The 52,531-nt window shown below is 42.3% G+C and overlaps 1 protein-coding gene across 4 annotated transcripts; it reads left to right on the forward strand.

Moving 5' to 3' along the window:
- The first annotated feature begins 1,619 nt into the window (after window positions 1-1,619).
- ANKRD33B (ankyrin repeat domain 33B) lies at window positions 1,620-49,877 on the forward strand. 4 transcript variants are annotated; one of them, XM_081206445.1, is made up of 4 exons: window positions 1,620-2,472; window positions 34,016-34,145; window positions 41,597-41,737; window positions 46,953-49,877. In XM_081206445.1, the coding sequence occupies exons 1-4, from the start codon at window positions 1,975-1,977 to the stop codon at window positions 47,804-47,806; spliced, it is 1,623 nt and encodes a 540-aa protein (XP_081062571.1). In that variant the 5' UTR covers window positions 1,620-1,974; the 3' UTR covers window positions 47,807-49,877. The 4 variants fall into 4 exon arrangements, with proteins under 4 accessions (XP_081062571.1, XP_081062572.1, XP_081062573.1 ...); XM_081206446.1 differs by having other exon boundaries at window positions 46,974-49,877; XM_081206447.1 differs by lacking the exon at window positions 41,597-41,737.
- The last annotated feature ends 2,654 nt before the right edge of the window (window positions 49,878-52,531 follow it).

Consider the following 52,531-nt stretch of genomic DNA (forward strand, 5'->3'; position numbering starts at 1 on the left):
CGATGTTAACTCCCGCAAAAGTTACGGGTTCCCGAATAGTTGTATTCAGCAACTGTAACAACTCCATTTATGTTTTAATTTACTATTCCCTACCCCGATTTTTCACAACCGCCGCCCAGAAAGTAAGGGGACATCTGACGACGAGCCTGAGGAAACTCGGAGGTGGGGTCGTGTAAAACATTAGCGAAGCCATACATGTCTGCAAAACTACTGAACTAAGAAAAGGAGAAGAAGCCCGGCAGGAGATAAAGTTGAAGGTGCTCAGGGAATTCAAATTACTCACCTGTCAATAGCAATTTTCTTCGCTGGTGCATAAAACCCCAACATGGACAGCTGCATGTAAATCGCTTTGCAAATGTGTCCCTGATGTCAACATGCTAAGCTGGAGCCTCAATCTTCTGGTGATCGGATTAAGAGTCACTGCCAGGAGTTTTCTAAACGTGTCGGTCGCTCTGTCTCTTCCCGCAGTCTTCCCCGGACCATATTTGGAACAAGATCTATCGCCGGAAATATTGCTTATTGTTGTGGTTTTTCTCCAGCACCGCCCCCCTCCCTCGTTTTCGCGACAAGGGCTTACGAAAGAGTGGCTGGCCTTCTGAAAAGCAGCCGGCGGCGCGGAGAAATTTTGCTTTAGCTCATCCGACCGTTACAATAAAATTTCAGGAAATCGGATGGTCCCCGAGGGAAGGCTCTCAGTTCAGCTGCTCCCAGTTTTGCCGCGTGTGCGAACAAACTTCGGTTTCGCTTTCTGGCGGGGAAAAAGCACCCTCCTGGTTGCAAAAGTCACCCTTTTGGTAAAAGCGAGGAGCTTTGGAAACCTTTTCGGAGTATTGTGCTCGCTTGAAACAGGATAGCGTGAGAAGTGCTGCTTTTGGTTTCTTGCTGGAGATCAGCGAGCGCCTTGCCCAGAAAAGCAAGAGGAAAAGAAAGTTTGTTGCACTCTTGTTTGCCTCGGCGTTTTGCAGCCCCTCTTGGAAAGGAACGAGCCTGGGTTTTCCCGCTTTGCAACAGCGTCAGGAGCGACCGCTCGTGTTTCCCCAAAACTTTCCACCGCCGTGTCACCCACGCGCATCAGGAAGCTGCGGCGGGAAAGGAGGTGGGGTGAGACGCTGCTCAGTCCCCCTTGGCAAGAAATGCCCTGTCATCCCAACGGCTAGGATAGCCTGGAGTCGCCAATGCCTGGTTTTTCTTTTTAACCTGACAAAAATGCGGGAAGAAACCCCCAGCTCTTTGCGCTTGGCTCAGTAGAAGTCGAGGTAGGGCAAAAGGATGAGTGCAGTAGTATTTTTGCATCTGAAGTCCGAGCAGGGTCTTTTGAGATAACGGCATAGATTATGGGGCGGGGGAGCGTGATCCTCAGTGGATCCCTTCTTGATCTTGTCGCTCTGGTGCGAGTTAAGTAGATTTGGGACCAAGAGACCTACTTTCTTGTGTGCATCTGAAGAGGGGCTGTGTTGCATGTCAGGGCACTGCAGGCCCCTTTCTTTCCCGAAAATACTTGCACTGGGTTTTGTGTTTTAGTAAAAAAAGAAGTGGCGTCCCTGTACAGAGGGAGCTCCACTGAGTGTGAGGATGTTGTCCTTGGGGCCAAGGTTTGTTCTCTAGAGAGCTCAGCTCTTGCTCTCACTGTGAAAAGATATCTATCCATATTCTGCAAAGAATCATAAAAAGATTTGGATGCTAGAGAGCTCAACTTTGCTCCACGCTGCGCACACACGGCATCCCCCTTATTTTGGAAAAGGGAGGTGGCATTTCCCTCTCAAGACTGGGGTGCCTGTTGCAGCTCTTTATGTCGCAGGCCCCCGGCCCCTCTTCTTCCCTCCCTGGTCATCCCGCCGGGCCTTGCACGTCTGAACACGGATGCATGCGTGCAGGAGACCTGGCGGCGCCTCAGGGGCGACCTTTTGCTCCCGAAGGTAAAAGCTCCCGAGAGAAATAAAGTCCAAACACCTCCCTCCGTGAAGGGAGGCGACGATGGTGCTCCTATCTGGAGACGGCAAAGCAGCCGGGGAGGGCCGGAGTCCCGCCGCGGCAAAGCACCTGCCCGTGCCGCCCTCGGAGCCTGCCGGGCCGGGAGCCGCGGCGCCTGAGGGGAGCGTCGCCGTCGGCTCCAGCCCAGCTGCCGGGGCGGAGAGGTCGCGAAGGGGCAGCGAAGGCGATGGCGGCGGCGGCGCTGAGGGAGGAAGCGACGAGGACGACGCTGGCGGCGACTACGAGGAGTACGAGGACTTCTCGGACCTCCCGGACACGCGCAGCATCGCTTCCGACGACTCCTTCTACCCGCCGCGGGCGGACGGCGACAGCGACGACGGCGACGACTGGTCTCTGGGAGAGTCGGACTCGTCGACGGGAAGCCCCGAGGCGCTCAGCCTCTTCCGAGCTTGCTGCACCAACAACGCCGTGGCCTTGAGAGCGATCATCCGGCAGGGGCCCGAGGAGAAGGAGGCCAAGGAGACCGACCGCAACAAGAGGGTGAGCACCGGGGTGCAGGGGTTGGGGGAAGCGCCTCACGCGACGCGCGCCCGGAGCGCGAGGAAAAAAGGCGGGAAAGTAGGCCTTAAAGCGCTCCCTCAGCTCTCGCGTCAAACGCCTCAGTTCGCCTCAGGCAGCCCACTTGTCCCTGTGTCCTCTTCTTCTATTATTATTAATTATTATTATTATTACTATTATTATTATTATTATTATTATTATTATTATTATTATTATTAGCCTGCTGCCCTTGCTCGCATTCACTCCGGTGCAAATCAAGCTCTGCTTGGTCCGGGCCTCTGATTCCAAAAGGGGCCTCCGTCAGCATATTCACAATTATTTATATACAGTGGTACCTCAGGTTACATACGCTTCAGGTTACAGACTCCGCTAACCCAGAAATAGTGCTTCAGGTTAAGAACTTTGCTTCAGGATGAGAACAGAAATCGTGCGGCGGCAGCGGGAGGCCCCATTAGCTAAAGTGGTGCTTCAGGTTAAGAACAGTTTCAGGTTAAGAACGGACATCCGGAACGATTTAAGTACTTAACCCGAGGTACCACTGTACTTATTTATAAGACTTCAGTTATCCCCACGGTAAAAAAAAAGGGGGGCGCCACATTATCTACCTGGCCCGGGCCTCTGCCTGGCTCTGCAAGGCCCTGCTTCTGGGCCCCTATCTTATAGCCAACCCATGGTTCAAAATCAAACTGTAGTTTAGGCAGGCCTGCCTTTGGCCTTTTATAATGTGCCCCAGTCACAGAGGTGCAGATCACAAGTAAAAGCCGCAACTGGCAAGGCCTAGCCTTCCTTTGTCCTCTTAGCTGCCTGAGTCCCAAGTCCCAAGGCTCTCTCCCAAGGACAGCCCATTTCTTTCCTGTCCGTAGTGTCCAGTCCCAGAATCTCCTTCTGGCCTCTGTTTCCACCCATCAGTCCGCTTCTCATGTTCCCTCACACACATTTCGCTAATGCAGAACAGAGTTGTGGGGTTGTGACCATCCCCACGTTGCTGCACTGGACAGACTGTAAGAAATGCCTCTTCAAATGCATAGCCTTTTCTTGCTTTAAATGCATGGAGAGTTTTCTGTTTTGCATTTCTTTTAGCTGCCTCGTCTCCTTGGTGACTATTTCCTCTCCCTCCCTCAACATAGCTTAACTCAAGTGTGAGCAAGGTCAAGATTTTGTTGTAAACCACTCTGAGGTCCCCCCCCCCCTTAAAAAATACAAAGCAGTATAGAAAGGAAGTGAAGAATAACAATTTTTAAAACCATCCTGTTTCTCTTTTCTCCCAGTTTACTCGTTCTCTGCACCCGTTTTTCAACCTTTAGTCTCTCTGTCCCTTATATTCTCTGAACACTAGGACCTCTTCCCAATCCTTAGCTCCTCTATGAGGCTGTAATCCCAGACAAATGGACAGCTTTCCCTTACTTGCAAAGCTACTGTAGACTATTTCCCTGAGCAAGTTCTGTCTATGCCATTCCACCAGCTCAGCCAGTCCCTTTCAGAAGTTTTACCACCACACGGGCAATACAGTGTAGATGGGGTAGGTAGAAAACACCACAAGGTAATCTTTTTTAAAATCTTAAACAGTTTCACGGATTCAGCATACATTGCTTTACTTTTTAGATGTTATGATTATCATGAAAAGGCTTTTGCGGACAGCTTCCACTGAGGCTGTAATAATGTCTAGTATCAGTCCCTGATTTGTACATCCTGAGCCCAAAGGCCATCAATAAAGGGTGTTACACCTACATCATATTTTGTCAAATACCTTGCACTTTTTTCTTGTAACTTTATTTACCCACTTCCCTCATGGAACTTTGAAGTGTCAGGCATAGCCCTATTGGCTTTAGCCCAAACGTAGCAGAGTTTTCCTGCACAGCGAAGAAGCTAGTTGCGGCAGTAATGACTAGTCAGCTAGACTCAGAAGAACTATTTACAGGATTTATTAAAAGGAAAAATAAAACCAGCAGAGTTTCTGCATACAAATAAAAGCAAAATAAACCCTCTCTTTCTCTCTCATAACCATACACAGCACTTCTAACTCCTAACACACCTCACATCAAACTGTGCTAGCAATCCCTAGATAACAGAGTTGAGTGCTGCTCGTTAACCAATCAGAGTGAGTGGTTTCTAGGTCAAGCAGACCTGGGCTTTCTGCCAAGAGTAAATTGACTCCAGCTTGAGTTAATTGGAGAAGCTAGAATCTGCAAGTTTCCCACGAGAACCAATTAATAGAAACTGAAACCGAAACTGAACACCCCCTCACAGATTCTGCTGAACAATTAACACCAAGTACACCTATGTAGGAGATTATTTTTCCAGCAAACCTAAACCCTTGCACATTCGCTTGTTCTTTATCTTTGCCAATGGTTTAGTTAACACATCTGCTACATTTTCTTCACTTGACACATAAGTACAGGTGATTACATTGTCTTGTACACAGCAACGTACATTTTGGTATTTTACAGAGATATGTTTTGAACGCGATTTGAAACCCTCTGTTTTACTTAATGTTATACAAGCTTGATTATCAATGTAAACTTGTACTGGTTCTCCACAATTTACATTTAAATCTGCCATCAAATGCTTGAAATAAATCACCTCGTTGCACAATTCACTCAATGCGGCGTACTCTGATTCCGTTGATGACACACTTACAACGTCTTGCTTGCGTGACCGCCAGCTGATTAAAGCTCCACCGACCATTATAACTAGTCCTGTGACAGATTTTCTATCTGGCAAATTTCCCCAGTCACTATCGCAGTAGCAACTCAACATTTCATCCTCTGAAGAATTTAATTGTAACATATAGCCAATTGTCTGCTTGAGATACCTCAGAACTTGTTTTACCCCTTTCCAGGCATTTAGTGTGGGTTTTGAGACCAATCTACTTAATATGCCTACTGCATAGCTAATATCAGGTCTGGACCACTGTGCTATATACAATAAACTTCCAATTACAGAGTGATATACATCAGGGTGTTCAAATTCAGGACTCTCATCTATATGAAGTGTTTTTATGAAACCTGGATCCATAGGCACCGCTGCCCCTTTGCAATCCTGCATCCTGTATGTAGTCAGTAGTTGTTTAACTTTGTTCTGCTGACTAATTAGGCAGCTGCCATCTTGGGCCCAGCACACTTCCAACCCTAGATATGTCCTAACCGGGCCTAAGTCTTTTGTACACCCACCTGCAGCCTACAATCTTTGCCCCCTCAGGCGCTGCTACTGGTGTAAAAACCTTGTGCTCATTCAGAGAGGACATCTCTTCCTCCATTGCCTGTTTCCAGCGCTCTGCCTCCTCTTTTGGTAACTTTAACACCTCCTGAAAACTCTTGGGCTCTGCAATTACACTAAACACATTTGCAGTATCAGGAGAAAAACGCACTGGAGGCACTCCTTTGTTTTGTCTTTTAGATCTTCTGGGAGAAAATTTTTCTTCTGACCCACTTTCCTCCTCAGAACTACGACCTCTCTTTTGTTGCTTAGCAACTGGGCTCTGGCTAATTTCACTTTCTTGAGAGCTCTTGTCTGAACTTTCCTCCCCCTCAGACTCTGATTCTCTGTGTCTACTTTCAGAGTCATGAAGCTCCTGGGAAGGTTCAAACCAAACCTCAGTATTGGCATGTAGTCTCTCCCAGCCACTATGTTCACAAAAACTGGCATTCCTGGAGATCACAATGCCATTTGTCCCTTCAGCAAAGCGGAAACCTTTTCCCAGCTCCTGGTAACCCACAAACACTAACTGTTTGGTCTTAGGATCTCCCTTCTTTCTCATTTGTTTCGGAATTAATACCCAGGCTTTTGATCCAAACACATGCAAATGGTCAATTTTAGGTTTTTTCTGAAACAATTTAAAGTACGGGGTTGTACCTATTGTTTGATGAAAGATCCTATTTTGGAGATAACACGCGGTGAGCATGCTCTCCCCCCAATAAGACATGGGCAAATCAGCATCATCAAGCATGGCAAACATCATATCTTGTAAAGATCTGTTTTTTCGCTCTGCAACGCCATTCTCCTCTGGGGAAAAAACGTTCGTTTTTCTATGCCCAATGCCACGCTTTTGTAACCAATCTTTAAAGGCATTTGACATAAATTCGCCACCTCTGTCCGTCTGAATCCTTTTGAGTTTAACAGACAGAAATCTTTCCACAGATGCCACCCAGCCTTTAAACTTAGTGAACACGTCACCCTTATTCTTCATGGGAAAAACCCAGGAATAACGCGTGGCGTCATCCACAATTGTTAGTGAAAAACGCGATCCACCCCTGCTTACAGCAAATGGACCAATTACGTCCATGTGAACCAGCTGTAGCGGTGACTCACTAACTCTGTCACTTCTGGGGTAAGAGACTCTGTGGGTTTTAACCTTTTTACAGACATTACAATCAAGGTACTTGTTACAACTCTTTAAATTACCCTCATCAGCCAATTCAGACATTTTTAGTACACTTTTCCAGCAAGCATGCCCCATTTTCCTATGCAATAAGTGCACACAGTTGTCATGTATAGCTTTGTTATTCACTGCAGGCTGAGATTTACTGACTACTGCTGCAACTTGAGATCCTGCTTTAAGCCAAAACAAGCCTCCCTCTGACTTAGCAGTGCCTAAAATCTCACCAGCCTTTTTAATAATGCAACTGTCTCCTTCAAAATACACTTTAAACCCAGCTTTTAGCAAACAATCTACAGACATCAGATTGCTCCTTAATGAAGGCACACAAAGTACATTTTGCAGGCATTCACGAAGACAAGGAACAAAAACTGCACCCCCCGAAATCACTTCGGAAGTACTTCCATCTGCTAGAGCCACCTGGCTGCGCTGTGCTGAGTTCTTGGAAACAAACAATTCATCTGAATTCACGATGTGGCGAGATGCTCCCGAATCGACCACCCAGACCGCTTGTTTCTCATCAGCAATCTTGACCTCGCCGGTCACCAGCTGAGCCGACTGTTTTCGTTTGAAGAATTTCTTTTTACGCTGCTGCTGCTGCTGCTGATCTCGTCTCTGCTCCTGCACCGGCAACTGAGACTTGACCAACTCCGGACATTGTCGTTTTAGATGCGCCGAAGACCCACATCGGAAACAACGCCTAACAGCAAACGCTGACTCCTCACCAGTACGCTGCTTTTGCTTCACCTCTGGCACGGCATGAGAACTCCTTCCAAACCGCCCACCTGTAGAAGCCTCTGCAGCCAACAACCTTTCTTGCCTCTTCTGCCATTCTTCAATCAAACGCCCAGTAACGTAACTGACTGATAAATCATGCTCCTGCATGCCTTCTAGAGACAAAACTAAATTATCCCAGCTTTCCGGGAGAGAACTCAAAATAATAGCCACCTTCTCCTGCTGGTCTAACGCACAGTCTCTTTCCTGTAGCGCAGTAAACTTTAACTGTAAACTGTGTAGGTGTTCTTGCATTGTAACCCCAGGCTGTAACATTGCCTTGTACAATGCCTTGCGAATGAACAGCTTGGAAACCGCTGTCTCACGCACATGGAGTTCTTTAAGTGCTTGCCACACACCTCTAGCTGTCTTGATTCCCCTCACATACGGCAACTGGGAATCTTCCAGCCCCAAGACAATTGTGGCCCTTGCTCTTTGGTCTTTATCGAGGTCTTCATCATCAGGCTTCGCAGGAAACTTACTCACCACTTGCCAGAGACGATCCCTCTGCAGCACTGCCTGCATGCGTTCCGACCACAGCAAGTAATTGGAGTCATTCAGACGCTCAAAAGCCATCTGAACTGGTTGTGAGGCCATCTTGAGAGCGATGTCCCTGGAACCCGGAACCAGCTACTCACGACCACCGAGAGAGAAAACAGGAACCACAGCACCCAGCACTCACACGCTGCAGCTGTTGTCCTTGTGTCCGCTGCGTCACCAGCTCACCACGGTCAGGAACCAGCCAGGAACAACAACTTCTGGAACTACTGGAACCAACGCCGTTGATGCTGACACCACCGCAACTCAGGCTGGCAGCACAATGCCCATAACCTCATGGAACTTTGGAGTGTCAGGCATAGCCCTATTGGCTTTAGCCCAAACGTAGCAGAGTTTTCCTGCACAGCGAAGAAGCTAGTTGCGGCAGTAATGACTAGTCAGCTAGACTCAGAAGAACTATTTACAGGATTTATTAAAAGGAAAAATAAAACCAGCAGAGTTTCTGCATACAAATAAAAGCAAAATAAACCCTCTCTTTCTCTCTCATAACCATACACAGCACTTCTAACTCCTAACACACCTCACATCAAACTGTGCTAGCAATCCCTAGATAACAGAGTTGAGTGCTGCTCGTTAACCAATCAGAGTGAGTGGTTTCTAGGTCAAGCAGACCTGGGCTTTCTGCCAAGAGTAAATTGACTCCAGCTTGAGTTAATTGGAGAAGCTAGAATCTGCAAGTTTCCCACGAGAACCAATTAATAGAAACTGAAACCGAAACTGAACATTCCCTGCCTTTGATGTTTGACATTCTGTATGGACAGCTCCTGGTGCTGGGGCTTGAAATGCAGTGGGATACCAGGATCTGCAGGATCTGATTTCTTTCCGCAGGGCCTGTAAGACAGAGTTGTTCCGCCTGGCCTGTGGCTTGGAATCAACTTGATCCCCTCCCCCCCTTTCCTTTTTCCTTTCTCTTTTCTCTTTCTGTGATGGAACTCCTATTTGGGGACTTCCCTGGCTTTTTTCTGGCCCATGCAAGACCAGTCTGGATAGTTGGCCTTGGTGAAGACTTGACATTTTCATCCCCCAAAAAGTTTTTGATTAGAGTTCCTACTGAAATTAGGCTGCATTTTTAATGTTTTAATGTCGTATTTTAATCTTGTTTTTAAGTTGTATTTCAATCAATTATTTTTATACCTGGTGTCAGCCGCCCTGAGCCCGGTCTTGGCTGGGGAGCCACTTTTAGACAGACGTATCATCATCTCAGTTCTTTTCAGGTGGAAAATAGTTGGGCCTAATCTCCCACTTCCTTTTTACCCTACTATGACACATCCCACTTCCTTAAGAACTGTCTCACTTTTTTCTCCAGCTTTGAAACAACTTTCAAAAACATCCCATATCCTATTTTGTTTTGCTTTGAAAATATCCCTCTTTCTTCAGAAACGTTGTTCTTCTCTTTCTTTTTCCCACTTTGGGCACTGCATGTGTTTCTATGCAGATACTATTTTCCATTGCTGGTGATGCTGTTCGGATGATGAAGTAGCAAGTAAACAGAAGTAAAAGGGATAATTTCCAGTAATCTCCACGTGTTAAACATAAGATGTAGATTGGCCCTTACAATCTAGGAGATGCTTTAATAATTGAAACAACTGATATTTATCACATAAATGGATTCCCTGATTTGATAAAGTTTGGCCTGAATACACCTGCTGTTTTACACTAACAGCTAGCTAAGAAGTGCAGTTTATCTTATGTGCCATCAGTAATGAAATGTTTCTCAAATATTTCCCACATAAAATTGATAAGGTACCTTTATCCTCTAATCTGTAGTGGCTTTAGTACACAAAAAAAATTAATAGGCAAACTGGGCCACAGTAGATTAAGATACCATGCTTCACACCTAGTTGAACAGGTAAAGGTGTATGTATGTGTGCATGTGCAACAGAGATTTCACACCTTTTAGACTAGTCTTTAATCCTCCACTCCGGATGATGAGTATGCTATAGAGGGATGTGTTCATGGGTATATAATACATGTTATAGTATCCCTGTCTATTCTTTTCCTATACACTCATCAAGGATTATGTTGACAAAGGGAGGGAATGCAACTACAAAAGTCCCCAGCCACCACCAGTCCTTACAATCATTTATTAAAAGACTTTCCACACCACCATTACTGCCAAGGAAATTTTTGTTCTACTGTATTGGTATCTGTACATGTCCTCAGATACTCACTCCATCTCCACCTGCAGCCTATGCTTTAAATAACTTCGGGTGTTGTGCTCTATTCATGCAGAAGTCCTATCAGAGACTCCTGACAGCACTTTCTAAGTGTTCCTATAATATGTATTCTTGTAGTAGAAGCCAGTGGAGCTGCACTGCTCTCCCACCTTCCCAATCCCACATATCTATGCCTCATATCAAGAGGGGGAGAGGCAAGGCAGTGGTTTGATGGGGTCCGGGGCCAGGGGCAGATCTAATCCAATATTCCTGTGCTGCACTCGCACCAAGCTCCTGCTACCTTGCTCCTCTCTCTCTTGGTAAGTGATAGGAACACACATCATTGGAAAGATAGGACTGCAGGCTTTGTTACAGGTATGAGTACAAATTTTAATATATGAACTATTGCAGGACTTCTCAAACTTTTTGTCCCCAGAGCCCAGCTGAGACAGCTAAAAATTACTGAGGCCCACCAGTCACAAAAGGATGATGCAGGGACAGTCAGTCCCAAGATGAGGCAGAGTTTGACATACTCAGCTTGCATTTAAGGACATAATTTTCTACTGATATCTAATTCGTCTTTAGAAATTGCTAAATTCTTTGCTACAGCATTTTCCTAGTGGCAAGGAGTACCATAGCTCAGACTTCCCCAACTTAAATGCAGACATTTGCTGTGGAGGTATTGTGACTCAGCCTTCCCATTCCTGGCAGAATTTACTAGAAGCTCTAAGGAGAAAATATTTTCTTTTATATTTTTCCCTTCCTGCACTGATATGTCCCTCAACCATTTTTACCCATCTCCTATAATATATTCTCCCATTCTCCTTTCACACTCAGGTTGTACTCTATTCCATTCTCCCCACAACCAGCCAGTTTCTTTCAGCCTTCCTCCCTGGTACTTTAAATTCACATCTTCCTTCTATAAGAGTTTTCCTTTCTTATCCTCCTTTTCCATTCTCTGTTTAATAAAGATGATTATATTAACCCTTTATCTCATTTTTTTCACCTCCTCTGGCCCTTTCCTCTCAGAAGAAGGAGACCTTCTTTTCCCCTAAACAAATCTGTTTCTTGGTCACCTTTACTCTGGTCAAGGAGTCATTAGTGCCGGTACTGGTCCAGCCAAAAGACTGGCAAGACTAGGGAGCAGGGAAGGCAGGCAAGGAGGCCATGAGCAGGCTGTGATAAAGAGGCCCACCTCAAAGTCACCCAAGGCCCTTTTGAGAGACACAGAACTATGACATATGTATATCATGAACATGGACGTTTTATTGTTTTGTTTCAAATGCTGTAAACTACCTGTTTTGGAAAAGGCAGTATAAAAATCTTGAAAATATACAAGTCCCTAAATATTATGGGTACAGTCCAGCCAGAGATTTCTGTGCCATTGATTTCATTGTGAGAATCAACTGTGTGCTTAACTGTCTTATCATTGAAATTAGTTGCACCCAAAATTGCTTACACTAGAATGGGATGTGTCCTATATGTGCATTCATGCATTTTGTGGGTACAGATGCAAGTTCATGCATTGAGGTAAGCATATACTTACGTGTATATTCTATTACTAATCTAAAATAACAATGTCAGAAGGCTATTAAGATGACTGGGTAAATTTAATAATTCATAAATAATTTAAATTTAAAAACTCTAATATTGCATCAACATTTTTAATACAAGAGAAAATTAGTGCTGAAATATAGTTTTGCTTTTATACTCAGTACTTGTTTATAGTTTTTCCCTGATACTGGGGTCATTCATTTGAGCCTTTAATTTTTCCCATAGTAAATGGGAATAATTCACTTTTTGAAGGGTGATGGTGTATGTTCTGTATTAAAACACACAGAGTTGTTGCTAGGCTTCTTCTTTTTTAACATGAATGCTGAATTGTGAAGTTGCTTCAGCAGCCAGGTGCTAAACATAAGCCTATGAAGCAATACACCAGAGAGGAGCACAGAAATATCAGAATCTCATAGGTATACATTATTTTGCTCACTAACCAAGCAAACATGAACCTATTGCAACCCATTGTAAGCACACATCAAACAACAAACTTGTCATAGAAATGAGAGTTCATTCCAGCTATTGAACAAAACTATTGATGAAACAGGGTAGGATTTTCAAAAGGAATTAAATCTTTTGGAGAGCTTCAAAAATAAAGACCCTGGAATAAGCAGAGAAAAGCTCTGTTGCATGCAACAGTGATCTCTTTTTTTTGTATGTTCCATCTGTACTGTTTAAGGTACTCAACATTGAATTATATAATCAAGACTATGTCTCATCTGCAATTCTATACTTGGGGAAATTGTCCTCGGCTACTAAAACATGATCTAAAATAAGTAGGATTTAAAGGTAAAGGTACCCCTGCCCGTGCGGGCCAGTCGTGTCCGACTCTAGGGTTGTGCGCCCATCTCACTTAAGAGGCCGAGGGCCAGCGCTGTCCGGAGACACTTCTGGGTCACGTGGCCAGCGTGACGAAGCTGCTCTGGCGAACCAGCACCAGCGCAGCACACGGAAACGCCGTTTACCTTCCCGCTATAAAGCAGTACCTATTTATCTACTTGCACTTAAGAGTGCTTTTGAATTGCTAGCTGGGCAGGAGCTGGGACCGAAAGACGGGAGCTCACCGCGCCGCGGGGATTCAAACCGCCGACCATGCGATCGGCAAGCCCTAGGCGCTGAGGTTTTACCCACAGCGCCACCCACATCCCTTTAATTGCTGGTAAATTGGTAAATTGATTATAGCACTCATACTAAAACAAACCCCACACATTCTGAATAGAGTGTAAATAGAGACTGTTTTCTTAAGGATTTAGTTAAATTAACTAACATGCCCCTTTTGGGATTTATTTGTTTTTTAATTCATGTGAGCAAAGTCCAATAATATTGAAGAAGTGTTCAGTATCACAGTAGACCAAGGATTGAAGTGCCTTGTAAAAATACACCCTAGAGGGCTAATTCACACAGTGATGTACATTACATAGCCTAGTGTTATACTTACCCTACTTCTCTGAGCAGTGAGAGAGGTTTCTTGGGTGTGGCAGTTACCTAGGCTTGGTTTCCTTTGTATAGTAGTCATTTGAGTCTTTTGGCCTTTAATGATATTTGAATTTATTTGCAAAAATATAAGTTTAACACAGCTGGAGACAAATAGCTGAAACATTACAGCACCAAAATCTGTTGCCCTATATCAGATCTCCAGAGAGTCAGCCGATACCCCAAAATGTTTATGTAGCTGACAGAAACCCAAGGCAGCACTCCCTCCCTTTCTCTGTCACTCTACAATTCAAAAATAGCAAATTAAGTAAGTAGGGAAAATATGCCTTTCCAGGGACGCGGACTTATAAAAAATATTGGGGGGCCCCGGGAAAGCTCATGAATAATAAATAAGCTCATGAATATGCAAATAAAGTGGCGCCGCCTCCTCGTGAGCGAATAGGGGAGAGCGTGCTGCGCCTATTAATCAGCTCTGGAGCGGAAATTGGGTGGAGCTTTTGCTCGGGAGGGAGGGCAGGAGGCATGCAGCCCGACCCTGTGCATTTTGGGCTGGGGGAGGGGCGGCGATGGCGCTCTGCTGGAGGGGCGCCGGAGATTATTGGGGGGGCGGAGCCCCCCCAAACAATTTTTTGAGGGGGCTCAGGCCCCCTCAAGCCCCATGGAGTCGGCGCCTATGTGCCTTTCTATCCCAGTTAGAAATTTTTGGGAAGCAACCAGCTAGCAATCTCCCTAGCAAAATATGTACCTGAAAACCTGTCACCAAATACTGGGAATTTTCAGCATCTTCAAAGCCTTCTCTTATCTAGACCTCAGATTTTACAACCCCATCATCTAGTATGCCCAATACTAGTGGTGATTAAACTCCCCTTGGCTTGATTTCTCTCATTGGGTTCAGCAAAGCAAACTATTACTCCCAAAATGGAAATTAGCTTGTTCTTCCCTGAGCCCAATTCTGAAATTCAGATCCCATCATGTTTCTGTGATGCAATCAGTGAGAGCCTCACTTTATCCTGAGAGATCCTGCCCTGCCACACCTTAACTTCCCACTAGCCCCATTATGGTGAAGAAGCCATTCTGTGGAGCCTCCCTCCTTTCTTTGGACCTTGAACTCTGCAGAAAGAGTGTATCAGGTAATCTCCAGGGAACTCCACTGTCCATGTTACAGAAACACCCTTTAAATCTATGTTTACCGGGATACCTGGCACCTGACTACTGTTGCAGTTACATAGGCACCAGATAAGATGATAGGTCCACAGTGATACCTCCTTACTGTTGCTGAGAAGAGAAGTAATGCTGGAACAGAGTTCAGGGGCTCACAGGGGATTGGGGGATTAATGGGGTATTAAAGTCCCTACCAAGCTCTGTTGGTCCAAATTTTGGAATTGGGCTTGTGAAAAAAACAAGGTATTCTCCAGTTTGGGGGATAATACCTCAATTTGCCAGGCCAAGTTCTGAACTGCATGAAGATTTATATGCAAAGGTTTAGATGATTAAACAAACAACTTTGCTTAGAAAAAGAATGCATTTACACAAGGATATTCATCTCCCAATAAGTGCAAATTTAAATGAATGAAATCTGAAATAGCTCTCAGAGATCAAATACCACAGACAGAATTTTCCCATTACCCCAAGGACCTTTCAAATGGTGGCAGGACACACTGTACAGTGGTAATCATCAAGTGTTGATAATTCATTGATAAAACATCAATATGTGTTTCCCCCCCTAGTCTAAAATTTTACATAATCAATATTTTATACCATCCCAGGAGTAGAGATAGGTCATAAAGTACCCAAATGTGGACAGGAACTAGACTAGTTTTTTCCAATTGTGTTGTCTCCCAAGCAAGAAGTGAGAATTATATTCTATAGTTGGATTATCTAGGCTCATAATAGTTTATTCTGAGGTTCTCTCCACTTCACCTAGAGCTTTTTATCTGCATTACCCTTGGGAAATTTTGCTGTGTTGTTTCACATGTCACACTTTTTTTGACTGGCATTAACTTGCTCCAGCAGAACACATTGTTTAAAAAATAGCTAGCTCTTGTGCACACTGTCATAGCTGACCTATTTTTGTAGAATATAATGGAAACAACTGTGTACAGTAATTTAATTCAGGAATCCCTCCCCCCGAAAAAATATTCAATATGTGACACACTGTTAATGTAGACTTTGCATTTAAATTGGCATTCTCTTTTAAAGACCAAACAGTTAAGAGATTTTTGCAACGTTCACTCCACGTCATAATAAAGAATAATTAAGAACCATATGAAGATTAGAGCTGCACATTTTATGTTGTCACATCTGGGTGCAAATTAGTAATTATATCAATTGTTAAAACCACAATGTGGAAAGATTCATTTTTTCCAAGTTATTTTGTTTTTTCTCATGGGAAACAATTCAAAACTACTCTGTGAAAATCAGACTTATTCAGTTTTCTTTGCAAATTCCCACCATTTCTAAGTTCTTTGAAGTTAGATGCATTTTGTGGGGAAGAGCCAAAATGTATTCAATCATATTATGTGCTGCAGATGAACCTTCATTGTGGCATGCTAGAATTTTTGTTTATGTACCATACAATGCCTCCTATTTAATTATACCCATGACTGAAGTCTCTGAGGTCTCCATGTGAATGAAAAGCTGAAAGCCGTGTATGATGATAGGTATCTTTAGGGATGTAGGATTTATGTGAGTAAAGTTGTATTTAAATAAGTAGGAGTTCTGACTGCATTTGTACTGCAGAATTCGGCTTCTAAAATTTTGGCTTGCTGCAGGATTGCAATAAACACCTTGTGAACACGCAATTAGATTGCACATCATTTTTTTAAGTAATTGGTGGAGGACACTGAAATTAGTGTTTAAAAGAGTAAAATAAAAGCGTGTTTAAAAGAAATGTATGAAAATAAATCCTGACAGAATCCTCAGCAATATAAAATGCATAGTTTAGTACTTAATAGCCTGGTCCTCTACATCTGCTATCAGTGTTTTTTGCCACTGGAAATTAAGCAGCATCCTATGCTTAGTTCATAGTAGTATCATTGTACTTAAGAGAAAAAATACAAGAATTTGTAAACATTTCCACTTTGGGTAATTGTGTCTGTCGTGCTGTTATAGCAAGAGTAGTCAGTGTTGGGTCTCCATGATATTACTTAGATAAATAAAACAAGCACAGGGTATTAGGTCCACTATGTACATAGGTTCTAATATGTCTTTCCATGCAAAATTCTAGCATTTTCCTTCTTAGTGTAGGAGTAGCCAAAGAATGGCAGCTTCCAGGCAAAAAATGTCATGTCAAAACAGTCTTTGCTTTGCTGCTTCCCCCGCTAAATGCTGGAATCAAGAAAACATGGGATGAATAATTGGCAGAATCACTGTCTGTGGGAATTGAAGGCTTGGCAGTACAGTAATGAGAAACTGCAGCAGCACATTCACTACCTAGGGATTGCTGAGGGAGGGAGAACTGTGATGGAGGACTGGGACGGCTATGAGCAGAGGAAAGGAGCTATTGGTAGTGGCTATGCAAAGGGAGATACAGTGGCAGAAGCTTATCTCCGCAGCCGCTTGCTTCAAAAGAGGTGCGGGACCTCTTTTGAAGCAAGCGGCTGCGGGGAGATCGCTTCTCTCCACAGCCGCTTGCTTCAAAAGAGGTGCGGGACCTCTTTTGAAGCAAGCGGCTGCGGGGAGATCGCTTATCTCCGCAGCCGCTTGCTTCAAAAGAGGTGCGGGACCTCTTTTGAAGCAAGCGGCTGCGGGGAGATCGCTTCTCTCCGCAGCCGCTTGCTTCAAAAGAGGTCCCGGACCTCTTTTGAAGCAAGCGGCTGCGGGGAGATCGCTTCTCCCGGTGCTCCGAAGCCGGGCGGGGGGGCGGGAACACCTTCTGAAGGCGGGCGGGGGGCGAAAGTCTTTGTCCCCCCTGCCTGCCTTCCCAGGGGCTTTTAAATCGCCCCGGACAGCGGAGAAGTCCTCCGCTGTCCCGGGCGATTTTAAAATGCCGCCCGCCAGCATTTTAAGATTGCCCGGACAGCGGAGAAGTCCTCCGCTGTCCCAGGGTTTTTTAAAATGCTGGGGGTGGGAAGAAAAGCCCTTGTCCCCCCTCCCCAGCCTTCAGAAGAGGTCCGGGGACAGACTGTCCCCGGACCTGGTCTGAAGGCGGTTTCCCTAGGAACGCATTAATTGATTTTCAATGCATTCCTATGGGAAACCGTGCATCGCAAGACGAAAAAACCGCAAGACGAAGAGACTTGCGGAACGAATTAATTTCGTCTTGCGAGGCACCACTGTATCTGCTGGGTGAGGTGCATGCTTGTATATATCTTTTAAGCTTTGTTTACTAAATATAAATCAAATAAACATGCAAAATCATATCTCCATTGATTTTAGGGCAATGGATTGTAACCCATGTGTAAGTGAGGAGACGGTTGTATATGTGTTCTTAGAAGTAAGCCCCGCCCTAAGTAAATTAAAAAATGTTACACATTAATACCTGATTTTGAATACTGGAATTCAATTTTATTTATAAATTAACATAAATCAATGTCTTTTGATGAACTGTAATCTTGCTGGCATGATCAATTTTGCTGATTAGCTACAAAGTGGATGAAATAAAGTTGTAATTTAGGCAGCCCATATTGTTGTTGTTTAGTCGTTTAGTCGTGTCCGACTCTTCGTGACCCCATGGACCAGAGCACGCCAGGCACTCCTGTCTTCAGCCCATATTAGAAAAAATATTATTCCTTTTCGTGTTCATATTAGAAACACTGATGACTTTCATGAAAGCATTAAAGTGTTTTCTGGAAAATACATGAAACAAAGTGAGTGCATTCAAATTAACTCTGAAAACTGATTTTAAAAGGATTCAAGAGGACTGTCATGCACACTTTGCCTTCTCCATCAAAGTAGTTCTTGAAGAGATGGGTTAGTTTAGAGTCTCGGTAAGGGACCATCTTATTGGTCCCATAAGTTTGATGCTCCCACAGAGCTTCAATACAGGTCCTCAGCATCATTAGGGTCTGATTAATATTCCATGCTTCCTGTAGTCTGTTCCCTTGCGCTTTGGTTCTGTTTGTTTTCCCACTCCCTGCTAAGTTAACCAAATATAACTGGCTCAAGGTTATCAGCTCTCTGTCCTGTAGAACATTATCCCCACTGGCATCCAGTGGCCCGTGCGGGCCAGTTTGATCAGGAACACACTATGGGAACGGCTGGATTCATGATTGAGTTGAGTGTTTGCAATGTGCCTCTTCTTTTGCCCTCTCCAGAAGACTTCAAAAGCTTCCTCCGTGGATTTGACTCCAACCTCCATGCATCCTGCAATGTACATGTTAAGGTTCTGATCCTTGTGGAAAATTTGGAACTGGGAAAGTTTTGGTTTGATGGGGTCGAAGGGGCCTTCATCCAAAAAGTCATAGATGTAGTTGTTATAGATCTCAATGTTGGAGACAAGCACACTGTAAACATTATTTTCATCAACTTCTTCTACTTTGCAGTTGTCTTGGACATTGATCATATCAGTTATTTCAGGGTCAATTTGCCACCAGTTGCTAGATGGAGTTTTTGGAGTCTGAAAAGCTTCTAGTTTCAAGAAAAGCTTTCAAGTAAAGCATCAACATCACACTGCACCTCAATCCTGTTCTTATCATCCAGCTTGAACACATATTGTTTGGCCTGCAGAGATCCTATGCTGTTGAAGATCATGTCTAAGCAGCAAGGAAGCAGGCCACCGCCACCAGGAGAACCAGTCATGGTGTGGGTTTTCCCACTTCCAGTGACACCGTATGTAAAAGGGAGACCATTTCCCCCATGAATCAGATCATCCGCTACAGGTTTAGCAACATCAAACACATGTCTCTGAGACCCGCCAACATTAAAAACCTCTTTGAATGAATATTGAACCTCCTTATACATACTCCCCATTGCGGAAAATTCGGTATCCATCTGGTGGGTGAACCTTGACTGTTGTAGTATTTATCACTTTTATGCAGCATTCTTGGTCTGGCACACTGACTGGGCGCAGCCTGCAGTATACCCCAATAAGGTCCTTCAGACTTCCTGTATCCATTTTTCTGCCCAGGCTTCCTTGAGGTTTTGGTTTTTGCGGCCTCCTTCATCCCGCCGAGGCCGCCCCACTCGTCTTTCCTTGCTGTCCTCTTGGTGAAGGTTCGATTTGAACATTCCCTCCCTACTCTGGCTTTCCTGAGATCGTATAAATCTTTCAGATCATGTGTGTGATTCAAGACGAGTTGTTTTTAAAGTGGTTGATACACAACAATATAGCAGCCTGAGTCAAGATGCTTATACTGTCAGAGTGAAAGAAGTCCAAGAAAGGATATTCCCACCTTGAGTTGTGAGCTGGCTTTAGCATGAAGATCCTGGCCTGTATCAAGCCCAGGTTCCTCATTACATCTTAACTGGGGAGCTAATGTCAAGTCAACAAACCAGGAAAATGAAACAAGATCATATTTGGATTTATGAAACTTCAAACAATAATCCAAACCAGGCTGCCGTGTTTGTTTGTTTTTTTAATTTTACCCTCATGTGTGCTGGTAACACCTCCCCTCCCTCAATCAGTGGGTCTGCACAGGTGTAACTAAAGCTTGATTTTGGACTGTGTTCTCTCTGCGAAAATCTCATACTTAATCCTCTGTAATCTAAATCTTTGCTAAAAATAGATTTTGGAGGAATAGAGTAGTGGTTGCTTCTACATGCAGATGACAGGAAATGGCATTATCTGCTAAGATGGCTGATATGGTGACTAGTTTTAGCATTAGCATAAGTTTAAAGGATTCCTTCCAAAATTTGTATGAGAATATACAGTTTGGCAGAAACTCTTGGCCTACAAAAATAAGTCGCGTTTCTTAGGGAAAGTGACATCACATACAACAAAATTTATGTGCAAGGACATGTTCACTTTTGCTTCTCACAGGTATGTTAAAAATGCCTATCTTAACAGAAAGCGTCTGCTGAAAGTGAAGCAGAATGTTTTTTGGCCAGGTGCAACTAGGTGGCTTATACTCCTTTAACCGATCTCAGCAGATTCAAGGCCAGCAGGAAAAGCTGTCATGGAAACTTCACTTGCAGCTGTAGGCTATTTGTTTTTTTTTTTTTTTTGCATTATTTATCATTTTATTTGTATGCTGCCCTTCCATAGTTAAAACCATGCACAAGGCGGTTTACAACATGAACAAAATTGCATAATTACAAACATAACAAAAGTCGTCATAAAAATAAATAAAACATCAAAATGATTTCCACATAAGATCTAGGATAAAGATACAAAAAATAATTTAAATAACTGCAACAATGCCCTCCTCCCAACCAAACCCTCTAAACAGTACCCCACTTTAATGGATTTTAGAAGCAAATACAAAGCCTTAAGAAAGCTAAATTGTGTGATATAATATTTAGTGACCTGGCTGCTCTTTAGTGATGTGGATTTTCTGGAAAAAAAATGAACTGGAACATTTTCTCAGGGGAAAGCCTCATATTAGACTGATTTGCCTATGGAAATTTGTATCAGATTTTTTTTAAAAAATTTTTTTGCAGTGGAAAATGTTGGGATGTCCTAGGGAATGATCTAATTTACCATGTTTATTTAGTAAATTAAACTAAGGAAGTACCCCATATTAATTTATTGTTCCAATACAGCTCAAATGTAAGGACAGTGACCTGGATTCAATTAACCTATTGTGCTAGCAGAAACCAGCACAAAGGCTTCTGCTAGTGCAATGGGGCTTTCCTCCCATGTGCCCCTGCACTTCCTTCACATCTGCTCTGCTTCTTTGAAATATCTTTTTAAAAATGTAAATTTGGAAGTGAGGATTCTGTATCCTGAAGCAGGCTTCCAAAGAGGAATTCAAACAAATAGCCAGAACGTGTAGACACAAAGTCAGAAAAGCTAAAGCACAGAATGAACTCAGGCTTGCTAGAGAGGTTAAAAGCAACAAAAAAGGCTTTTATGGGTATGTTCGTAGCAAAAGGAAGAACAAAGAAACAGTGGGGTCACTCAGAGGAGAAGATGGTGAAATGCAAACAGGGGACACAGAAAGGGCTGAACTCCTCAATGCCTTCTTTGCCTCAGTCTTCTCCGATAAAGAAAACAATGCCCGACCTGAAGAATTTGGAGCAAATGATTCAGCAAAGGAAACACAGCCCAGAATAACTAAGGAGACAGTACAAGAATATTTGGCTAGTTTAGATGTATTCAAGTCTCCAGGGCCAGATGAACTGCATCCAAGAGTATTAAAAGAACTGACTTCCGGGGGCGGCGCGAAACTGTAATGGCGGTCCTCTTCGTTCTCTGAAGAGGGGCTCCGCGGAAAAGGGTCGTTCGCTGCGGCATAGCGACGACCCATTAAGATAAACCACGGGTAGAGTGAGCCCGTGGCCGTGGGACTCGGCGGGCACCAGAAGCTGCTCTGAAAACACAGAAGGGACCCCGTAAGGAGACCCGGAGTGAAGGAGGGGTAGCGGTGCTGTGAGTTCATCGCTCTTTCCGCGGAAGTGAAGCCGCGCGGCTGTTGCAGATGAGCGCTGATCCTTCTTCCTAAAACCAACACCAAACTGCAAGTAACATACCCGTGAGTAAAGGGGTTTAAAATTTGGCAAAGAATTTGTTGAATTTGGCTGAAAACGGGAGACGAGAAAAGGGAAGTCCGTCTTCCGACATTGCTGACAAGATCAAAGCAAAGCTTTAAAAAGCGGAAGCGCTTGAAACGGGACTGTGGGAAGCTTTAACTTTTTCGTGCTATCAGACCTGCTCTTTTTTTTTAAACCGAACGTGGAAATGGACATTGATTAAAAGAAGTAGTAAATGGGGACTTTCCTCCTATCTCTTTCTTTCTTTGGGCTGTATTTCTAAGGAGCCAGATCGTCGGGCTGCCAGAGAGGGAGACTGTGTTAAGCTGCGGAAACAGTTGCAAAAACTTTGCTGGAGCGTAACTGATACATTTGAGCAGAAAAGACTGGATGTGATACTGTTGCAAGCACCTCTTGTGAAACTTTGCTGAGCTATAAAAGGTGCTTTGGGGAACTTTGAGTCTTTGAAGGGACTGTTGGACTATCGGATTTACTGAACTGAAATAATTTGGAACTTTAATGGCGGATTACTTCCTTCTTTGTCTTTGAAACCTGGTGGCACTCCCCCTACAGGGCTTTCGGATTATAAAATCCTGGGAATTGACTTTTGTTTTGAATTCCACTTCACTGGTTGTTTATAACTGAATTTGTCTCTCCCATGGAACAATAGACAATCTGACCTTGAACACTGACAGATGTGTAATGAGTGGTGCAGGGAGAACAAGAGCATCTAAAGCTAAGGAATCTAAAGAGGCCAAGGAAAAAGAAAAGGAAAGGAAACCAGCACAATTTGTACAAACAACACTGACCCAAGGACGCCGATCGTCGGTTCCAGCTGTACTGGTGACTCAAAGGGAGCAAGGGGAAATAACCGAGAAGTTCACTGAGGAAGATATGGCAGCAGGTGGGTCAGATACACTATTAAAACAAATATTGGAGCAATTATCAAGTTTAAACCAGAAGGTGGACGACCAGTCTTTGAAAATAGATAAAGCGACTTCCTCGATTCAAAAATTGACTGAACAAGTTTCCCAGCACACGCAAGCTATAGAGAATTTGCAAGGAGCAACAGCGGAAAATCGGGAATTAGCCGGAGAAGCAATTCAGAAAGTGGGAGCTTTACAAAAAGAAGTTGAAGAAATAAAAGGAGAAGTCAAGCCCCTGCACAAACAGGTGGGTGAACAACAAATTTATCTGTCAATGGTGGAACTGAAAAATCGCGAGAGCAACATCAAATTGAGAGGCATCCCGGAACTCGAGCAAGGAGACTTGATTGGATACTTGACACAGGAATTCTCGAAGTTCTGGGGTTTAAAGGAAGATACAGATTTCAGGATTGTCTCGGCATATAGACTGGGAAGATTGGTAAGGAAAGACAGATCCAGGGACTGTTTGTTAATTTTAAGATCAAAGGAAGAGAGAGATAAGATCCTAGGTCTTCACTTCAAAAAAGCAATTGAAATACAAGACAAAAGGGTGGAAATTTACAGAGATATTCCGAGACAGTGGCTGGACCTCAGAGCCACCTATACAGAACTAGCAAAATTGCTGAGACACAACACAATTCCCTATAGGTGGGAGTTTCCACAAGGATTATCCTTCACCTACAAAGAAAGGAAGGTTAAAATTAGAACACCTGAAGATAACCAAAAGTTCCTTCACGACCACGGAGAAGATCTCCAAAAAGGAGCAGATTGGCTTCCAGCCTTACCAACACCAATACTGCCTGGAGGCGGGCTAACGCCTGCACCCTCGGGATCTGAGCAAAAGGAAGGCACCTCATCCTAAGAACATCTTAATTAGAACAGGATGTCTCTGCAGCTACTTAGTTGGAATATAAATGGCGGGAACTCCCCGGAAAAAAGAAGGAGGATATTTCATATCCTAAAAAAAGAACAATTGGATGTAATATGCCTTCAAGAAACACATGTGACTAGGCTCCATAGGAAAGTATTAATCAACAAAAGACTTGGCCAAGAATTTATTTCATCAGACAAAGTCAAAAAAAGAGGCGTTGTAATTTATGCAAAGGAGAACCTGTCACCAAAATTTCTATTTAAAGATGATCATGGAAGAATTCTCGCAATTGAAATTCAAACACAAGGGGAGAAGATTTTGATATTAGGAATTTATGCGCCAAATGATGGAAAATCAGAATTCTACAAGAAGCTGCATGAGACAATGATGGACTATTTGGACTATTCAAATATTATTGTGATGGGAGATATGAATGGGGTGGTGTCAACAAATATGGATAAATCCCAAAATCAAAACTTAACAACAGACGGCAGACTTCCTAAAACCTTTTTTGAAATGACAGACAATATGGACTTGATTGACATCTGGAGGACAAGGAACCCCTTGGGTAAAGAAGGAACCTTCTTTTCTGAGGCCCATCTGTCATGGACACGAATTGACCAAATTTGGATATCTAGAGGGCTGGCACCGAAAACAAGAAAAGTGGAAATCTGCCCAAAAACCTGCTCCGACCATAATGCCTTGAAAATGGAATTGAGACTTATCCCAACTGGATCCTTCAGATGGAGAATGAATGACACCTTGTTAAGAGATCAAGAGATTGTTAAGAAGGCCCAAAAAACGCTAAAGGACTATTTTGAAATAAATTTGAACACTACGGTGGAGAAAAGAACAATCTGGGACGCAAGTAAAGCTGTAATGAGAGGGTTTCTGATACAACAGAATACAATAAAGAGAAAATTTTGGAATGGAAAAAAGGAAAAAATTTTAGAGAAAATAAGTGAAGGAGAGAAAAAGCTGAGAACCAAACCAAAGTCAAAAGAGGTGCTAAGAGAGATCAAATTCCATCAAGCACAATATTCGAAATTGATCAATCAAGAGATTGAATGGAAAATTAAACAAATGAAGCAGAGATCGTTTGAATCAGCAAACAAATGTGGAAAGTTGTTAGCTTGGCAGTTGAAAAAAAGACAAAGGTTAAATACGGTTACAAACTTGGAGATTCAAGGAAAAATAGTTCAGAAACCAGAAGAAATAAGAAAGTGCTTCCACAGATACTTCAAAGAGCTTTATGCACAGGGGCCTCAGAAAGAATCGGAAATAGACCAATTTTTGAGGACAAATGGATTATCTAAAATAAGTCAAGACAAAAGATCAATTCTTAACAGTAAAATAACTCAACAGGAAATTGAAGGTGCCATCCAAAATATGCAACTTGGCAAATCTCCAGGCCCGGATGGACTCACCTCCAAATATTATAAGACTTTGAAGGACTTCTTGATACAACCGTTGTTGGAGGTTTGTAACCAGATCATGGAGGGGAGGAGGGCACCGGAAACGTGGAAAGAAGCATTTATCACATTGATACCCAAGTCAGAAAGGGAAAAGACTCAGCTTAAGAACTACCGTCCCATCTCACTCCTGAATGTGGATTACAAAATATTTGCAGACATTTTAGCGAATAGACTTAAAAATGTACTAAATGAAGTAATTCACAAGGACCAAGCAGGCTTTCTCCCTGGTAGACACATGTCTGACAACACTAGGAACATTATTGATATTTTGGAGCTGTTGCGAATCAGAAACACAAGGGCGGCTTTAATCTTTATTGATGCGGAGAAAGCATTTGACAACATTTCCTGGATGTTTATGAAGAAAAACTTGAAAGGGATGGGAGTGGGACGGGGGTTTGAAAATGGATTAGAAGCAATCTACTCAGAACAAAAAGCCAAGCTGATAGTGAACAATGTGGTATCGGAGGAACTCCAAATTGAAAAAGGGACACGACAGGGGTGCCCTCTATCCCCTCTGTTATTTATTTCTGTTCTGGAGGTATTGCTGAACATGATCAGGGAGGACCAGCTGGTGCAGGGTATAGTGGTCGGAGCGAAACAATACAAACTGAAAGCTTTTGCAGATGACCTAGTCTTGACAGTACAGGAGCCAGAATCTAGCACAAAAAGAGTTCTTGAACTTATCTTGGAGTTTGGTCGGGTGGCGGGATTTAAGCTAAACAAACAAAAAACTAAGGTTTTGGTCAAAAATTTGACACCTACAGAGATAGAGGGGTACCAGAAAGAGACAGAGCTAAGTGTGGTTAAAAAAGTGAAATACCTGGGGGTTTCTTTGTCCACCAAAAACTTAAACCTATTCAAAGATAATTATGAAAAATGTTGGTTGGAAATTAAAAAAGATTTGGATATTTGGTCAAGATTGAAACTTACCTTGTCAGGCCGAATCGCAGCTATAAAGATGTGTGTTTTGCCAAAAATGCTATTTTTATTTCAAACCCTTCAGGTCGTGGACAGAATGGAATGTTTTGGAAAATGGCAGAAGGACATCTCTAAGTTTGTCTGGCAGGGCAAAAAGCCCCGAATAAAATTCAAAATACTAACTGACTCAAAAGAAAGAGGGGGGTTTGCCCTGCCGGATTTAAGGTTATACTATGAAGCTGCAGCCTTCTGCTGGCTGAAGGATTGGTTTTTGTTGGAAAACACCGATGTCCTAGATCTGGAAGGGTTTGACAATGTTTATGGTTGGCATGCATACTTGTGGTATGACAAGGCGAAGGTTCACAAACTGTTTAAAAACCATATTGTCAGAAAATCAATTTTTGCCGTCTGGATGAAGTATAAGGACTTATTAGAAAGTAAGACCCCGAGGTGGTTATCACCAGTGGAAGCCAAGATTTCTAAAAAAAGGCCCAATATGGAGGCCTACTGGCCAAAATATTGGGAATTAATTGAAAGAGTCGGAGACAATTGGAAGCTCCAAAGCCAGGATAAATTAAAAAGTAAGGTGCGAGATTGGTTACACTATGCTCAAATTCAAGAGGTATTTAAAATGGATAAAAAAGTGGGTTTCCAGATGGAGAAATCGAAACTGGAGACGGAGTTATTAGAACCAAGGACTAAGGTACTTTCGAGAATGTATGACTTGCTGCTTAAATGGAATACACAGGATGAGACAGTTAAATCTGCTATGATAAAATGGGCACAGGATGTAGGACACAACATTATGTCTGAGGACTGGGAAAGGTTATGGAACACCGGTATGAAATTCACGGCATGTAGTGCCTTGAAGGAGAATATTATGAAAATGGTATACCGGTGGTACATGACCCCAGTCAAGTTGGCTAAAATATATCATCTGTCTGATAATAAGTGTTGGAAATGTAAGGAGGCAGAAGGGACATTCTTTCACCTCTGGTGGACCTGCCCGAAAGTAAAGGCCTTCTGGGAAATGATATATAATGAGCTGAAAAAGGTATTTAAATATACCTTTTCCAAGAAACCAGAGGCCTTTCTCCTGGGCATGGTGGACCGGAAGGTGCCAAAGAAGGATAGAACCTTGTTTATGTATGCAACTACAGCAGCAAGGATCCTTATTGCAAAGTTCTGGAAGACACCAGATTTACCCACACTGGAGGACTGGCAGACGCAGCTGATGGACTACATGGAGTTGGCAGAAATGACTGGCAGAATTCGAGATCTGGGCGAAGAAACAATGGAGGAGGACTGGAAAAAATTCAAGGACTATTTGCAAAAATATTATAAGTTGTTTGAATGTTAAGATTGTGCACGATTAAGAAACGTTATGCCTCTGCAATTTATCTAAGTAAATGATAAAGTAAGTAATGAAGAAAAAACGAGATAAATTAGAAACAAAATATTATGTTTATTAAAAGTGTTAAAACCAAATTACAAACTTCCGAAATTGGTAACATAATAAATTCAAAGGTACAATAAGATGTGAAACAAGATAACAAATTGCTGAACTGGTTAGAATAATGAATGCAATGTTGAGAGGATGTGAGGAGGTCCAAAAGAAAGTGAATTGTTGAAGGACGTTGTGAAAGATATTTAATTTTTTCTTCTTTTTCTTATTTCTCTTATATATATAAAAAAAATGTTTCTTGCATGTTGCTATGTAAACTAATTTGTTAACCTATGGAAAGAAACGCAATAAAAATTTTTATAAAAAAAACAACAAGAGTATTAAAAGAACTGGCAGGTGTGATCTCAGAACCACTGGCAGTCATCTTCGAGAAATCCTGGAGAACAGGCGAAGTCCCGGCAGACTGGAGGAGGGCAAATGTTGTCCCTATTTTCAAAAAGGGGAAAAGAGAGGACCCAAATAATTACCGCCCAGTCAGTCTGACATCAATAGCAGGGAAGATTCTGGAGCAGATCATTAAGCAAACAGTCTGTGAGCACCTAGAAAGGAATGCTGTGATCACCAATAGTCAGCATGGATTTCTGAAAAATAAGTCATGTCAGACTAACCTGATCTCATTTTTTGACAGAATTACAAGCCTGGTAGATGAAGGGAACTCAGTGGATATAGCCTATCTTGATTTCAGCAAGGCATTTGACAAGGTGCCCCATGATATTCTTGTAAAGAAGCTGGTAAAATGCGGTCTTGACTCTGCTACCACTCAGTGGATTTGTAACTGGCTGACTGACCGAACCCAAAGGGTGCTCATCAATGGTTCCTCTTCATCCTGGAGAAGAGTGACTAGTGGGGTGCCACAGGGTTCTGTCTTGGGCCCGGTCTTATTCAACATCTTTATCAACGACTTGGATGATGGACTCAAGGGCATCCTGATCAAATTTGCAGATGACACCAAACTGGGAGGGGTGGCTAACACCCCAGAGGACAGGATCACACTTCAAAACGACCTTGACAGATTAGAGAACTGGGCAAAAACAAACAAGATGAATTTTAACAGGGAGAAATGTAAAGTATTGCACTTGGGCAAAAAAAATGAGAGGCACAAATACAAGATGGGTGACACCTGGCTTGAGAGCAGTACATGTGAAAAGGATCTAGGAGTCTTGGTTGACCACAAACTTGACATGAGCCAACAGTGTGACGCGGCAGCTAAAAAAGCCAATGCAATCCTGGGCTGCATCAATAGGAGTATAGCATCTAGATCAAGGGAAGTAATAGTGCCACTGTATTCTGCTCTGGTCAGACCACACCTGGAGTACTGTGTCCAGTTCTGGGCACCACAATTCAAGAAGGACACTGACAAACTGGAACGTGTCCAGAGGAGGGCAACCAAAATGGTCAAAGGCCTGGAAACGATGCCTTATGAGGAACGGCTAAGGGAGCTGGGCATGTTTAGCCTGGAGAAGAGGAGGTTAAGGGGTGATATGATAGCCATGTTCAAATATATAAAAGGATGTCACATAGAGGAGGGAGAAAGGTTGTTTTCTGCTGCTCCAGAGAAGCGGACACGGAGCAATGGATCCAAACTACAAGAAAGAAGATTCCACCTAAACATTAGGAAGAACTTCTTGACAGTAAGAGCTGTTCGACAGTGGAATTTGCTGCCAAGGAGTGTGGTGGAGTCTCCTACTTTGGAGGTCTTTAAGCAGAGGCTTGACAACCATATGTCAGGAGTGCTCTGATGGTGTTTCCTGCTTGGCAGGGGGTTGGACTCGATGGCCCTTGTGGTCTCTTCCAACTCTATGATTCTATGATTCTATGATTCTATGATTCTATGAAACATGGATTCTATCTCTGCACTGAAAATTACATATGTAGGGAGAGCATTGGGTGTGCACTGCATGACAGTTACACACTCACAGGCAAATACAGTGGTACCTCGGGTTAAGTACTTACCGTATTTTTCGCTCTATTGGACGCACCGGACCACAGGACGCACCTAGTTTTTAGAGGGGGAAATCAAGGAAAAAAATATTATCCCCCCCCCAGCCCCAAAGAGCAACGGACAGGCTGCATGCAGCCTGTCCACTTCTCCCAGAGCTTCTCGGGGCTGCGGGGGAAGCCCGGGTTTCCCCCCCCCAGCCCCAAAGAGCAAAGAAGCCAAGACAGTGCGCGGGATCCATAGCCGCGCAACCTCTCCAGCCAGGAGCTAAACCTCTCCAGTGCAGCTAAAGAAGACAAGGCAGCAAGCGTGATCCATCCCGCTCACTGCCTTGGCTTCTTCTTTAGCCTTGCACAGCATCTTTAGTCTTGCGCAACGGGATGGATTGCGCCCGCTGTCCACCGGGGCTGGACTAGATGACTCCTGGGGTTCCCTTCCAACCCTGCAATTCTATGACCTCGGAAGGTGTTTGGGGTCTCCACCACTGGAGGCTTTTAAGCAGCGGTTGGGGGACCATCTGCCTGGCGTTCTTTAGCTGTGATTCCTACATTGTGAGGGGGCTGGGCTAGATGACCCTTGGGTGGCCCTCCCAACTCTATACAGTCCTACAGTTCTGCGGCAGGAGATCCACAGCCACTTCACACAATGCCCACTCCCAATTTTCATCTGAGAGACATGTGTCTCTCAGTACCCCCCCTACCTGCCACACTTCCCCCACCCCACTTAAGCTGAGGGAATTCCTGCCCAGAGAAACTCCCAGCAATCAAGGAGGAGGAATCCGCTGCAGCCGTGAGCAGCGCAGGATCCATGGTCCCCTTCCTTCCCTCCTCCGTAGTTGCTTTGACGGAGGAAAGTGGGAGAGGAGCTGCTTACACGAGTGTAAGCTGCTCCCCTCCCACTTTGCTGCTTCAAAGGGAGCCCGGGAGGAAGGAATCTGCTGCAGCCGTGAGCAGCGCAGGATCCATGGTCCCCTTCCTTCCCTCCTCCGTGGTTGCTTTGAAGGAGGAAAGTGGGAGAGGAGCTGCTTACACGAGTGTAAGCTGCTCCCCTCCCACTTTGCTGCTTCAAAGGGAGCCCGGGAGGAAGGAATCTGCTGCAGCCGTGAGCAGCGCAGGATCCATGGTCCCCTTCCTTCCCTCCTCCGTGGTTGCTTTGAAGGAGGAAAGTGGGAGAGGAGCTGCTTACACGAGTGTAAACTGCCCCCCTCCCACATTGCTGCTTCAAAGCAATCACGGAGGAGGGAATCCGCTGCAGCCTCCAGCAGCGGGGGATCCATGGTCCCCTTCCTTCCCTCCTCCGTGGTTGCTTTGAAGGAGGAAAGTGGGAGAGGAGCTGCTTACACGAGTGTAAACTGCCCCCCTCCCACATTGCTGCTTCAAAGCAATCACGGAGGAGGGAATCCGCTGCAGCCTCCAGCAGCGGGGGATCCATGGTCCCCTTCCTTCCCTCCTCCGTGGTTGCTTTGAAGGAGGAAAGTGGGAGAGGAGCTGCTTACACGAGTGTAAACTGCCCCCCTCCCACATTGCTGCTTCAAAGCAATCACGGAGGAGGGAATCCGCTGAAGCCTCCAGCAGCGGGGGATCCATGGTCCCCTTCCTTCCCTCCTCCGTGGTTGCTTTGAAGGAGGAAAGTGGGAGAGGAGCTGCTTACACGAGTGTAAACTGCCCCCCTCCCACATTGCTGCTTCAAAGCAATCACGGAGGAGGGAATCCGCTGAAGCCTCCAGCAGCGGAGGATCCATGGTCCCCTTCCTTCCCTCCTCCGTGGTTGCTTTGAAGGAGGAAAGTGGGAGAGGAGCTGCTTACACGAGTGTAAGCTGCTCCCCTCCCACTTTGCTGCTTCAAAGGGAGCCCGGGAGGAGGGAATCTGCTGCAGCCTCGAGCAGCGAAGAGGATCCATGGGTCCCCTCTTTCCCTCCTCCGTGGTTGCTTTGAAGGAGGAAAGTGGGAGAGGAGCTGCTTACACGAGTGTAAGCTGCTCCCCTCCCACATTGCCGCTTCAAAGGGAGCCCGGGAGGAGGGAATCTGCTGCAGCTTCCCCCAACTCCTGCAGAAGCCGCCCGCTCTTTAAAGGGGCTGCGCGGCTTCTCCTGGCTTTTCTGGGAGGTGGGGGGATTCCCCCACCTCGTAGAAAAGCCTGCAGGAGCCGCGCAGCCTTTAAAGAGGGTGCCGCTCTTGGGGGCTTTTCCCCCAGGAGGGAGAAGGGACTGATGCGGCCAGTCAGTCCCTTCTCCCTCCTAGAGAAAAGCCCGCAAGAGCGCACGAAGCTTGCGTGCGGCTCTTGAGGGCTTTTCCCGCCTGCCTCCTCCCTGCATTCGCTCCATAGGACGCACACACATTTTCCCTTGCTTTTTAGGAGGGAAAAAGTGCGTCCTATGGTGCGAAAAATACGGTAATTCGTTCCGGAGGTCCGTTCTTAACCTGAAACTGTTCTTAACCTGAAGCACCACTTTAGCTTATGGGGCCTCCCGCTGCCGCCACGCCGCTGGAGCACGATTTCTGTTCTCATCCTGAAACAAAGTTCTTAACCCAAGGTACTATTTCTGGGTTAGCAGAGTGTGTAACCTGAAGCGTCTGTAACCTGAAGCGCATGTAACCCGAGGTACCACTGTAGTCCACGATGGCTATACTTTGCATGACAGCCATAGGCAATATACTTGGAAATACTTGTAGCTGGGAAGCACAAGAGGGGAGAGTGTTCTTATTCTCAGGTCCTGCTTTCAGGCTTCCCGTGTGCATCTGCTTGACCACTGTGAGACTAGGATGCAGGACTATATTGCCCACTGACCTAATCCGGCAGGGCTATTCTTACGTTCATATTAATTTCTCAGCAAAGAGAAACCATAGTGCTTAGCTAAGCTACCATAAATTACTGTCATAAATAGTACCTAATGTGCACGGTGGATTAAGTGTCCCCTATCAATTAAATGTATATAGTTGCATTCCTGAGAGTTACAGTAATCAGCAAATATATTCTTAGTGCTTAGTGCAAGTAGAAGTAGTTGGATAGAACCGTTTCAGGGATGAAACTAAAATGTTACAGAACTTCCATTATACTATAGCTCTTCCCTTCTGGGACCTATTTCTGCCTCCTGCCTTTGCTTACATGAGATAAGTGGAACAGAGCAGTGGATTATCCAATACCTTCTTCTAAATGCATCTGAGGGAAGGAAGATAATTATTTAGGAGGTAACAGCATCACAGCAAGATATTATTGCTCCACATTTCAGGCATAATTGATGGGGAATGGTATTTTGCACAGCTCCCATTTATTTTAGAAGTCTTTGCGCAAGACAATTTCCCCATGATTGTGCCCTTCATCTCATTTAGCAATTTGCTTCGGCCTATGAGTTCACAGTGGGACGCGGGTGGCACTGTGGGTTAAACCACTGAGCCTTCTTGGGCTTGCTAATCAGAAGGTCGGCAGTTTGAATCCTTCAACAGGGTGAGCTCCTGTTGCTCGGTCCCTGCTCCTGCCAACCTAGCAGTTTGAAAGCACACCAGTACAAGTAGATAAATAGGTACTGCTGCAGTGGGAAGGTAAACGGCGTTTCCGTGCACTTCTCTGGTTCGTCAGAAGCGGCTTAGTCATGTTGGCCACATGACCTGGAAGCTGTACGCCGGCTCCCTTGGCCAGTAAAGTGAGATGAGTGCCGCAACCCCAGAGTCATCTGTGGCTGGACCTAATGGTCAGGGGTCCCTTTACCTTTATGAGTTCACAAGTAGCCTCTGTATTTTAGCCTCAGCTCTCTGAGGCTACACCTATTTTTACAGGGCTCTTCTGAGGACTATTATCAAAAGATAGGACATGTAGTGCTAGTACTATATAATCATTGTCATAATAATCACTAGCCCTCAAGTAATTAGCAAAAATTGTCTAGTCATGAGGAAATGCTGCAAACTACCCCCAGAATCAAACACATAGTTCAACCAGCTTTGGCGGAATTGCAGTCTCTCATCCCCACATTTCTATTGCAGCCCTGACTTTGTGAATATCTAAATGTAGAGGCTCTTTAGTTATGTGACTTTCTCTCTTCCTTAGGAAGCCCAAACACAGAATTATTCAGAAAAAGTGTAGAAAGGCCGTGGCGGGGGGGGGGGGGACGGGACGGGGACACGGGACCAGTTACACTTTCATGAGCTAGACACTTATAGATCTGCCTCCTAGCACTGCTTTATCCTGTCCTTGATTGGGTGTTTTGTTTTCTGCACATTTTGTTGCATTGTTTTATTGAATAGTTTCCATAGTTATTTTATTAATTTAATCTTATGCACTTATATATTTGTTAGCTGCTTCCATGGAGTAGGAAATCTACATTTTAAATGTTAGAAGTAAATTAGAAATAATAATAATCAATGCATTCTGATTTGTTCACTTGGTTCCACTGCTAAGTGTTTAGTTTACATTAATGCCCTCATGTAAAATAATAAAATGTGAAATAAGATTTGGAGTTCAGAGTGCTTGAGCTTGCTTCCCTTTAACCACCACCTTATTTTTTATTTATAGACTGGCCTTATTGTTGCCTGTTACCAAGGGTTTGTGGATATTGTAATAGCCTTAGCACAATGCCCTCACATTGATGTAAACTGGCAGGACAATGAAGGAAACACAGCTCTAATTACAGCGGCCCAGGCAGGTAAGGAGGTTTGGTCCTCATTTCATTTTTTTTGTCCAACAGTTCATGATTGTAAATGCTTATTTATTGTGATTGCATTGAGCAAACAAATGCCAGGTTTCCCCCCCAACATGAGTCTTTAGGCTAGCCCAGCAAGTATTGCTGCCCTGTCCTCTTCTGTACATTTCAGAGAAGCTTGTCCCTTTTAATGCAGCTCAGCACTATAATTAGTGACACTATTATTAATTTAATGCACACCCGGCTCTGCTTACTAGATTAAATCTTCTGGAAGTGATTAATACTTTTCATGGGGAGAAGATGATGTACTCTCTATTACTTCTATTACTGTATACCATTAAAGCTACCATATTAGTGAAAAAAAGTGTCCACTTTTATTTCTGACCAAGTAGTAATAATATTACAAATGGGAGCTACAACAAAGTGTTGCAGTGTATCCATCCTCCTAATACTCTTGTTAAGGAAGTTATTCCATTAAAGAAGGGTATTCAACTTTGTTTTCTATTTTTCTTTTCTTGGTTTTCTATTTTTCTTTTCTAACCCCAAGCAGTTCTCTGAACCCTGATCATACTTTTTCCATTGCTGTGCTGACAAAAAAAGAATTTAAAATTGGCATTCAGACAAATACACAGAAGAGTCTAAGGCAACTGTGCTGCTGCAGCCTTAGAAAAAGAAGAAGTAATGAGAGCATAGCAACACTTGGGCTGCAGATAAGCCTATCAGTGAAAACGTTTGATGAGCACAAAAGGGTGCCTAGCACAGCTTCCCTGCTCTGAACCCTCTCTCTCTTCAGCCCCCCAAGATCATGTTATGTCCTGCATACAAAAGCTTTCCTATTCAATTCAGCGAAAGAGTGCAACAAATATTAGGTTGAGCACAGATGCTTTAAAATATTAGTTTGTAATAAAAACCAGGAATGTAATCATGTTCAGTTCATCATACTGTGCAATACAGAATTGGCAAAAGAATGAAGCATGAAGCTTTGAAATGATAAATTCTGGGAAAATTCATTTTAGTTATATTATTTAAGAGGTGCTTAGAATTATAAACTAAATATAGTTTGTGCTAAAATTATTAAATTAATGACAACAGATTCTAATTATTGACAACCTATAGACAGTGTAATGAAAAATGTGTTATGTTGAATTTAATAAATATTTGGTGAAATGCAAGCATGGCAGTTACTTCCCTCTTGGGAATCACTGAATGCTGTTGTAAAAAAATATTAGAGCTGATACAGAATAAAGATTCATAATTATTTTCTGGAATCCCATTACCAGAACATGTGTGTTTTAACTAAGCTGTATTCATTTTAAAAAATGAAATGAAAAACTCTTACCTTATCTGATAATTGTTTTGTTTCATTTTAAATGCAGTGTGTGGCTATATTTTTTTACTACAAAAGTATTTGTGTGTTTTCACAGCTGCCTTTATAGAAAACCAATGCCTGATACGGCTTTTTAACAAGAGTTAGGTGGTCTCAGATATTGTATAACCTGCTTTGGGTTGTGTCCACCCAGGATATATATCTGTCCTGTTAACGGATTAGATTTAAGGCTGCTCTTTTCTGACCTTTATATTTAATTATAATGAGCTCAGTATTAATCCAGAGTGTTGACATTGGCTTGATACTGTCTGCCAGTATCTGATACTGCTCCCTAAAGAAAATGAGGCTAAGTAGACCACAGGATATATAAGAAGTTTCCTATAATTGTATGGAGTTATTTTCCTCTTTTCTAAAGCTGAATCTAAAGCCTTGATCACATATTACTGAGTAAGCTGGGGCTAGGTCTGCATGCATGATCCAGTCCACCAAGCCTTCCAGAGTCACCTGCCAGCCCCCAATTTACTAGGATTGTTCCTTGGGGGGGGGGGACCCACCCACCAAAGCACGGAGAGTCAAGCAAAGACTGTGGTAGTGTGGTAATCCTTCCTAAGTGGCTAGCCAGCCCCCAATTCAATTAACCACCAGTAAATTTGGGGCAAAACTAAACAAACAAACAAATCAAAGCCCCTCAACCAGACAGAGTTCCATCCCACCCTGTGGTAACAGCCCTAACTCCTGGTGGATCCAGAAATGGCTACATATTACACACGGTCCTCCACAGCCATTGTCCCTGAACGTGCTCCAAGCATGACTGGTGAGAGGGAGGATGTTCATGGACTTGCTAAGACATGTCGGTGCCACCTTGGAGCAAGGTTGGGTTTTTTTGTTTTTTAAGGACTTCCTGCCTTTTCAGGGTTGCTGCTGGGGAAGGTTGGTGCTGCTTCTTGCCAGGCGTGGCTGTCTCTGGTTTGCAGAAGAACAAAAGCAGAAAGGATGCTTTCTGTTTGCTTAATATTTGGGGTGAAGTGATTGTTGTGGCTAATCAGTGGTGAGAGGATCTGGAAAGGGACCCCCGAGAGAAAAGGCAGTGAGAGTGTGTGTAAAAGACAGGAAATAGAGAGACAGGCAAAGAGTGGAGAGAAAGAGAAGTGGAGATGGGTGTGTGTTACAGATGTTTCTCTGTAAGGGAAGGGAAGTCTGCAAAGAAGGGACTGGGACTGGGTTCTTGAGAAGCCATGCCCACTTTAAAAATGTGGCCTCTGACAGCTTTCCATTCAGGTAAGATTGCCCTTAGCTGAAAAAAGCTTTCCCATCCCTGCAGTAAGCCACAGTTGAGAGTTCTCACCATCTTTGTTGTTTGGTTCTAGAAACAAACTATGATCCCTAGCTTAACTGGCGACCATGGTTTGTTTTCTTCAAATTAGCAATGACCAGGAAGCCAAGAACATCCCTTGACTTCATATTGTGGTTCGCTTCTCCCATGTGGGAAAGTGGGAAAAATTGGCGCATTCACAGTAAACTTTTCTTTCAGTCATGATCTTGTTGCCCTGTAGAGTTTACTACTGGCAGAATTGGAGCTATGTTTTCACAATTGCCAAAGTTCTATTATTAATTAATAGACATATATTTGAAACAGCCTTATAAAGAATTTATGCATTTTAATTAAAGTTGCATTTATTTATAGATTTTAAGAGCTGATTCTTTTTCAACATACCACTTTAAAATTTGAGGGTGGCCTGTCGTTTCTTCTATTCCATTTCCATGTCACATTGATTGCTTCCCCCCTCTACCAGAATCCTAACATTGCTATTTTCTGTTGACTTCATTCTGTATCTCTGGTCTTAATACCACTGTTAAACTGTCTTGAAAACAGCACACAGTTACACATCCCTAGCACACATAATTTCAGGCTTACTGTTACCACCTTAAATTATAACTTAATAAAGAAGAAGCTCCTGAACAGGCACCTAGAACTTATTTGAATCCAATATTGATGAAAGGAGCACTTCAGCTGAGTCCACGTCCAGATCTGGCCTCCTACTTTTTCTCTGTTAACCAGCTACAGTTGCATGGGAGAGCTATCCCTCTATCCTATAGTTAATGTGCTCTTGCCCTTTTTCCAGATAGTTGCATTTGTTGGCAGCTTTCAGGAGTCTGCAACTGCTCCCACAACTGAAAGAGCACTAAGCAGTTGTAAGTTTAAGCTTTTTCATGGAGTATGAACATTCTGAATTAATTGTGCATTGTATGGGCAATCTTTTCCCCTAGCCCAGATAGCTTATGTTAAAAGAGTTCATAAAAAGTAGAAATTCTTATTAGCATCTTGCATTTCTCCTGCTGCTTCAACTGTGAGTATATATAAAGATTATGTTTTCTATAAGAGCTTTTAAATGGAGTTAACTGATTGCCATTAACTTGAATTAGCAACTGCACTTGAAACTGAAAATCTGAATAGTGCAACCATTTGTGTCTGAATTCAGACTAAAGAACAAATCTTTTTTTAAAAAAAGGTTACCAGGGCTGTATTCAAAGTAGTGTTAAGCAGGTTGTTTTGTCAGTGCAAGGATTTATCCTTGTGCAACAGAAGAAGAACCTCTTCCTCTGGGCCCCCAAATTTGTTCTGGGTGTTTCCCCAACCCTCTGGAACAGCTTTGGGTATGGCATGGGGTATGCATGAGGGGTGGAGAAAAGGAGGGAAATCCCATTGCACCAGCTCTAATCCTATTTATAGCACAGCTGTTTAGCTCAATACTACCCAAAGTGAAATATTGAGCTGGAGGACTGAGACTGCATATGAATGACATTTTATTTTAGAATCAGTGAGAGTCTGAGTACTTCCTTTTTCTTTGTAGTCCACACACAATCTAGTGCATATTTTTGCTCCTGAAAAGTGCATTTTGAAAAATTGGTTGGTTCATTCCAAAATAAAAATTCATTGCAGATTGATTCTGCATTTCCCCACAGTGTGTCCATTTGAAAACAGATGAAGGTGGTTCCAGCAATGGGGGAGTGTATCCACACCTCCCCTTCTTCATTCACCCAGGGCATATGCAGGGAGGAAAAGGCATTGATAACCTAATCAATGGAGGTTTTTCAAATGGTTATCCGATAACCACACCAACCTATCCTTCTGGATGGCAGGATTTAGAGTCAATCAAGATTGAAAGCAGCATACTGAGGACGACCATGAACAATTCCAGAGTGACAAAAGTATGCTTTGGTACTACAAAGGGATTGGTGCGTACACAGCCAGAGCCTTATGTCCTTAGTGCACATGTATTAATTGCACTGTGGTGGCCAAAATGGTGGCCTTCAGATGTTGGACTACGGCTTCCATAATCCCTGGCCAATGGCCATGTTGGCTGGGACTGGTGGGAGCCGGGAGCCCAAAAACATCTGGAGGGCACGGTGATCTAAACCCCCAAATTCTAATGTTGAAGCATGTACTATGAAAATGCTGCTACCAACTTTTACTCAGTTTTACTCAAAAATAGTGAGGCCTTTTCTGTTAGTTAGAGATTCTATTTCTAACAATTCTGTAAGGGCTGCCACCCATTTTGCAGGTGGCAAAGTAAGGCTGAGAGTCTGCTGAGGCATGATTTTTAAAATTATTTGGCATGATTTTTCTTTTATTACCATGAGGAAATTAGCACAGGTCTCAGTTCAGGTAAACAGAAGCTTAAACAGTTAGGGGCACGTTCAGAATGTCATCAATACTGGGCACCTCAGTAATGAAATAGTTTTAATGTAGTTGTGAACAATTATTATCAGAAGCCCTTTACCTGAGAAATAGGAGGGAAAGGATACATTGAAAGGAAAATCTAGATTCATTTTATAGAAATGAAGTTATTTTCCACGGATTGCAGTAGGACTTTGCACTTAATGCAGCCCTTTGAAAGGATATTATTTGTAAGGATCAGGTGCCTGGTTTCTGCAGAAACATTTTGGCTGCTTTTCCATTTCTAGTGACTCATTGGTGCTCAGAGAGCACCAGTGATATAAATTAGTAATGATGGAAAAGCAGTTTCCAAAGTGGTTGTTTGAATCTGCTCTACGGGGTTTTGTGGAGTTGGGCATGCCTATTTCTTGATTTTTGTACTTTAAATTGCCTAGAAAGTCTAGGAGTGTTCTGAAGTTATGTAGGCCTAAGAGTGTTTGGGGTTGGGTGATCAGACAACAGTAAGGATCTCCAGCAGAGCCCATTGCTGATCAATTCAAAAGGACATGAGCACATGATAAGGACGGGAAAATATCAGAAGTTCAAATCAGAAACGTCCCTAAGAACAAGGCAAGTAGATCCACTCCAAATGAATGCCTGACATTTTCACTTCTTTCATAATTTTGCATTATTGTACCCTGTCGCTATCTAGGTAGAAGGACTCTAAAAAAGGGCTCCAGTTAGGAAAGAGGCAACCAAAGAGCACAGCTGTCCATAAAATACCTGAGTGTAATTAAAGCTGCTTAAACAGATAAACATGCAGCTCTCCTCCTTCTAGAATATGTAGATTTGTTTGGGTGCCACGAAGCCACTGATCATTAAAACTGTACCAGATGTTCTGCTATGGATTTTGTTTAATTGCTTGTATGAAACTTCTTCATAAACATTCTTGGATAAATTTAACTGACTGACATGTATTGCAGAATATTTAACTGGACTGCAAAATAAGACGAGGGAACTTTTTTTATACAGCTTACAGTAATTAAGTTGTTGTTGTTGCAGCTGGCTGACAGACTACATTATTACACAAACCATCAACCCATCATACAACAAATGACAAGTGGGGGGAAATGTTCTGAATGAGCAATAATGGCACTAGATGTTTGTCTTGTTCTGTCAGTCCAATTACAAGGGCTTGATGGTTTAATTGGTCTTCAGACTGTTAGCTCCCTAGCGTCTATAATTTTAGCCTGTGATAGATTTTTACCACTCTACATATTTCAGTGATACTGGCAAAGCAGGCAGACCTTCTGCTGGAGATTATGCCTGATATGGTCTGCTAAAAGCATTTTAAGAATATATATACTGTGTCTATTTATTTATTTATTTATTTATTTATTCATTTACTTACTTACTTACTTACTTACTCAGTCATTTTAGTTCATAATCTGTCCTGTTGCTAGTTCAGGATAGTAGAAGCTTAATGACCAGGGTTTTACAGCAGAGTTGGGAAACTGAACCCTCCTATGGCTGGCAAGGCAACAACAGATCTTTAAACGATTATTTCCACTTACCATAGACTCTCACAAATTACCATTAATGTAATCATATTTATAACTCTCAAGCATTCTGTGTAGGCCTGCCACTGGTAATTATTTGGAAATTGCCTGTGATGGCAATGAGTGGCTAGGAGGAAACTGGATTCATTATCCAGTGTTTCAATTAGCTTCCTATAGCTTTCCAGGCATAACTCAAAGGTACTGCTTTAATCTATTTGGCACTAAATTGTATGAACACTACGTCCTAGAACCCACCTTCTGCCATGATTAGCTTAAATTATCCTTCTGAGCAGGGATAGGGAATATGGATAATAGACCAAATCAACTTTCCATTAAATTTCGGTTTATATACTGCAAACAAAATTTTATATAGCTTTCATTTCTAAGGAAAAGAAGTAACTGATCTGTATGTGTATTTGCCAACCATTGAGAGAGACATATTGAGGGAGCACCAGTGACTGTGCGGGAAGGAGAGGTTGAAACCCATTTTGTTAACTTCCTTATCTTAGGATTGAACCAAGCCATAGCATTTTATAGTTCTCGGTAGTGGCACCTGCCCTGTGGAATACCCTCCCATCAGATGTCAAGGCAATAAGCAACTATTTTACTTTTAAAAGACATCTGAAGGCAACCTTGTTTAGGGAAGTTTTTAATGTTTAATGCTGTATTGTGTTTTTAATATTCAGTTGGGAGCCGCCCAGAGTGGCTGGGGAAACCCAGCCAGATGGGCGAGGTATAAATAATAAATTTGATGATGATGATGATAGCTTAGTGGTTATTTGACTCTGAGGAGTGTGTGTGATCTGTCCTGAAGCTTCAGAATATGAGAGTTAAAATAAAACAAGTAGAATTCACAGTGGTTTGAAAATAATACACTTTTGTATTGATATTTTTTATTCTTTTTTTGTAGGACATATTACTATTACACAGTATTTATTAAACTATTATCCTGGCCTTGATATTGAGAAAAGGAATGTCTTTGGATTTACTGCACTCATGAAGTCTGCAATGCAAGGCCGAAGTGAATGCATCAGAGCTTTAATGTTGGCAGGTATAGAAAAATCCTCTGCTTCATTATCCTCATTCCCTTGAACTACTGTAAAGACTACTTCTAAATGAAGGACTGCAGTTCTTGATATTTACTCTCTTGGCAGCCCTGCCTACTCTAATTACAGACTGGACAAAGAAAGAGAGAGGGAGAGAGAAATTCAAAACCATTGTTGCTTATTGTTGTTTTCCACCACTGAATTTTCTACAAATGGATCTCATTAAGGAAACTAAATTCATTAATTTATTTATAAACATGAATATTCTACCATATTTTGCAAAACCAGTACCAAACACAATCTAGGGCAGCTGAAATTTCCTTTCAGTGCCTACAGGGTTTACATACTCAGTTTAAATGGAAGGCATAACCCAGTGAACTTGTACTAACCCTTGCAAAAATAAGTTTGCATAGTGCAGAACTTTCATAAAACACAATAGGAAAAGTAGACAAAGCAGCTGAATTAAAAGCAGAGAGTAACAATTGGAATACTAAAATTATATTAAAAGCACCCTGAAATAGAAAAAAAGAAAGGTCTCCAGCAATCAGCTGAAGCTTAAAAGAGAAGAGCCCTGGCATGTCTCTACGGAGAAGGCATTTCACAGTTGTGGTTCCACCACTAAAAAGACTGTCTTGAGTGCCCATCTTCTGATGTTACATAAGGATGGAGCAGAGCCCTAGTTGACTTTAACTGGCAGCAGGCTTGCTTGCTTATTTTTTAAAATTTCTATATCACTCTTCCAACTGGGGGCTGAGGGGGGGCATACAACATAGTTAAGACAGTGTTACTAAATATCTGCAATAACAATAGAAAACTAAAAACACACCTCTTTTTATTCACAGGGTTATTTCAGTAGTTCATGGAGACCAGAGTGTTTTTTGTGTATTTCAGGTTATCAGGAAACGGGTTAATAGCAAAGTGATGTGGAGATGGGCTATTACTTCTGCTCATTTTAGGGAAGCTATCAGGATGGCAGCTACTGGCCAGACATTATATTTAGAAATAATTCATGGATTAAGGACTGCTCAGCAATTGCAAGAAATAATGGAGCTTGTAGAGTGCTAAAGAGGATGAAACATGGATTTATTGCCAAAAGGCTCAGGAGAAACAGAGCTAAGCTATCGCAGCCTTATTTTGAGAGAGTATCCCTAAGCCAGGGCAAACCATAGTGATTACTCATTGCTTTTAGCAAATATTACAGAACAGGAATTCACACGAGATACAAATATGTTCTTCTGTTCAAATACCTGAAGGCTCCCATTTGTTAAATATGGTTTAACATATGGTAAAATGGTAAGATACACAATTTCAACCCATCTAAAGGCAATTGCACAAATATTCTCAGCTGTAAATTTCTCCTATGCTAGTTAGGTTGCTGTGGACTCCCGCAGTTGTTTGAAATATTTGTAAAACTTGAGCCTAACCCCACTTTTCTTGGGAGTCAGCCCCATTCATTCAATAAGATTTACTTCTGAGTAGGCTATTATGTGACCAATTTACTCATACTGAAATGAGTCGAAAAATGAAGCTATGAAACATCTACGTTAATATTGCCGTTTTAAAAAAGAAGGCCCAAAAGTTCCTATAAACTTGGAGTTTTTCTGATGTTTTTGCTGGGAACCTCAGCTCAGATACTTCAAGCATATTTCATTTGCAGATATGTGTAGCTGTATTAATTTAATGGAATATTAATATTCCAAACTGACTGGGATGTCCAGGTTACTTATTCTGAAAAAAACCCCGTTTGTAATATTAGATTTCTCTCTGGAAAATCAGGTCTAAGTGGAGATGGACACGTTTCTTACAAGCTGATTTTCAGACTCAATGTAATTCAGAATGATTGATAGAATGCCATGACACTTGGAAGGAGGACTTGAATATTCATGTGTGACCCAGGTAGCAAAGTACCTAACCTCATTTATGTTCGTGTGGGATTAGTTTTAAAGAAGTCACTGCAATACTTCAGTAGTGTTTAAAGCAAATCTTGTGTCCCAAATAGATTTCCTGAGAAAGAACATACAGCAAAAATTTGACAAGCTCTTAGAGAAGACTTATTTGTGGTTACTGTGCAGATAATCTTCAGTATTTTCTATCTACAGCTTTACTGGTAGAATTTCCCCATTTAGGCAGAGAGGATGCTGGAGTCAAGAGCTGAGAATACCATATTCCGTTCATTTCTTTTCTTAGTCCTACGACAACAATAACACAGAAAACATTATCTGAGCTCTGTATTTTTTCTGCTATTCATTCCATTAGTATTATTTATTACTTGATTAAATCTTTGTGTTCCGTGGGATAAATGTTCATATTATCTTCAGAGTCTCTTTCAGTGATGGTACCAGCACACACTCCAAGGTATTCTCCAGTTACCCATCTGTGCGATTGGAGAGAGATCAAACAGGAAAGACAAGTTGCTTACCAGTAAATTGTGTTATTTGATTGGTCATCTGTGCAGTCACAGCTCATGTAGTTTCTTCACTGCTGGTGCCGTCATCAGTTCGTTGAAATCATCATGGCAAGGCTGAAGGAACTGAACAGGAGGCAACTGCCTCATCTGTTTCAGGCCAACCCTTCTCCCTGAAAGGAGGGGACAGAAATACTAACCCCCTGACTAACATATTATAAACTCCTGAAAATGTTTTACACTCAAGTGTGACTGCACAGATGGTCACCATTACAGGTAAACAGCCTAATTTTGGTGCACTTGATCCTGAAATACAATCTTAAGAACAGCTGGGAATGTACACACATGGAGTAGCAAAACTTCAATGCCTAGAGCAGGAAAAGCAGTCAACTACTTTGCGTTTCCCTGGGATAAAACAGCAGAAAATTACATGAGGAGGAATACATAATGCCATTTTTTGTTGTTAAATAAATATAAAACAAAAACACAGCCAACATTTTTTATTTATCAGAATATAGAGTAGTGTGCCTTAGGATTTGCCAGTATAAGAGTAGAGATAAGGAGGGGTCAGCGAACCACATCTTCCTATCACCTTTCCTCCTTTTCCTGTCTGGCATTGGATGGTTTCAGATAGATATACCTTTCACTGACTCTTATTCTGGTCAGATGTAATCTCAAATTAACCTCTTAACCATTCATGAGATTAGCCTAAATCCACAGATTTGGGTTTCTGGCTGTGCCATCTGGTGTGCTGGAATTGTCAGCAAGCACTATTCACATCTCTTCCATTTGTCTTTTCAATAGCTTTTGTTTGTTTTTTACTGGTACTTTTTGTTGGCTGTTTAGTATGTGTAATTTTGCTTTCATCTGCAAAATGAAAGGTCCATTGTAGACCTAACATTCTGAGTCTCCTGGCTATTCCTCCTTCCAGTCCGTTTTTGAAGCTGACTGTGGTGTAGTTTACATGGCAGACGGGGGGGGGGGGGGAAGAGAAAGAGGAGCATATGAGCAAGACTCCCTTAGATACCATTCTTTTTCTGAACTGCAGTCCTTCCATTTATTGTATATCTATCTGTTGCAAACCCTACACCTGTAATTTGCTACATTTAGAGATACTCTGCTTTCAAATGCAAGTGCAAATGTAATATAAAATGATTTAAAACTGAATTTGTGTGGACAAATGTGACCACAGCCAAATTTCATCTGGCCCTTTGGGGTGGGTTTGATGTTATGTGAATCGCAATTCCTTTGCAATAAGATCATCACAGAGGGAAACACTTCTCAGCAGACTTTTGTTCCTTGCAAATATAGAAATAATAATAATCCGTGCATTTTACAATAGCATGCATGCAGTTTTGGGGATGTAACTGCATTTTGAAGTTTGAGGTTTTAAATAGCTGTATGTGAAATTTTGCTGTTCAACTATGCATTGACACTATTTGCATTGACACTATTTGCCTGTCTAGTTATAGCTCCGATTCTCAGCCTTTAATGTATCAGTGATAAATGATCATATGTAAATCCCCACCTCTCACATGTAATTCCCACCTTATGCTTATGTATCAACCAATCAGCGACAAGCACACCTGCGGCAATGCTTGTAATATTCAATAAAAGAGGCTCTCAGGGGTCCGCCCAGAGAGACGCCTCATGTTACACCTGCCTCTCTCGTCTCCCGTGATTTTTCATTCCTACATTCCGGGATTACAGAGTTCCTTTTGCCTTTTTCAGAGACAGGACAGATTAAAATGTAGTCTGCAATATCATTTAACAAATGTTAAAAACAAATGTTGAAAAATAAAAGGCTGAAGAAAAGTAAAGGAGAAACTTGAGTGCAGATACACTTATTTAATTAGGATACAGTCATACCTTGGGTCTCGAATGCCTTGTGACTCGAACATTTTGGCTCCCAAACACCACAAACCGAGAAATGAGTGTTCTGGTTTGCGAACATTTTTTGGAAGCCAAACGTCTGACGTGGCTTCCAATGGAGTGCAGGAAGCTTGCTGCAGCCAATCGGAAGCTGCGCCTTGGTTTTCAAAAGTCAAATGGACTTCCGGAATGGATTCTATTCGAGAACCAAGGTACGACTATATCTGTATCTACAGGAAATAGCTTGGATCTAGCCATGCCCACTAATATGGGGCCACAAACAGTTTTATGCAGAGTAATGTGGCCCTTAGTCTACAAAAGGTTACCACCCCTGCCATGGGCTGTAACAAAATAAGATAAATGGAAGTTTAAGTTTAATGTGAGAAGCGTGTGTATGGTAGAATCATGTTTTCCTAGGAACAAAACCTAGAAAAACCATTCATTCACAATACACACTTCCACAACATTCTTTACTGGTGATTTGAATTAAACAAATATTTAAAATACCTCAGAGATTATCACAAAACTGCACTTCTTTAAGACTTTTGAGATTGATACAGTGTTTTTTTAAAACTCCAACTCAATGAGACAATGAAATGCAAGGTCAGGCAGCACTTATTACTTGTGTTGTGATGATGACACATGTTAAACATCACTCTAATTTCTGATGGTGTAGCTATGGGGTCATAACAATATCTGCTGGCTCTCACTACAGTTCTGTACTGAGCGGCAAATATCTAAATAATTTATGTAGCTAAAAAAAAGTAAAATTGGGTTGTTTTATCAAAATATTAACTGGCAGTCAAAGTAAGAGTTGTCAAGCAGCTAAGGTTTCAGAGTTTCCTAACGCAATATCTTACAAAATTCAGGATATGCTTAGCTTTACCTATATAATGTGGTGAGCTAACATTAAACTAACTCTCTCTCTCTCTCTCTCCTTTGAGGGGCAAACATTTATGCCACAGACCCAGGCCGTGGATTCACATCTCAGGAATGGGCATGTTTCACAGGAAGAATAGAATCTGCCTATCTTATGCAAAGACTTATGGACAAGCCATGTGCTGAGCAATTTTGTGACCACTATGAGCTAGAATGGCCAAAGTTGAAAGAACTTCTTGCCAAGGCTGCAGAGCCAAAGACCTGTTTGCAAAAGATCTCGGAAAGAGTCAGATCAATAATAGCTTCCAGAGGTTTCAAAGGCCCTGAAGATGATGGTGTCCTTGATCATATGGTTCGGGTGACGACAAGTCTAAGGAGCTCTTTTGTTGCCATAGCTTGTAGGACCGTGTGCCCTGGAAGTCCGCCTGGCATAGGGAAACGCAGGCCTGCTGTACAAGAGATCTTTAGGAAACAAAGAGCCAAGGAAATCAAATCTATGGATAGCAAAGACCATTTTAACAGCTATGAGAAGCTGTTTCAGAACTCCAGAGTTATGTTAGTCTCCAAAAAGAAGGAAAGGCGAGCCAGCCTCCAGCCTTTCAGTCTAAATGTACCTCAGGTTAGCATTGTGGTTCCAAGGAAATCAAGCTTGCTGCCACTACACTTGCTGAGAAGGAGCAGTGTGCGCCCAGGATTTGTCATCCCCAAAGTCCGAATCAACAAGGCACCTCCACCTACTTTCCAGCCAGAGAAAGTCAGACGAAAAAGCAGTGCCGTTGATGGGGCTTACCTGCAGATTCCTAAGTGGAGGTATAAAGAGCTGAAGGAAGAAAGGAAGAAAGCAGAGGAAGAAGAAAAGAAAAAAGCAGAAGCAGCTCAGAAACAGAAGCAAGGGTCTCCCGTGAAAAGCAAGACTTGAACTGAGGCTGAGACTCATGATAGCACTACTGAGATGAATAGAAAAGTCAAGTTGCTATATTGGGGCCAGCTGAATGACACAATTTAAAGGAGAAGAAATCATCTAGAGAGCAACTGATACAGTAAAGTGTATATACATCAAGAAATGTAAGGAAAGATTTAGAGAATCTGTGAACAGGTTTAAAATATGGAAAAGGTAGTTTTCTTGGGGTGGAAAACAGATGTCCCACAAAAGTGGTAATGGGATAAAGCTCCAAGAAGGGAGAGTTAGTCTGGATATCAGACATTTTTCTATGCATAAAAGAGTATTAAGCTACAGAGTATGTTTGCAAGGGAAACTAATATTAAAAATAGATTTCATAAGCACTGGCTTGGGGATAAGTGAAAAGACAAGTCTACAGATTTTGTACAAGTGTATTATGATCTCCCCATCCCCCACACTAAAGTAAAGGGCTTTAGCTTGATGCTTGCTTTTAAGAAAATATGGACATTGTAATGAAATTTCAAAAAACAAAAAACCAAACATTGAAAGGATGCAAAAATCTCAGGGCATTTTGTAGAAAACCAACTTTATGAATAAAATGTTTGTAAAGCATTTCTTCTGAAAGATATGTTAATGGAAACAAAATGGTCAGAAATTATATCTTTTGTATTGAATGAGATTTCATTGTTTATTTATAAAAAGTGTAAAAACTACTACGAATTGGGTTAATTTCACAAAATGCAACATTTCTGAGGATCCTCCCCAGTTATTTTTCAGGATTATGCTCAACTTTAGGTTCTCCCACTTCTGTATTCTGAAACAGATCTGCAGCAAAATTTGCAACGTGATGTGCTCCCTGTTCAGGATCCAGCTGTCACGTTCCTTAGCCACACCATTTTTATTTATTTTTTTAACTCTCAACAGCCAGTCAGCATGCTGTGGCCACTGAACATTTAAGCATCTTTTGAATCCCTCCCGACTTCTTCCTAAATATGTTTTCTTCTTCTGCAGACCCCTATACCTGCTGATACATTCCCAGCTTGCGTGTGGGCAGTGCCATTTTTGCTTTATAAGAAGCTGCACTCATTTCCTGAACATCAGAAATAGGGGGAATGGTGCTTCTTCTAAGAAGCTCAAGGCATTTTTAGTACATGCAAAAATTCTGTTGAACACCACCACTGAACTTAAAAGTGCAAACATAGCCATTCTCAGAAATAAACCCCACTGAGTTCAATGAATTTACTTGCTGGCAGGGTATAGATTTGATTCAGTTCTCATTTAAAGCCAAATTTATCAAAGCAAGAACTGGAATACAGCAATCCTTTGAAATTCACATGTATCTGAATCTGCAATGCAGTTTTCCAAGCAGTGCTTACAAAAATCCATGTACCGGTATATAATTTAGGCAAAAGTGTGCATAAAAAACACTAAAATGCGAAAGGATATGCATGACTTTTTTTTAATGCAGACTGTTGCAGAAATGTGGAGAACTGAATCTAAGATTTGAAAAATGAGAAACAGAATACCAAACTGAGAGACACTGCTTCCTGGTCTATATGGGACAGGAGCTTTAGCTAACCATGCATGCTTCTAGTATGGAAGACCATCAACTAAATGAATGCATATACATTTTTGTTCATTTTTTAATCAGTTCTCTGCAAAACTAAATTGCTGATATGTATTAATTTCTGCTATTACTAAAATTTATGGCATCCTAAAAAGATGTCGGTAATATTTTCAAATGATGCTCTCCCCTTTTTTGTAATTAGAGGGCAAGCTTTTAGATGCCCATGGCAAAACTGCCTATATGCATCTTACTCTTATGCTCCAACAGAGATGATATATTTTTTCTTCACAGCCAACACATTATATTTACATATCAAATCAGTCAGTTTCTTTAAAAAAATCAATTCTTACAAGCAAGTACATGAATTTGCACTTTGATTATCCTCTAAAGGACAGGTTCAGCTGAAATGCACTATCACTCTCAGGGATGAATTTAAACAGTAATGTTCAAAGGGTGTAACCCATTTGTACGTGTATATGTTATATTTTCAATTATGTTAAACAATAAATTCTGTTTAAATTATGGCATGCCTTACCTCAGTTTGGTTTGGGACCAGCATGATCTTATGATCAGCTTCTAACACCATGAAATTGCCCTGCCCAGCTCCTACCTTTGCACATTCGACTAGGTCAGCTTCAACTTCGGCCGCCTTTATGGCCAATGCTCCATTAGTGGAGATTTGTAGGGCAGTCATTTGGTTGTCTCCCTCCACTTTCACAAGACATTATTAGTTAGATCAAATGTTTTCAGCTGAAGCGGCTTTTAGCCGCACGGTATTACTTCAGGTCTTGTAATCAGTGCGTCAGCAGTGTGGACTCACCCAGCTGTTGGGAAGTGCTGCGGTATGTCCCAATCCACTGGCCTTCCCTAAGATGGTCTGATTTCTATTTTTTAGAGGGGGTTCTGTCTTTTCTGCTTTTCAATTGGTTTATGAGCTGGGAGGGAGGCAGGCTAATATTCCATTTTCAGGTGCTTCGGTGTATGGTTTAGGGAAGTTTTTAATGTTTAATGCTGTTTTGTGTTTTTAAGATTTGGTTGGGAGCTGCCCAGATGTAAATGATATTATTATTATTATTATTATTATTATTATTATTATTATTATTATGCTGTTTGGCAAGTCCAAAAAAACTGAGCAAGTGCCTGCCTTCCACAAGTCTTTGCTCCTGCCTGCGGTCATGTAAGAAGACTCGCCCAGTCCACTGTCCCCAGCATCCCACTCCTAAATCTACACTTCAGGTAAGCCAATCGTTCTTTTCAAAACTGTTAAGATGCACGAAGAGAGAGAGACCATTTTCTAGAATGCGTTACCTGTATTTTTGCACAACACAATAAATCCGATTCTTACTGAAAACTTCAGGCAGAGCTTATAAAACTTAGGCATTCTATTGATACCAAAGAGATCTTTATGTGCTTGCTCTCCAGTTGAAAGCCATAGTACCCAAAAGCAAATGAACTGAAGAGCTCTGCCAGATGATGCCAGAGGCCCATCTAGTCTCCAGCATCTTAGTTTTACAATGGCCAAGCTGATACCTATGGGAAGCCCTTAAGCGGGAATTGAGTACAACAGCACCCCCACCTGTGATTCCTAGTAACTGGTATTCACAGGCATATGTTACCTCTGACAGTGGAGGTAGGACATAGCCATCATGGCTGGCAGCTACTGAATGTCGGACCCTCCATGAATTTGTCCATCCACATTGGTTGCCATCACTGCATCTTGGGGTAGCAAACACAAGGAACTAGTTTCCCCCCTGTCCAGTGTTTTCCTATCAGCTTAATAAAACTTTAGCTGTATTGTGCCCAAGAGATACATGGAGCTCAGCTAGCATTGATGTACGTGTGTGTTTTTACAGTGAAGTCAAACTTTGCTTTTCTGTTATTGCTTCCTGAGTTTCAGTCTTCACTGATTTATTAGCAGTGCTATGCTACTACACCTAAAGTCAATATTTGAACTCCCTTTATGAGGAAACAACCCTAGAAGCTAGCTAGCAAGCAAGCAAAAAATACTGTATCACACAACTGTATGTTTGGCCACTGTTGAAGGATTTTGACCTTTTTACTTTGAAAGTTGGTAGTGATCTTTGCACAAGACATTATGCAATCGTTTTGTATTATGTCTAGGTATATAGACATATACTCTATTCCTGGACCTACACCACTGTTTCAAACCCTTTGTAATACTGGGCTACACATTTTTCCTCTAGACATTCCTAAAGTGGAAGTCAATAGAAACCGTTCAATTTGTTTTTTGTTGCAGTGGCTTTAACTAGTTAATAGTTGTAGTGGTGTCTTATTTTCGAGTACAGTGATATTGTTATATCCCCCAGAAGACAGTACATAACAGAGGCCACTCAAGTTTCCTCAAACCCAAACCGGAGTCTAATTTTACATTTTACCAAAATAAATAAATAATATTCTGTTGTTGTCCCCAATGCTTCTGTTCATCCTCCCAAATGTCTATTTAATTTACAGCTTCAAAACAGCATCCAACTATCTGAGCAATAAACTGAACACAGATTTAAAACAGAACCAACAATTAATTGCACCCCATGAGCTTGATTTTTTTTGCGTAATTGTAGCCAGAACATTTTAGCTTTCTTAATTCTTTTCTACACCTATTAGCAACCACTGAGTGAAGATATGCCCCGTATGTATTCTGCACTAAAAATAAAATTAAGATAAATTCCTCCCCCACATCATTACACTCCTCCCCAACCAACAAATGTTTGAAAATAGTTTTGTCACTTTCTTTTTTTGGAGAATTTATCATGCAATTTTTTACTCACTCTGTTTTTTAATATATAATTTAAAAAATAGTTTTCCAATATACCCCCAATAATAGCCAAATTATAACAATAACAGTTTATTGATTCTTGTTTTACAAATCATAGTGAATGGCAAGGAGCAATACAGGGAGGTTGCATCGCCAACTACTGGAAATTTCCCCCCACTCACATGTCTCTTCTGAATTTCAACTGATGTGACCTCAGCAGAAAGGACTGCTGCTTGCACTTGGTGTGTGTTGGGGAGATGGGTGAAAATTGGGTGTCCCAACATGCACAACTAGAAGTGCTTTCCACTAAAGCAAAGCCACCATTGGATGTGGCTTATGGAGGAGAGAGATATGACGACTCAGGCCAAACTAACTCTAGCTGTTCCCTGCTTTGCTAAATGCC

This window comes from Podarcis bocagei (genome assembly GCF_964188305.1).
Source record: "Podarcis bocagei genome assembly, chromosome: 8".
Classification (NCBI taxonomy): Eukaryota; Metazoa; Chordata; class Lepidosauria; order Squamata; family Lacertidae; genus Podarcis; species Podarcis bocagei.

What these genes read in the sequence shown, in the direction of transcription:
- ANKRD33B (XM_081206445.1), top strand. Translation starts at nt 1,975, where the DNA reads ATGGTGCTCCTATCTGGAGACGGCAAAGCAGCCGGGGAGGGCCGGAGT. An exon ending in AGACCGACCGCAACAAGAGG is followed by an intron (nt 2,473 to 34,015) that starts GTGAGCACCGGG and finishes TTTTATTTATAG; the next exon opens with ACTGGCCTTATTGTTGCCTG. An exon ending in CAGAGCTTTAATGTTGGCAG is followed by an intron (nt 41,738 to 46,952) that starts GTATAGAAAAAT and finishes CTCTCCTTTGAG; the next exon opens with GGGCAAACATTTATGCCACA.